Below are 72,089 nucleotides of genomic sequence, written 5' to 3'. Positions count from 1 at the left end.
ATGTACACACACATTCTTTTTTTTAACTTTTCCAGTGTCGGTAAAAGATTATTCCATCGTTATTTTAAATAAATGCCTTGGTTTAATCACCATCAAATTTCTTTATTCATTAAACGATTTTGCTAATGATTGTAAGGACGGAATTTTTAATACACGCCCTTCTAGAAAATTCTGGTACCTACGATTATTTTAACAAACAAATCTAGAAAAAGTTCCAATGTTTAAAGTAGTTTTACCAAGAGGTAGGAAATTTTTATAATACAAAAAATAATTTCATAACTGAATCACGCGTGCAAACAAACATTTTTGGACAACGGAAATAGTAAACAAGTTTATTCCATTATTTACCAACTCCATAAAATTTTTAATAACTTGTTTAGATCTAATATTAGAAATTATATTTTTACCGATTATAAATAGTCATAATAACATAATAATTAATTAATGCCTAATAGAAAACATTAGAAATTGTGTTCTTTGAGTACATCTTCTTCTTTCTTGGCAGGCCCGGCCCTAGGGATTTTGCCGCCCTGGGCAAGATGGGCCACTGCCTTCCCCTTTGTAGATCCATGACTCACCACCTTCCTTCAGCCATCACCAAGATTGGATTTTTTTGTTGTGTGCATTGTGCTAAAATATTTAATACGCCATTTTCCACTTTATTTGAACGATACACGCTTAAAACACATATGTTTACAATATTTTCATGAAATTTCACTACATTACTATATTAACATGCTTTAATATCCAAAAACTCACTATCCATATCCATAATTACACACTTACTTTTTTAAGCAACACCCTTCTTGCCTTGGTACGGGAAAAGTCTTAATAATTCTCCAAGATCCAGGGACTCAGGACTCAGCTATTTCGTGTTCAATAGAGATTGTCGTTAGAGCACTCAAACGTTGACATAGTTGATCTTTTATTAGTTTCAGCTTTGAAAAGCTTCTCTCTCCAGAGCCCACTCTCACTGACAGAGTTAATAAAATCCTCAAAGAAACACTAACGTTGGGTGCGAAATCAAAATCATACTCTCTAATCAATTTCAGGGTCTTTAGAGGTGTACTCTTGGGCTTCACAATCGTATTTGGATTTTTTGACTCATCAAAGTTAAAGCATCACATAGCTTAAAATTTTTATCTGATAAATCACTAGCAGTTATATCCTTAATTTGTTTTATGTCGTACAAAAACTCAAAAATTTCACCATGGCTCTTAATTTGCTGAAATATATCACTTAATACATTAACGGTTGTGTCTATAATTTTTAAATAGTAAGTAATTTTAGATATAATAAGTCAACCTTATATCGTGTCTCTGGATCCTAGGTCTACTAGGGGAGTGCATTTAGATTTTCACTTCGGAAAAAATCAAACAAGATAAAACTTTTTGTAATTTCATTAAAAAATGTTTAATAAACAACATATCAAAAAGTTCTGAGAAGTGGGTGCTTCATTTTTTATTAAACAAATGAACAGCGAAGTTAGATGTTTTTTTAAATAACTCCGAAAATATAATTTTTAGAAAAAAACTGACTCGCCCATTGAAAAATTCAGAAAATTTTACAAAAAAAAACCTTACATAAAGATTTTTCTAAAATTAAATCTCTAGCTTCTGTAATTTTTTATTTATAACGCTAAAGTCACCCTTCTCACACACATTGGCGCACTGTAAACTAGCGTTGGAAGAAGTGCACGGTTGAGTTTTTTTAATGTAATTCTTTAACTAATGGATCAAAAGAAATTTTACAAATTGGACATGAAAGAAGATGAAATAAGCTATCTTATGGTTGCAATAAAAAGAAATAAAATGTATGGACATAAGTACCGTGTGGGCGGAAAATGAGCCTTACATGAATTTTGTTTAAAAATGATTTAAAAATGTGTAACTAATACAATTTTACTTATAAAACTCTCAAATTTGCACAACTTACCTCTCAAAAATCTTACTAAACGATATTTTATTCAAAAAAAATCTCAAAAATTTAATTCAAATAATACGATGTCTCAAAAAATGTAATTTTTGAAAACTTCGTAGTTTTACAGAATTTCCACCATTTTAAGACGGTATTACTCAAGTTTGAATAAATCTAATACAATTTTTTTGCTATTTTTTTATAGCTTGGGATGTAATCTTTAAAAAACACTGAATTATTTTAGTTCAAACATGAAATAAACAATTTCTTTTTGAGAAAAGTAAGAAAGATAACAAAAATGTAATACAAAAACCGAAAATGACCAGCTGAAAAAATGTATATACAGAGTGATCAAAACTTTTTTCTGTAAAACTTACCTAAAATACATTTAATAATAAGCTTCAAGAATAATAAATGTTCAACAAAACAATTTTTTTTAGCTCTTATACAGTATGTCTGCGTAACTTGGAACCTATTGATAACTTTTTTAATATCAGTTTTACGAAAAAAAGTTATTCTTTGTAAAATACTCTACATCATATATAACATAAGACGCAACCGTCAAATATCAAATTTCGTTACTTTTGTACGAGGTATGTCAAAAAATATGAATTTCACTCAAGAGTAAAGTACCTTTATTTTTCACAATATCGAAAATTTTTATAAAGAAAAGTTGTCTGGAATTAAAAACTATGTTCCAGTATGTAATTATATCCTTCTAATCAAAAATTTGTTTTTTTTTAATATTATTTCTAATGCATTTTAAATTTAAATATTATTGTGAAAATTATTTGTTTATCTTTTTTTTTAAGAATGAAATTCCATATTTGTTTGATTGGATTCTACTTGTTTTTCATTTAAATATCCGCCATTTTGGATCCGCCATTTTGAAATTTAAATTTTTAATCTTTAATTCAGATTCAACAACCTCTTAAAAATAAAGACAAGAAATGTTTTAGAAAAATGTTCTTTTTTATGTTCTTTTTAGAAAATCCGCATTGTGGATCCGCCATTTTACAGTTTATAATGTTAACATTTAAGTTAGGTTTATCAAAGCTCTCAAAAATAAATATATGTAGAAATAAATACATTTTGTAAAGAAATTATGATTTTACAACTATGTTTTAAGTTATTCGCCATTTTGAATCGGCCATTTTATAATTTAAATTATCAAAATTTGATTCAGGTTCAGCAACCTCTCAAAAATATCCACATATATGTAAACAAACACGTTTTATAAAAAAAATCGGATTTTGCAACTACTTTTTAAGGATTTTTAGGAAAAATCCGCCATTTTGAATCCGCCATTCTGAGTTTGCAAATTGTAATGTCAGATTCGGGTTCAGCATAATCAAAACTAAAGTAAAAACATTTTTTATCAAAATAAAATTTGAATTCACCCATATTCTTAACATTATTTATACAAAACAATTGTTATTGTTTAAACAATTAATAAACAAAGCGGCGAAATTTGTGAGTAAAACTTTTTACTTTAACATATTTATAAACTGACAAAAAAAGTTTTAGAAAAATATAACCTTGTTTGATTTTTTCCGAAACATTGTATCTTTTCGTTCTAATTGCACTCCCCTATACACTTTCATCTTCAGCTTCATAGCCAAATTGTCTTTTCACTTTCCTCTTTCTTGCTATTACTGTGCGTCCGATTTTCGGGTCTCAATTTCTAACTTTGATGCTAGTGCGTCTGTCAAATAGTCCTGGAATTTTAAATCACTTCTGAGAGACTTAAAATAGATTTTCGTTTTTTCTGACGGCTTGATACATTCCCATATTAAATACTCTGCAGTGATTTGCTGACTACGTTGATGTAAAGGCGGAAATACATATCCGCGCCGCGAACTCCGCGCCGTGTGTGCGCCGCGCGTTCGTGGCGCGGTTATTGTTCGTTAAAATTTTTCATTTTGACGATCCAGAGGAAACTTACGAACGTTTAGTAATTATTGTAGATAATCATGTTTCTGTCCTGTACTTCTACTACATCTTATTTTGGTATTGTTTTGAAACTATTTTCTTGTGTCATCTTATGCAATTTACTATTTTATGTGGAATAAGCCACAGTTTGGGAACATTTCGGGAAGTACTTTTTTCGCTTCCTGGCAACACAAATATAATGGTAGGGGAGCCCAAGCGGGGATTTTTGCAGTTACTCGAGCGCGTCAGATTATCATATGGGGAGAAACGTGGTACCCTGCAGATGTACCTCCACCATATATTGGCTCTTAACACAGGGGAGTTCGTTCAGGGGGGCCCGAAAAAAAATCTATCCTTAAAATATTCGAAATTGTCAGATTAAGATAAGGTAAGTTAAGTACATGCAAAAGAGTCTATATTTCAAAAATATGACGATTTGAGCGGGGCGTACGGAAATGGGTGAGTCAAAAAGTTTCACAAAAAAAGCGAATATTTCGCGAAATGAACGTCAGATTGAAAAAATAAAAACTACGTGTTCAATATTTTTCAAAAACCTATCGAAAAATACCAAACTTGACCCCCCACGGAGAGGGGTGGGGGGTAAATTTAAAATTTTTAATACAAATCCCGCGATCTTTTGCAAAATAAAAATCATATCGAAAAACTGGAAAATACACTTTATCAATGTTTTTGAAAAATCTATCGAATGGTTCCAAACACAACCCCCCACGGAGGTGAGGTGGGGGGTTACTTTAAAATCTTAAATGGTAGACCCCGTTTCTTATTGCAGATTTGGATTGTTTGTATAAAAATAAACAACTTTTATTCGAAACATTTTTTTGAATTATGGATAGATGGCGTTATAATTGGAAAAAAGATTGTTGGAAATGGAAAATTAAATTAAAAAATGGGAAGTCCCCACTAAAATGGAAAATTTTACTTAACTTTTTTGGTTTTAGGACCTAATAATCACAACCCAATAGGTCCCCAAAGCGCTCGAGTGACTGCACATTTAGCATACTTTGCTCCCCTCCCATAATATATCTGCTTGTTCCTACAACCAGAAACAAAATTAGAGAACTATAGGTACTTCCAAGTCATGCGATACCTTTTTCGTTTTCCGGTGACACAATTGTAATGTATCTGCTTGTTTCAACTGCGTAGCTTCACTGGAAACGAAATTAGAGAACTGTAGGTTCTTCCAAGCCCTGTGTTAACTTTTTCGCTTTCCGGTGACCCAATTATAATATATCTGCTTGTTCCAACTCAGTTGCTTCACCAGAAGCGAAGTTAGGAAACTATAGGCTCTTCCAAGATGTGCGTTACCTTTTTCGCTTTCCGACGACACAATTATAACATATCTACTTGTTCCAACTCCGTTGCTTCACCAGAAGCGAAGTTAGGAAACTATAGGCTCTTCCAAGTTGTGCGTTACCTTTTTCGTTTTCCGGTGACCCAATTATAATATATCTGCTTGTTCCAACTCAGTTGCTTCACCAGAAGCGAAGTTAGGAAACTATAGGCTCTTCCAAGATGTGCGTTACCTTTTTCGCTTTCCGACGACACAATTATAACATATCTACTTGTTCCAACTCCGTTGCTTCACCAGAAGCGAAGTTAGGAAACTATAGGCTCTTCCAAGTTGTGCGTTACCTTTTTCGTTTTCCGGTGACCCAATTATAATATATCTGCTTGTTCCAACTCAGTTGCTTCACCAGAAGCGAAGTTAGGAAACTATAGGCTCTTCCAAGATGTGCGTTACCTTTTTCGCTTTCCGACGACACAATTATAACATATCTACTTGTTCCAACTCCGTTGCTTCACCAGAAGCGAAGTTAGGAAACTATAGGCTCTTCCAAGTTGAGCGTTACCTTTTTCGTTTTCCGGTGACATAATTATAATATATCTGCTTGTTCCAACTCAGTTGCTTCACCAGAAGCGAAGTTAGAAAACTATTGGGTCTTCCAAGTTGTGCGTTACCTTTTTGGCTTTTCGGTGACCCAATTATAATATATCTGCTTGTTACAACTCCGTTGCTTCACCAGAAGCGAAGTTAGAAAACTACTGGGTCTTCCAAGTTGTGCGTTACCTTTTTGGCTTTCCGGTGACCCAATTATAATATATCTGCTTGTTCCAACTCCGTTGCTTCACCAGAAGCGAAGTTAGAAAACTATTGGGTCTTCCAAGTTGTGCGTTACCTCTTTCGTTTTCCGGTGACCCAATTATAATATATCTGCTTGTTCCAACTCCGTTGCTTCACCAGAAGCGAAGTAAGAAAACTATTGGGTCTTCCAAGTTGTGCGTTACCTTTTTGGCTTTCCGGTGACCCAATTATAATATATCTGCTTGTTCCAACTCTGTTGCTTCACCCGAAGCGAAGTTAGAAAACTATTGGGTCTTCCAAGTTGTGCCTTACCTTTTTCGCTTGCCGGTGACATAATTATAATATATCCGCTTGTTTCAACTGCGTTGCTTCACCAGACACGAAGTTAGAAAACTATAGGTTCTCCAAGTCGTGACACATAATGTGTCGGTGACACATAATATATATCTGCTTATGAATGTTTTTTTGATATTGATAACTATTTCCGAAGTGAAAGTCGAAAGGTCAAGTAAACTTGATTTCAAACTCGAATTGTGGCTTATGCCCAAATAAAATAGAAAATCTTATTTTTAATACATGTTATTTTTAGTACAACAATGAACTAACATTTTTTAAAAAGGTCCGCATGTACATTTTTTTATTTCAGCTTCTATTTCCGTTCAGATCGGATTTAAGTTGTTTCTTTAAATTAAATGGTTCTTTATTGAGGATCCCACAATAATGATTTTCCACGGTAAACATCAATTTCCTTCCGACAATTCCGACCATTCCATTACTAACAAATATTCAACTCATGCGCGCCAAAACCAACAAACCACTCGCAAACCCGTCCAAATACGTATTGCGAACCATCAAAGCGTTTGTTGAAAAACCGACAGAATTTAGATCGTGGTGCGCCGTGTGCGTGCCGTTTGTGCGTCACTTGAAAACACGTACTAATCTGACGAATACGCTGCGCGCGAGCGGCTCGCACACCGAGCAGAGCGCATATGTATCTCCGCCTTTAAGTAAAATGCCGTGCCATGTTACTACAGAGCAAAGAAAACTAAAATCACTGATTTGATTTGCCAAAGAGCTTCTTCATGAGCAACCATTTTATCGTTGTTTTTATTGACAGTGATTTCTACAAGAGCATCGTAGATTTCTTCAATTTGGTATCTGATCGGAGTAATTGCATCAATTCTATATCCCCATCTAGTTTCGGACATAGACTTCAATGTTATGCTAGAAATATGATTTTTCAGTATAGCCCAACGATGAATAGATGCTGAGAAAAAGTTTTTTAAGTTTTTGACACCAAGGTAAAGAAAGAAACTGCAAACTGTGAGGCTTTAGCAGCATCGTTCACGACTGAGTTGGGTGAATGGCTAGAACATGGGACAAAAAGTTCTTCCCTTTCATGTTTGCCCCATTATCATACCCTTGTCCTCTCATATCTTTTAAAGGTATTCCCAGTTCATTCGGTTTTTGCAAAATAACTTCTGTAAGTCCCAAGCCAGTGGTTTCCAGTACAGGCACAAATACAAGTAAATATTCTGCAATTTTTACACTTTGTAAATAGGAACCTAAGTCAACAAAACGTACAAAAATAGTCATCTGTTCCACCCCAGAAATATCAGGTCTACAATCTAAATTTATGCTCTAATACTTTGCTGATTTCAAAAAGTTTAAAATTTTATTTTTGGTTTGGTCATGGATGAGTTGAATAATTTCGTTTTGAATACGTTTTTCCAAGTAGTGATGGTGCTTGTTACTATCATTCGTTGTTCTCCTAATTTGCTCTTGTAAAACATAATCAAATTTTCCAAAGAGCTCAACATGCTTCAAAAAATTAACATTGTTGTGATGAAAAAGTTTATCAGAATCGCATCTCAATGGAAGACAATGTTGTGCTAAGAACTGTCCTCTAAAATTTGCCGCACCTAAATTTACCGCCGTGGGCGGCCGCCTAGTTCGCCCACCCCTGGGGCCGGGCCTGTTCCTTGGTGTCTTGATAGTTTAGCCTTTTGACAATATAATAGGTGGACAGTACACCACTGTCTCACATTTTTTATAATGTCTTTACATTACCTATTTGGGAATTGGATATTGGGAATGACTGTGAGTGAGGGGACTGAGCTACACAATATCAAGCAACTTAACTTCTAACATAATGCCAGAATTTCACTCCTTCAGTAGAAAACCTACCACTGTATGAAAAATCTGGAGAAGGGCAGTAGCCATCACCAGTATTGATCACTAAGGAAATGATCCTGAACTGCCTTTAAATTACCGTAGGCGAGACTGAAACAGTTATATGGCTACAGCTCTGTGATGCGAAATACAAGTCGCATTATATGTACCGCATCATATTCCACTGGACATAGGTCCGTAGATCTTTCTAGATATTTTCGAAGAACCAAAACAAATAGCCCCTTGTACCAGTCGGTATTCAATGACCAAAGGATCTCCCGGTTTCAATTATACGAGAAATTGCTACATGGGATATCAGAAGCTTCTTTGCAGAAAGAAGCTACAAAATCTAGTCTAATAGAGAACACTTTAGTCTTCTTCTTCTTCTTTTTGTTTAGACATGACTGTCTGTTTTTTCAATGTGCCACCAGTAAGTTGTCGTTCCATCGCTTTCGAGGTCTTCCCACTGATCGTCTTCCTATTGGGGAATCTTCTCTCGCTGTACTTACTATTCTATTTGTTGTCATTCGGCATATGTGGTCATTCCATTCTACTCTTCTCTTTCTTACCCAGTTATTAATGTTCTCCACCTTGCATCTCCATCGTATATCTGTACTTCTAGCTCTGTCCCATAGAGTCTTACCATCAATTTTTCGAAGGGTTTTCATTTCCGTTGTTTCGAGCAATCTTTTGGTCCTCGCTGTGCCAGATCGTGTTTCTGCCGCGTATGTCATTATTGGTCTAATGACTGTTTTGTAAATTCTGCCTTTCATTTCTTTTCCGATATTTTTATTTCTCCATACTGTGTCATTCAGGCAACCTGCGGCTCTGTTTGCTCTATTCACTTGATCTTCCACTTCTGTGTCAAGCTTTCCGTAGCTGGATAGTGTGATTCCTAGATATTTAAACTCCATCACTTTTTAAAACCTTTTTATATACTTGGCTTGGTTGGTGTCACGGACTCCGCAAATTTTATAATCCATTTTAAAAATAGTTCTAGGCTACCTAGACACCTGAAATTTTCAGGATAGCTTAGAACTAGCTAACAATACAATAGTTTACTGCTATTATACAGGGTGATTAATAATTAGTGGGGTGAAGCTCCGTAGATCCGTTATAGTAATGTATAGCGATAAAACTTAAAAACAAAAATTGTAGAGAACTTTGAGCTTCACATTACAAAATTGGTTAGAATGTTACTAGGTGTTCGATAACATAGTGGCAGACCAAACTTATGTTTTTTTTAAGTAGAACATCCTGTATTTTATTTTATATTCGAAATCTTCGTAACTTTTCGATTACAAAAATATAAAGGTTTGGTATGTTGTACGGGGTATTTACAAAGTCATAACCAATTTTATATGAAAATCGTAACAAGTTTAACTGCCTGTATAAATAAAAGCAAGCACAAGGTCAATGGTTTATTGACGTCATATTTTTTATTTATTGTCAAAATTTTCGAAAATGCTTGTTTTGCTAATTTTCTTTATATTGAATACAGGGTGAGTCAAAACGCAAGTACATTATTTTCTCAGTAATTTTAAATAGAACACCCTGTATTTTATATCATTATCGAAAAGTACCATTACCATACTATAATTTTTGTATAACATTCCCTATGCGTAAATTTATTAGTTTTCGAGATAATATCATTTTTCAAAACAAAATTATTAATAATTAGGGGTCTAAATCTTTCCAAATTTTAAGTAAGCCATGACTGAATAATTACAATTACTTAACTTAAAACTTAAAACTTACAATTTACGATTGCTGATTATCATTCTGTAATCAAATTTGGCTACAATTTTTGTTATTAACTTTTATTACTATCATTACTTATAACGGATTTACAAAGCTTTACCCCACTGACCAATCACACTGTATGGATAAATCGATTTTTTTTAATTTCAAACTATTTTAAAAATGTGACTAATGCAATGATATTTTAAAGTACGTTAATAAATCGATATCTACAAATTGATATTGCCTCAGTGGCATTAGACTGCAGATCGAGAGGTCCCCAGTTGGAACCCGGCCGTTGCGTATCTTTTTTAAATTTTTTTAATAAATAATTTAAAGTTTATATATTTAAAATTATATAATATACCATTTTAAACAACCGTGGTATTATAAAAAATACTATTTTATACTAGTGTAATTTTTGGAATCATAATTATATTATAACAGTTAATACACCTACTAAAAAATCATATTTTATAAGTTAATTATTCTTTCCAAACATGTTGTGTCCTATATGTACAATAACAAAACCGTGATATTATAAAAAGTACTTTTTTATTAGAGTGTAATTTTTGGAATTTTAAGCATGTTATCGTTAAATCATTTATCGTTAAATTATTTTATATTCTTGCCTATAAATAATAAAAAGGTTTTAAGTATTATAAAAAAGTTCTTTTTTATAAAAGTGTAATTATTATATTATCTGACCATCCAGCTCCAATTTACATCTTATTGGATTTGCTGTTATAACCCTGCATTTGGTCTTTTTTGGGAAAATTAACAAAGTTAAATTTTCTGGCGGTTATATTAAATTGGTGCAGCATACTTCTTCTTCTTCTACGGCACTACAGCCCAAATTGAGCCTTGGCCTCCTTTATTTTTTGCCTCCACCTTTGCTTGTCTATGGCTGCTCGCTGCTCTTCTCCATACACGGACTCCTAAAAGGGCTTGTGCATCGCTGTTTACTGGTCTTCCCAGCGCTTTCTTGGCTTTCCAACCGGTCTCTTTCCCTGCATTCTAGCATTCAGTGCTTTTTTTGGTAGCCTATCCTCTCCCATTCTTATCACATGTCCGGCCCATTGCAATCTTTGTAATCTAATGAAGTCTGACAGGGGTGTTTCCTTATTACTCCAGGCTGTGGGTGAAAAATAGGTCGATTTCAGGATATAATTCAGGAATTTTTGAAACCTATTAGGTGTTGTAAAGGACGATACCAGGAATAACTTCTACTAAAATGTAACCAAAAATATTGTGAACTTTTTTTTTATTGCGATTTTCATTTGTTAAATTTGCAATTTTTAAAGATTTTTAATTTTGCAGCTTAGGATATTGATTCTAGAGAAAAACTTTTTGATAGAAAGTTGTAGTAAATTAAAAAATCTACAATTTGAGCTATCGTAAGTTTAATTTCGTTTATTGGTTATTGCAAAACAGCCTGCGAAAGGTCCAAAATGGCCGTTTTTTACAATTGCGTTATTTATTGTACAAATAATTTTTTTTTATTTTTTAAAGCTTTAAAATGAATATCTTTCAATTCCAAACATAAAAAAATTGTAAGGCCGGATTAACGAATTTGTTGCTTAGATATTATAAATTGTTTATCCCAAGAGGTCAAATGTCGAAGGCTATAACTTTTTGAAAAAAAATCGTAGAGAGTTGGTGAAACATCCAGTCTCCTTCTAAAGAGTTATATTTTCATATGCTGATGTAAATAAATGCGTAAAACATTTTTAAACCTCTAATTTTTGGGTTTGGAAATAAGGGGGCACATTTCGTTATAAAGATTTAGAGCTGAAGAATATCCTAAGTTGCAAAATTAAAAATCTTTGAAAATTGCAAATTTAACAAATGAAAATCGCAATAAAAAAAAAGTCACAATATTTTTGGTCACATTTTAGTAGAAGTTATTCCTGGCATCGTCCTTTACAACCCCTGATAGGTTTCAAAAATTCCTGAATTATATCACGTTTTTTCACCCACAGCCTGGGGTATATAGAGTTGCTAAACCTCGTTGTTGTATCGACTTCTGAAGATTCCGTTTTCTCTCACAGGTCCTAGTATTCTCCTCAGTACTTTCCTTTCGAATGTGTCGAGTTTGTTTTTGGATGTTTCTTTCAGGACCCAGGCTTCACTGCCATAGCATGTTATTGGTCGAATTAAGGTTTTATAGATTCTCATCTTTGTATTTCTGTGGACGCTTTTACACCGAAATCTATGGGAGAGGGCAAAATAAGCTCTGTTTGACTGCGTTATTCTCTTCCGTATTTCCCCATCTTCTGATCCGTCGGCATATATTTCTACTCCCAGGTATGTAAACTTTCCAACCGTTTCAATGTCATCTTCATGTATAATGTTTTGTGGGACTATATTTCTTCTCATCTGAGTCGTTATTTTTGCTTTTTCTGTGTTAATTTCCAGACCTAGCATTTTTGTTTTTATTTTTAACTCTGCGTATGTTTCATGTGCTCCTGTTGATGTTCTCTCATAATATTAATATCATCGGCATAAGCGGCCAATTGAACCGTTCGGTTGGTCAGTAGGTTTCCTCGTCCAGTTTGCATTTGCCTAACCGCATACTTTAGTGCCAGGTTAAACAATGTTCGGGCCAGCCCATCTCCCTGCTTTAGCCCCTGCGAAATTTTGAAAAAGTCTGACCGGTGGCTTTGTATTCGTACACATATCTGAATTTCATCCATTGTGGCTTTAATGAGTCTTATTAGCTTGTGTGGTATTGCCAATTTAGCCCATACATAGTATAGTTTGTTCCTTTTGACTGAGTCGTATGCCTGTTTAAAGTCTACAAACACGTTGTGAACATCAATATCGTATTCCCATGATTTGCTCAAGATCTGTTTGACTGTAAATATTTGATCCAGTGTCGATCTTCCCCGTCGGAAGCCCGTCTGATAATCTCCAATAATATTTTCTGCTAGTGGTTGGAGCCGATGGTTTATAATATACGTGAGGACTTTATATGCTGTACATAGTAGAGAGATTCCACGGTAGTTTTTGCACTGGAGTTTGTCTCCTTTTTTATAGATCGGGCATACTATACTTTTCTTCCTTGTAGCATACGTTGTAAGTAAATCATCTTCACTTTGAGAGATTAGTATTGCATCGTCTGTATAGCAGATTATTTTAAGTTGTTTTCTTCCATTTGGCATCCTTTTTTATTTCTTACTTTTTTAATTATTTCGTCCATGATCAGGTTGAACAATAAAGGACTCAAGGAATCCCCCTGTCTTATCCCATTGCAAGCTTCAATTGGGTCAGTTAGTTCATCTTCTACTTTTACTTATATTGTGTTGTTCTGGTAGATGTTTTCGATCATTTTAATTATAGAACTATAGTGAATATCGATATTCCAGGTTTAACAAAATTGCGATGAGAAGGCACAAGAACTAGAGCGATTTTATCAAAAACTGAATGAAACTTTAAAGGTGACTACAAATCACGAAATTAAGATCGTATTAGAAGATTTTAACGATAAAAGGAGCTGTAGATCACGTAGTCGAAAAACTGGACAGATGGGAGGGAATGATGCAGTATCAAGATCTTTTAAAGAATCAAATAAACTACATGACAATAAATAGGAGAAAAAGAAATGCTACTACTAAAATAATTGGACATCACCTGTAATGCCTAAGCTGTTAGTATTTAATTGAGCCACGATGAAGCTAAAAAGATCCCAAGTCAGAAATAAATATCGCCAAATAAAGAAGGGATACCCAATAGGTTTTCTGATAGGGTAACTACAATAATTAAAATTGAAAAGTCATGCACACCATAAAAGAGTCAGTTAAGGATATCAAAAACATTATCAACTTCTTCAAAATAAAACATATATTAAAAATGAGTTATATATAGGTGTGTTGTGTGACAGAAAAATTCCAATGAAGCTGAAGGGAAAATTCTATAAAACAGCCATAAGACCGGCTATGATGTACGGAACTGAATGTTGGGCAGTGAAAAAGAAAGAGGAACAACGAATGCATGTGGCGGAAATGAGAATGCTTAGATGGATGAGTGGAGTGACAAAGAAGGATAAAATTAGAAATGAGTATATTAGGGGAAGTCTAGGTGTGGCACCAATTGATGCCAAAATGAGAGAGCATAGGTTAAGATGGTTCGGTCATGTTCAACGTCGAGACGTTAATCACCCAATACGAAGAATAGCTGAAGTGCAGATTCCTGGAAGGAGTAGGAGAGGAAGACCAAAGAAGACCTGGGGGGAGGCGATAAGGCAGGACATGTTGGTAAAGGGGATTAACATTGATATGACCCAAGACAGAATTGTATGGAGAAATGCAATTAGGGAAGCCGACCCCGCATAGGGATAAGGCAAAGAGAATGATGATGATTAAAAATGAGTGGATGACAGGGCCGGATTTAAGGGGTGGCAGGCTGGGCAGCTGCCCGGGGCCCCCACAAAGCCCGAAACTTAAAAAAAGCTGCACATTATTCACATAAAATAATTTTTGGCAATCAATTAACTCTGATATTTCGTTACATGGAAGGTTTTTCTCCTGTTGAAAATGTATTTTTGCGAAATCACGATCAGATCATAAAGCAGAAGATATATTTAATTCTCTAATTCTTCTCTTTCAAGAAGATGATATCGATTTGAAAAACTGCATGGGACAGTCCTACGACAACGCATCAGTTATGAGTGGAAAATATTATGGTGTTCAGGCTGAAATTAGATAATTATAATATCTTGGCGTTGTGAATTCCGTGTGCCTCCCACTCTCTAAATTTAGTTGCAAAAGCTGCAACAGTGTTGTCCTGCTGCCATAGCATTCTTTGATTTCTTAGAAGCACTATATGAACTATATGTATTGTTCATTTCCTCTACATATAGATACAACTTTTTAGTCTGTGGTAGAATTGCAGATCTACAGCACCTCATATTGGGGTGCGAACAGTACAGACAAAATATTAAAGTAATGTATGAAAAATTAATTGATCTAAATTATCCTTTACCTATCAATTTAAACGAAATTATTTTTCCAAAAATATGCAGACGTTATGTCTTTACGAATATGTAACGTCCTGTAAATTTAAATTTTAAATAGGCAACTTTTTAATCGAATATTTAAAAGCTGTGTCTTTAAGCAAGAGCAACACCGACTGTGGCAGAAATATTATTGTTCCTAAAGGAGTAAATACTACTAGATGGTCATCTAGAAGCGATGCCGCAGAAGCACGAGTTATACGTTATAATCAGATTAAAGGAGCATAATCCAAAATTTCAGAAGACGATGAGGAACAATTTAAAACTCGCAACAATGCGAATGGTTTGTATAATCGAATGTGTTTACATCAAACAGGAATATTTGCAATATTTTGGAATGAAATCTTAGAGAGGACAAGCAGCACAATACGTACTCTCCAATATCCAAATATTGACCTTAATTCAGGAGTAGGCACTTCGGCACTTAGATCACTTAACGAATTTATGTTCTTTTAAGGAATATTCGACTGACTCCACTGGATTATGGAACATCTCTAGAGACTGAAATGACAAAATCAGAGAAATTTAGGACTCAAAATTGTATCGCTATTATAGATCACTTCATTTCGTCTTTAAGTCAGAGACTTTCTGCATATGAATCCATTCATTCCAATTTTGGATTTTTACATCATTTGGAAAATTTAACTCCCAATGAAATTGAAGCTCACTCACTGAAGCTTACCGACTCGGACAACAATGATTTAGTTGAACACCTAGGTGTCGAACTGGTATAATTTGTAGAATTTTTCAATTCATTTAAAGAGGAGGTTGTCTCATCAATAATAGGTAAGTAAAGAGCTTAAAATGTACCGACTGATAAAAGAAAAGAATGTGAATGATGCGTTTCCAAACGTTGAGGTGACACTTCGTTTATATTTAGTTCTGATGCTAACTAACTGCATTGGAGAGAGATCATTCTCAAAACTTAAGTTAATAAAAAATCGACTTCGGTCTATGATGAGCCAATAGCGTTTGAATCATCTCTCTATAATAACGAGCATTGAACACGATGTTTTAAGATATCTAAACATGTCCGATATAATCAAGAAATTTTCAATTAAAAAATCTCGAAAAGTACCGTGACTTTAACCATGCATCTTAACTATGTTTTAATATTTTACTGTAACAGGATAAAGCCCTTGTATTTTTTATTACATATTTAAAAATATATTGATAAAAGTAGATCAACATTTTTTTAATATTGTTCTGAAGCTATTTCTTTGTGGTATTTATGTAATTTACTATTCTAACTGGGAAATAAGCCACAATTTAACTTGAAAAATGAATTTACTAACGTTTCGGCTTCCACTTCGGACGTCATTATCAAGATACAAAATATTAATTTTATATAAATAAGTACATTAATATTTTGTATTTTGATAACGACGTCCGAAGTGGAAGTCGAAATATCAATAAAATCATTTTATCGTGGCTGAATGGATCAAGCAATCCAAAGCCAATAAAAAAAGAAAAAAAAATTTTTCAAGTTAAATTGTGGCTTATTTCCCAGTTAGAATAGTATTTTTTTAATTTCAAAAAGGGAAAACCCTGTAGTTGACTATGTAGGTACCATAGATATAACAACAATTTTTTAATGGCAGGATGTAGGGCCCCACACCAATTCTGCCCAGGGGCCCCCACTGCCTTAAATCCGGCTCTGGTGGATGACAGAAGAAATATTAAAGGTTATGGAACGACGCAAGCAAACAAGACCAGTCAATCCAATTGGAGTACCGAAATATACACAGCAAATTTCGTGAAGAAATTATAGCAACCAATGAGACCTTAATAAAGTAACTAGTAACTAGACTCAATATTCGCCCGCAGTAAACTTTTCTTGTACGTTTGTTTGCCTCTTTGTCCAATTTGTGGTATGGATAACCACCAAGAGATTAAAAGTCGACGTGTAAATGTTTCACTGACATTCACTTTATACGCTATAGTTTAGTCATCAACTCAAGTCATGGATGTACGAATGTTAATTACAGCCATGCATCATCATATAGCCTTCAAAGTCCACAGCTGAACATAAACATCTCGCATGCTAGTCCGATTTTGCGCTATCTGAATCCAATTTGTAATCACTTTTGGCCATCGTTTCATACCATTCCAAAATCCGCCCATTTTCGTCCACCAATCATCAGCTGATTTTGCTACATGACCCGCCCAGTTCCATTTTAGTCATCATCATCATCATATTTGGCTTTTACAATTCTTCATGAGCCTTTGCTGCGTTTACAATTTCCTTCCATTGGTTCCTATCCTGTGCTACTCCATGGTCTCACCTCCATCTTCTCCAGATCTTCTTTGACTGGTCATCATTATAATCTTTGGCTTTTACAACTCTTTGTAAGTCTTTGCCGCGTTTGCTATTGTCTTCCATTGGTTCCGATCCTGTGCTACTATTTCTCATGGTCTCACTTCTATCTTCTTCAGGTCTTCTCTGACTGCATCTTTCCACCTTTTTCTAGGACATTCTGCCGGTCTTCTACCGTCTGGTCTTTCCCAAAACACATTGCTAATCAGTCTGTCGTCATCATCCATACCACGTGTCCTGCCCATCTTAGTCTATTGGCTTTTATGTATCTCACGATATTTCCCTGACCGAAGGGAGTCTCTAATTCATTGCTTCTCCATTCATTTGTCACACTGTCCTGCAAGGATCATATATCTCACAGGATTTTGCATTTTACAATTCCATTTTAGTGTTGTTATTAAATGTCATAACTTTTTTTTTGAAAAATTCATTTGAAGGCTCATTCTTTTGGGCAGTATGTAGCTTTTGAAGTATTATCTGCGCATGTTCAAAGTTGTCTGTAATCAGAACGGTGTTATTTGCAGTTAAGATTATTTAAAAAGAATATTCTTTTTAAATAATAAAGAAAGGAAAATAAATTCTTTTCAAAAAATAAAGAAAGGAAAAGCAGTCGGACCAGATGATATTCCTGGGGAAGTATGGAGAGCATTTAGAGAGACAGGAATAAGTTGGCTAGCAGGTCTATTTAATAGAATTATGGAAGTTGGACAAATGCCAGACAAATGGAGAAGCAGTATATTAGTACCTGTCTACAAAAACAAGGGAGACATACGACAATGTACAAACTTACTTACTTTACTTTACTCCTCTTGATTCCATTTGGAACATAGGGACTCTACAGTCCCCCTCCATTCATCTCTGTTTCTGGCCAGGGCTTTCACTTCTTTCCATGTTAACCCATTGTCTTCTAGCTCTCTGGTAATATTTCTTTTCCAGAATGTCATTGGTCTGCCTTGTTTTCTTTTTCCAGTTGGTTGGTAATCCAGGGCTTGTTTGGTTATATCATCTTCATTTTTCCTTAATGTGTGTCCAATAAACTTCCATTTGAGTCTATTTATCGTTTTGGCTATCGGCTCTTGATTAGTTTTTCTCCAAAGTTCCTTGTTACTTACCAATATATTTGCAATATTCGTCTAAGGCGTCTATTTACAAATGTTTGAACCTTTTGTATAATCTTTTTCTCTATTTTCCAAGTTTCTGCTGCATATAGCAAAATGCTCTTTACATTTGTATTAAATATCCTGATTTTGGTTTTGGTTGTTAATTTATTGGACTCCCATGTTTTCTTCAGCATATAGAACGCATTTTGGGCTTTATTTATCCTTCCATTGATTTCCTCTTCTATTCCACCGCTAGCGTCAATTATGCTTCCCAGATAGCAAAACTTCTGTACATTTTCTACTTCTTCTCCTTCAATGAATATACCCATTTCTCTTTCCGTATTTATCTTCATAAGTTTGGTTTTTCTTGTGTTAATCTCTAGTCCTATTTTTCTTCCTTCTTTTGTCACATTTTCTGTTTTTTTCTGCATATGTTGTCTTTTTTCGGACACCAGACATATATCATCTGCAAAGTCTAGATCTTCAAGCTGACCGAAAGCATTCCATCTAATTCCTGTTTTATTTTTCGTTGCCTTCTTCATGACCCAGTCGATTAAGATCAAGTCAAAATTTACATAGTGGCTCGAGCAATCATATGGAATCTTTCTCCCTTTACCGAACGTTTCAAGCGGTGAAATGAGAAAGATTCCATATGATTGCTCGAGTCACTATGTAGATTTTAAATATCGCACAGTCAAAATTCTTATAATGTGAAACAAGCGATAAATCCGCTTACTGACAAAACGTACGTTTTATCGTACGTCTTATATGACCCACAAAACGTACAAGGAAACGTAGCGTGAAAACGGGCCTTCAGTATCCTCACGTCTTATACAATACGAGTACATGCATGCTTCCCCCAAAGCCGGTAAAAAATCACAGATCTTTTTAGGAATTTTCTACGTATTTTCTTTACAACTGTCAAATATGCAAATATTTCAATTTAAACTAGCAATATTTTCTAATTTCTTGGAGATAAAAATATCCTTTTCCATGTCAATAGCAAAGTCAATAGTCATTGAAACAATGGCAACAAATATATAAATATGAAAACCTTTAATGGATGTTCCAAAAATCAAACAAAGCCATTTAAATGAAAAAGGCCCTCACATTCCTCATTTTATATCTGCCAACATTTGAAACCGATGACTGGACACTTTTTTCATCGAAAACAAGAAAACAGCAAAGGGTAGCAGCGTCGAAGGGTAGCTCTAATGTCCGGCAGGGGTGGCCAATAAGACTCGCATGAGGGTCAGACTTGCAAGGGGTTGAAAGAGGAAGGACTGAAACTAAAATAACTCCGAAGCGAGATGAAAAACCGGCAAAATATGGGTTCGCGAAAATATCGAAATAAACAACATATTGGATAGGGGTGAGGGATGCGTCATGGATTTTTAGGATTGTTAGACTAGATATTAGAAAAATGGCAAGGGAAATATAAAATAATAAGTTATGTGATGCTCGCATATTCTTTTTATTATAATAGTACATCAAATTTGTATGCCTATGTATTTCTACATTTACAAATAAACTATAATGTACTATATAAAATCCATTCCAAAAAATCGTAATTGGAGATCGCCTTCGAATAAGCTTTTCTTCAGTTAAAAGATTAGTCATTCCTACATCATCATCATCAATGGCGTTATAACTCTTCGTGAGTCTTTGCTGCGTTTACTATTGTCTTCCATGTTTGTCGGTCGTATGCCACTATTTCCCATTGTCTCACTCCCATTTTATCCAGATCTTCTCTGACTGCATCTTTCCACCTTTTTATGGGCCGTACTACAGACCTTCTCCCATCTGGTCATTGTTTCGTCAAAACACATTGTTTATAAGGCGATTGTCGTTACTACGTATCACATGCTCTGTCCATCTGAGTCTATTGACCTTTATTATATCTGACTCGATTTTCCTTTTCCTCGATTTTCCTAACTCGTTATTGTATCTGCGCCTCCATTCGTTTATAACGCCATTTCTGCAACGGCCATATATCATTCGAAGGATTTTACTTTCCCACACCAGCAATTTATTTATTTCTCTTTTTGTTAGCGTCCGTGTTTCGCTTCCATACGCGCCTGATGGTCGTATTATGGTCTTATATATCTGGATTTTTGCACCTCGTAAGAGAAGTTTTGACTTATTAGATGTTGCATTGCAAAGAAAGATCTGTTCCTGCCATTATTCACTGCATCTACATCATCGCCAAAGGCGAGTACGAATTTTGCTCCCCGACCTGGCATGAAATATTCAATATAATAAAGGCCAGGTTAAACAACAATGGGGACAAGGGACAACGGATCTCCCTGTCTCAATCAAGAATTTACGCATAAAGCATTTGATATTTTCCCCCCTATTCTAACTTGTGCAAAGGAGTTACTGACACATTTGCGTTACCGCAGTTAGTTTCTTGGGTACGCCCAGCTCGACATTGCCTTACCATATCGGATGAGACTCGCACAAAAACTAATATGATATTTTGGAAGATTCTAAATTGTTTTCCTTCGAAACAAATCTAATTCCAAGTAAGCTGAGGCTTATTTCTTACTTAACAAATCGCTATGAAGGGACTATTTAAGATTGCTGTCTAAAAAAATACCAAGAAATTTTACAGAATCAACGGCACTGATCTAGTTGTTATTAAGAAGCAAGGGTTGAAGACCTCCTTTATAGGATAGTTATCTACTTTAAAAGGGGGTATATTAGAGTAGGACCAGGTTATTGATGTAAGTAGATCAGCAGTTATAGTTGAATAAAGAGTATCATTTATCATTTGCTCTAACCAGTTATTTCTTATTAACCAAGTAGGATTGGAACCAATTCAAGGCAATACCTCGAACTCCGTAGAAATTTAGTATTTTATCAAAATATCGTGATTTATACAATCAAAAGCTTTGGCATAGTCACAAAAAACAGTGGCAGTGTGAAGAGTATTGTTCAGTGCTTGGTTAACCTCATGTAGTATAGAAAACATGGCACCAGTGGTACATTTATTATTTAAAAAGCCGAACTGATTTTGTGATAAAATGTTGTTTTCAACGAGAAAGGACATAAGGCCGATGCCACATTATGCGTTTTGACCGGATGCGGTGAAAACGCATCCGTTTCCAACGCAACCGGACCGACCTGTCACACTATGCGTTTACTCTGGTGCAGTTTGTAAGCGCGTACCGATGACTCAAAACGCATCCGTTTCCAACGCAACCCGAGCGATCTGTCACACTATGCGTTTTCACCGGATGCGTCAAAAACGCATCCGGTCAAAACGCATAATGTGGCATCGGCCTAAGTCGTGCTTTTATGAGTCTCTCAATAATTTTGGAGAGTACCGATAGTGATGCAATAGGTCTATAATCGCAGGCATTAGATTTTTTACCATCCTTATGAAAAGGAATAATGACGGCTGTTTTTAGGCACTCTGAAAATTTACCTTTCCCAAAAGAATCATTAATTTAGTGAGATGAGGACTTCCATCACTTTCTAAGAGATTTGAGAAATTTTTTATGGATAGTCCATCAGTACTACAGAAAGATTTGCTTTTGATACAACTGATTGCTGGATCAGTTCAGATTTATCAACTGATCTTATAAAGAATGAATTCGAGACTTTTCTTGAATTAGGAAGATATGAAATGGGATCTTGTTATCAATGGCGGATCCAGAATTTTGGGGGGGGGTCACGAATCTTGAGGGTGATTTAATTACTTTTCTTTGATGCAAGGTCACTTAGTCTTACCACTCTTAGGATAAGTGGGTTTTCAATTATTTTTTGGATGGGCCTAAATTTTATTTTGTTTGACGGCTTTCGGTTTTTCTTTTTTAGTATTATTGAATTGATATTTTTAGTCTGGGGGGGGGGGGGTTCATGATCTCCGTGACACCCCCTTTGGATCCGCCACGGCTTGTTGTGGCAAAATAGTTGATGTTATATTTTTGCTAACATTAACGAGGTAATTATTTAGATTTTAGGGTTAATGACACCGCACAACTGCATCCGAGGGTACGACTTTCAAGAGGGAAAATTCGCTCGAGTGTATTCTTTTTAGGGGTCACCAACTTCTTGAAAATTTCAAGATCTTGTCTTGATCTTGTCTTGATTTCAAGACAAGATCAAGACAAGAAGTAATTTTAGATTTCAAGACAAGACAAGAACTTTTATATCAATACCAAGATTTCTTGTCAAGAAAACAAGAAATCTTGAAATATCTTGACTAATAATGAAAACTCTAAAACGTATTCATTTGTGAAAAAGGTAACATTATTTTAAAATAACATATTTTAATTTATTGAACAATTTTTTTGCTAAAACGATTTACAAAAATGTAAATTAAAAATAATAAATAATGATACCTAATTCTGTTGAAAATAAAATTGCAAACTAGATTTTATTTTAAATAACAAATTAAGCACATTTTTAAATCGGAATTGATAAGCCATGAATTAAGGCAAATAACACTTCTCATTGAGTCAACCCCTATTAGTAGATTTCTTGGCTTTATTATTGTTAAAGCTGCTCTTGAAAATAGCATTTCCGCAGGTACAGATGTTGCTGGCGTTCGGAGAAAATCCCTGGCCATTTTCGATAATAACGGGTAGATATTTTCGTGTCTTCTCCACCAATCAAGTATATTCTCAGACCAGTATTTTCTGACCTAGGCTCATTTATGTATTTTTAAATTTCATACTTCCAAGATTGTAAGTTATCATTGTCAGCGTTCTTAAATAGGTAAGTAATATCTAAATCAAATTCGTTATCTTCTTTTTTCAGACTAAGTGATGGCTCTGGTATTGGATTCTGCAGATCATTCTGGGATTTATTGAAATAGTAAGCTTTAAATATTTGTTCAAATTTTTGTACTGCCTCTGATTGTAGAAGCTTTCTTGTAGAAAATTGTAGAAAATTTCTTGATTTATTCTCAAGACAAGACAAGAAGTTATTGTCATGACAAGAATAGGGAACTTGCACATAAAAATATTTTTGCATAAAATTGTTAATTTATGTTTAAAAATGATAAATTCAAAATATTACGTCTTAACAATTAATAGTGTACGTACAACAACTGATTATAATTCCGCGCCCGAAAGTACCATTTCAAACAACTTTAAAAGCGCGCGTTTGGGTCTGACGTCACCAACCATGATTTTTACCAATGTTCTCGTTTGGCTACTGCCTAGTGCCAGACGTGCACTCTGCAGATAATATCTTGTAAAGATTTTCATGCATTCATAATATTATTTTTAGTTTAGGGAAATACATTTTTATTTTACAACATAGGTATCTCAAATGCCAAATTATATTATAAAGTTTGAACAAAATTAAATATCTACATTAATATCATATTTCTTAAAAAATGTAAGTACATAGATACTACTAAAAAATTACTTATAAAAAGATAAAGAAAGAATGTTTTATTATAATATACAGCGTGTCTACTTGAGTTGGAAACATATGGGAAACTTTTTTATTATTAATTTTACGAAAAAAAGTTATTCTTTATAAAAAGTTCTGCATGCCCCAAAACCTAAGATTCAATCATCAGATATCAAATTTTCTGAATATTATACGAGGTATGTCAAAAAATATGAATTTCGGTCAAGGGTAAAGTACCTTTATTTCTCTCAATATCGAAAATTCTTATGATAAAAAGTTGTTTGGAATTAAAAACTAAGATCAAATATGCAATTACATGCTTCTTATTGAAAAAAAATTTTTTTCTCAAATTTAAGGATATTCAACATTGTTTTTAATTATTACAAATATGATAACTCGTTTATTATTCATTTTACGAAAAAAAGTTATTCTTCGTAAAAAGCTTTGCATGGTCTAAAATCTAAGACACAACCATGATATATAAACTTTTATTAATTTTATACGAGGTGTGTCAAAAAATATGAAATTCGCTCAATATTATAGCACCTTTATATTTCACAGTATTTCAATTACAAGGATGTAATTGCATATTGACACATAGTTTTTAGTTCTAAACAACTTTTTTAATAACTGTTTTCAATATTGTGAAAAATAAAGGTACTTTACTCTTGAGTGAAATTCATATTATTTGACATAACTCGTATAAAATTAATAAAATGTGATATCTGTTGGTTGCATCTTCGGCCTTATGACCTACAGAGCTTTTTATAAAGAATACCTTTTTTTCGTAAAAGTAATAATAAAAGCGTTATCGTATGTGTAATGAATCAAAACGAAGTTAGTATCAATAAATTTGAGAAAAATTTGGAAAATATTTTTTTCCAATTAGAAGCATGTAATTGCATATTTGAGCTTAGTTTTTATTTCCAAACAACTTTTCAGAATAAGCATTTTCGATATTGAGAGAAATAAAGGTACTTTACTCTTGAACGAAGTTCATATTTTTTGACATACCTCGTATAATATTCAGAAAATTTTATATCTGATGATTGAATCTTAGGTTTTGGGGCATGCAGAACTTTTTATAAAGAATAACTTTTTTTCGTAAAATTAATAATAAAAAAGTTTCCCATATGTTTCCAACTCAAGTAGACACGCTGTATAAATATATATTTAGTTTAAAATATGAATTTCATTCTCACATAAAGAAATAAAAAATATTTTATGGATGAAACTTTATTTTATCAAATTTTTATTCCATTTATTTTTAATAATTATTATCAGATCCAAATAGATGCGGGAAAATATTTATACTCCAAAAGTCTTGTGCTATACTAATCAAACTGTCGATAAGATCTGCGTCCTATTCTATCCAAATATAAGTAAATTTTGAATTATTTTTAAAGTGTGTATCTGGTACGCAAAATCAACACTTTTTTTTCAAATAGAAACATTATTTGCAACTGTACTTTTGCATTGTACATTGTAACATTGGTTATTTGGTTGTCTATTGGTTATTAAATGTTCCAAATATATGTACTTCTGGTCGTAATATTTTGTAATAAACAAAACTAAAACCTATAATTTATAAATATTTTAAATTCATAACAAAGAAGAAAGAAAATAAAAATAACTTAAAAATAAACAAAACTTTTAGTAATAAAAGTCAGAGTAACTAAAAACTATTGTTATAAACAATTTAAACGTGTTTATTAATAATACTTATAATAGGTACCTACTTATTTGCCTCCTCACATTTCTCCAACAACTTTCACTGCTTTTTATCAAATTTGCCACCATGAAGACATCAACTACTGTAGATTGTCAAATTAACTTTTTGAAAAACCCTAGTCAGTCATATTATACATTTAAAAACACTACTTTATAAAGTAGCACTCAAAATGATCAATTCCAGTTTGAAACTAAATATACTCATTATAGAACTATACAAGAACACAAATACCTTGGAATTTCCAATTAAATAATATGATTAAAATGGAATTAATACAATCCCCAAAACAACCTTTTTTTGGACTTTTATTTACAATCAACTTCTACATGAGAGTTTTAAGTAAATGTGAATGAATTTGTAAATAATTTCGAAATATCCTAGCGGCTTTGTTGTCGACTCATAGAAATCTAGCAGGTATGGGCCATTCCACGAATATACGTCTGTTCCAGACCATCGCAAGAAGTCCGAAACTAAATTGCAAATTACATTCTTGTTTATTGGAATAATTTTTAGAGCCATTTACTTTCGTACTTCTTATGTTGCACACTAAAATATTCGTTGTCGCGATGGTCTGGAACAGACGTATATTCGTTGAATGGCCCATAGACGTGGGTCGTGACGTCAGACCCGTTTACGCGCCTCTGAAGAAATTTGAATTTTATAGCTTTTTCAATGTCTCGTAATAAGCCTATGGGTTAACAATATTTGTTTTTTTTGCATGCATGCGTTTTATGATCACGTTACCTTATATTTTTTATTATTATTTTAATATTTAAAAATATATGCAAGTTCCCTATTCTTGTCTTGTCGACCCCTAATTCTTTTATTCTGAATCCAGCACACGCCAGCTATTCCTTTCGGGAGACTTTTGGTACTATTTTTAGGAGATTTTACACAATTATATAACAAAGTATCTTTTTTGATATAGTCCTTTTCTATTGATTTTCGCTTCTCGCATTATTTTTTCTGAGCATAACTTGAAGAGTAATGATGAAAAAGGATCGCCCTGTTTTATTTCTTCATTTACTATAAATTTGTCCAATGATTGACAGCTTATTTTGACTCTGTTTTCAGAATTCTCTAACGCAAGATGTATCATGTTTCGTAACTTTTTGCTAACTGCCAATTCCCCAAGGGTCTCTTTTTTAATTTGTTTCTCTTTCTCTATCCTTTTAATCCTGAATCCAGCACACACCAGCTATTGCTTTCGGAAGACTTTTGGTACTATTTTTAGGAGATTTTACACCCGTATAAAAAAAGGTTAAATCAGCATTGAAGCGCGTCCACTATCTGTGGTTTCCGTGTACCTTCCAGTATATCAAAACCGTATTTTTTGTTACCTGTAAAAATATTTTTGTAACCGCAATGATTACTTATCTATGGTTTACTTTATCTTGGATAGGCAACAAGCTGTTGTTTTAGAACTATTTTTCTAATGTCTATTAATAAAACATGTTCATAAAATCTTTGAAATAATTCGATATATATTTAAAGACGATACAATTTCTAAAATAAATTGTTTGATTTGTTTTCATTAATTTAACTTAATGATCAATAGGCTGTTACTTCAAATATCATACTTAAGTGCAAACTGTGCTTGCTGTATACATACTGGCGAGCTATATCCCACCTATCAAGCTCTGGCTCATATTGAGTCCAATAATATATTCAATGCTCTTATAATTACCTATTCCTTCAGTTCCATCAGTACAATTAACCAACTTTGCACAACACATCCAATTGCTCTCCTACTTAAAAAAGAACTAGCTGCCACACAAAATATAAGAAACCAAACTTACATGGAATCACCATGTATATCAAAGCATTATTTATTTCAAAAGTGAATAACCACTTTCAATTTCGTTGCAACAAGAAACTACAGCCCCATCATATAATCCGGTCAACTTAGACATCAAAATGCTTGGCAAATAACAAAAATTGCCGGAGAGCCAAATTTTGGTGGAGAGCTAGGGTATACCATAAAAAATAAAGTTTAAAAAGTCCCCGTCGATCCCATGTGTGCGTCAAAAGTTATTCGGGGTCAAAGGTCAAAATTTGAGATTTTTTGGATTTTTTTCGAAAACGGTAAGTTTTATCAAAAAAAACCTCAAACCAAAGTTGTAGATCTTAACATTTCCTACAAAATTTATCCTTACAATTTTTTTCCTAAGAGTTACCATTCCTGAGATATCGCGATTTTAAAAGTTACTTTATACATTATATGCACATATACGCCACGTATATACATATGTGGCCCTTAAGACAAGTATAAATGCCTATTTGTGTCTCTTTTATATAGTATACTATACTATTCTGAAAATATTTCTTCAAATGGTAATCAGTCCCAAACTGAATTTCCTCTATCCACGTGGCCTTGAAAAACATTTGGCTATACCATTGTTTAAAAAAGAACAGATTGTCTATTATAGGCAATGGCTACAGTATTGTCCATAGGTCTGGTTCATAATATTATCTGTTTCTTTTAGTGCTAAGGGTTCAGTTCAAGTGAATATAAGTATTATTACAAGCGTCTACCATTTAGTACCGTTACCGTTATTTGTACAATTTTATAGTTTTAAAAATGTCTCAGTTTTGCTTTATTTGCAATAAACTTTTAAGTGAAACTAAAACAGTTGTGGTTGATCGTGGAATGCCAAATTTAATCGAGGCTAGTGTCGAGAGAGGTGGTGAGTTTATTGAGTATTTAAGAACTCAAAAATCCGTTACAGTACACGTGAATTGCAGAAAATCATACATTCGGAAAACTTCAATCGCTGCAGTGAAAAGACAACGTGAGGAGGAACAGGCTAGTACTTCAAAAGTAAGTCCACCTCATACTAGAACGCGAGTAAGTAAATCACATTTTTGTTTTAAAAAATACTGTTTATTTTGTGGCAATGAAGCCAATAAAGAATCTTAGATAAAGAAAGCACAGCATCTTCGAAAAATAATTCGTAACGTGACTACACTAAAATTCAAAGAATCCCTGTTGAAATTAGCTAAACATCGTTCTGATGATGTCTCGAAGGCTGTATTAATTTTGAGTATGATTTAGTCGCTGCTGATGCAAAATACCATGACAGTTGTTACAAATCTTTCTTAAAACCTAATACTGGTCGTAAAATTGGCCGTCCACAAGATGAAACTGTAAACTCTGCGATGGAGAAAATGTTTCAACATAGAAACGAGTGATGATTGCCAGTTTTCGTTGGATGAATTAAGGAATGTTTGTCAAGATGTAGTTTTAGATGACAGAACTATAAAAATACGATTGAAATTGAAGTATGGTAGCAGAATTATTATTACAGAAAAGCCTGGAAAATTAACTCCGTCACATTTGAACAATTTTTGAACATCCAGCAAGAGGAAGAGGAAGAAGATCAAATCGAAGAAGACTTAACTGTTGAAGTAGACTTTCAAGAATATGAATCTGATTAAGATATCTAAAGAAATCAAAACAATAGTTAACCTAATAATCAATAGCAATATCAATAATCAATATCAATAATAAGGTAATATCTAGAACTTGACCGGTATTGTTTCCTTAAATTATCCTAAAATTGTCAAAACAGTTAGTGGAGTAGGCCTACAGGGGAAACCACGGTAAAAAAACGCGCCGAGTACACTACAGGTGGTGTGGAAACGTGTGCATATCATGTATAATGTGACTCTTTGAATCGCGATATCTCAGGAATGGCAACTCTTAGGAAAAAAATAGTAAGGACTATTTTTGTAGAGAATTTTAAGATCTACAACTTTGGTTTAAGGTTTTTTTTTTGATAAAACTTACCGTTTTCGAAAAAAATCCAAAAAATCTTAAATTTTGACCTTTGACCCCGAATAACTTTTGACGCACACATGGGATCGATGGGGACTTTTTAAACTTTATTTGTTATGGTATACCCTAGCTCTCCACCAAAATTTGGATCTCCGGCAATTTTTGTTATTTGAAATGTCTATATAGACCGGGTTAATATTCTAGTTCAATTAGAGAGTGCAGCAAGCACATCTAACGGTTTCGAAACTTATTAGTCTCTCATCAGGAAGCAGATATATACTGCTCTCTCTGACCCAACCAGGACAAACCCCGGCTGCAGTTACGGATTGCACCGAACGAAATGGCAGGGATGCCCTAGCGGCAACTGCTAGTAAATCAATATTTATTTCTTTTGAAAAAACTTGTTATTGTTGCGAAGAATAAAGGTTTTTATTGAAAATAAACAAATCGATAAAACAATCAGAAAGTACAGCTCGGTACGGTAGAGATTATTTGCTTGAGCTGCAAATTGAACGAAAATAAATAAACTAACTTTTGCGTCCAAAAATGAAAATATACCATATGTGGGATTATAGGACATACAACGTGGAAAGATTATTGGTCTTGTAGAGCAAGTAATGTTATTAGAGGGACATAGCTGCAGAGCTAGGCGTAACACAGGGCGTTCTCAAATAACTCAGATAAAATGAAGTGGTGATATTCAGAACCATATTAAAATAAAATAAATAAAATAAATTTCGACCAAGAGTCAGGATTCTGTTAACCGAGATACCATAGTATCAAGCGGCGCCGCTAGGAGGAGCTTCTCCAACAATGCGTCTCAGAATACCTTAAGAACACTTGGTCATTTTGTACTCTAAACCGAGTAAAGCATGAAAAAGAAAAAGAAAATAATCGTTTTCGTTTTGATTCAATTCGAGTCTCTTGCCATCCTCTGACACAGTGTTTCTGGGTCTCTACCCTTTGTCGAAGAGGCTATTGCAAGTAGACTCTTGCAGTCATGGCAAGAGACTCGAATTGAATCAAAACGAAAACGATTATTTTATTTTTCATATTAAAATAGATGGATCACATTATTGAAAAAAGACAAAGAAATGCACGAAAGGGAACAGAATAAGGTCTGACCTAAGGATAAATATTAAGATACAATTGTATGGACATATTGTTTTGATGAATCAGATTAAACTGTTATGCAGCAAGAATAAATTAATCGTTTGTTTCAGAAAAGGGTCAAGTGACAAATCTTGACAAAATGAGTGCAAAACATTAATTTTTTTTCTTAAACAAATTAACAAGATACATTTTTAAAAAATACAACACTTTTTGACAAATACTCCAGGTTGTTAGGTAGAATTTTTATTTTTTATAAAGTGATTATTTGTTGAATGTAAACAGTGTGTAAACTTGATTTTCTCAAAAGTAGATACTTGTGACTTGACCCCTTTCTGAAGTAAACGATTCAAATATAGATAGGTGTAGCTATTAGAGCTGTCATTTAACATACACAATTACAACATATTTTTCCTGTGGTGTAATGATAATTTGCAGACTAGAAGTATTGTCTCAAATGAAGTATTTTACAAAAAATCAGTTCAATGTCAAAAATATTCTGTTTTGGAGTTTTTCACTTCATTAGAGAATGGTTTTTTACTAGCAATCAGCAATATTCTAATAATTTTAAAGATAAAGTAATTACTTTATTTGTTTGTGAATAAAGGAATAATTTTAAAATAATTAGAAAGCTAGATCAACCGAACTGATTTGCTTTTTAACGGAGCATTTTTCAAACCGATTTTTGACGTTAACTGTTATAAACTGCTTGTCAAAAGTTGGGAATATAGAAAATTATGCTCATTTTCATAGTTGATTTTTTCGTGAACAGATTAACGGATTCAGCTAATTTTTTTATTATATTAGATTTTTCTTTAAAATTTACACAGTTGTGCAATACAAAGGTTGACTCAAACTTCTTTTTTGTACTTATACCGGGAGGTAAAAAAGAAATTGTTTTTCTCATGTTAAGTTTGTGACACCCTGTAGGGAGGACGAGGTACAAATGTTAGTATACATCGGAATCGTATTGTATTTGTGAACATTTGGTTTTTTGAATGTCCCTGATATCTTTAGAAACAAAGAAGGTAGGTGGTTTTACTCTTTAACATTTCTTTTTACTGAAACAAAACTAAATTAACAATAAAAAAAGACAGTTAAGAAAACTTGAAAAACAGAAACGCACATAAGACATTAAGTAAACAGTTCTTATCGACACCTATGAGTTATTTGTCGACCAGGTAAGCGTTATGCACAGCGCAACATAAGAGAGAAGAGGCTCTGTTTAATGGAGGCTCTGTGATGTTTGGGCATGGAATTTACTTGAGAATAAGTACGGATTTGGTGTCTACGTGGAGGCTCTGAACAGCGAGAGGTATTGTACCCTCGGAGATCCGTGGAAAAAATTTACACCCAAAATAACAAAATTCAGTTTGGCAACACTGTGTGAATGTTGATAGTAACATATCCCTTTAAGATAAACAGAACTGTAATTTAGTCCAGACAAATTAATATATTTTTGTGCCAACAAAAATGAGATTTTTCAACCAAATAATGTTTCATATATGATGTGCAAAATAATTTTGAATTGGTTTCTGTTAATGAGCTTGCTTTTTTTAAAGTAGAAGAAACTTTAAAATTTATGCTTTATAATCATTATCGTCCAGTTTTCGTCTTATTATTTTCACTGTACTAATATCCGTCGACTAATTTACAATGATTAATGCGATGTTAACACATTTTATCGTTGGCAGCTTCTGGAGTGTCTGAGACATACCTAATTTCATTGATAAAATGCACAGTCCCACCGATTTCCACTTGAACCATACATTACACAGATATTTTTCTTTAAACACTCTGTTCCTTTCGCACTATATGTAGGAAATAATTTCATCTTATTGGTATGATAAGACATGGCCTTCTCACTTATCGCATGTCGTCAGTTAAAACATATACTAAAGAGTAAAACCGTCTAGTTTCTTTGTCATTAAAGATATCAGAGAAATTAAAAAAATAAAATATTCGAAAAATATGAGACTACAACATAATATCGATGTATACCCCACCTTTGTGCCTTTTCCTCCCTACAACTTGTCTCAAACTTTTGTTTCGGTTAAAACACATGTTAAACTACAAAACAGTCTATTTTCTTTGTTTCTGAAGATACTATGGACATGCAAAAACAAAATGTTCACAAAACATAAGACTACAATACAATTCTGATGCATACTCACATTTGTATAACCTCGTCCTCCCTACATCAGAGTGTCTTAACTTAACATAAGAAAAACATTTCTTTTCTTCCACCCGGTATAAGTACAAAAAAGAAGTTTGAGTAAATAAACCATTGCATAACTGTGTAGATACTAAAGAAAAATCAATAATAAAAAAAATGATTAGCGGAATCCGTTAATCTGTCACGAAAAAATCAACTATGAAGATGAGCCTAATTTTCCATATCCCTAACTTTTGACGAGCAGTTTAAATATCGATATTTTAGAACGTAATTATTGAGGAAAAGTTTTATTGTTTGATATTGACAATAACAAAAGGTTATTTATTTAATTGCAATTCCGTTCTTTTAACTAACGATAGAATAATTGACTCTTATTTAATAATGGCAGATAATTATTTATATATAGAGTGTCCTAAAAGTAGTGGAACGGTCGAATATTTCGCGAACTAAACATCGGATCGAAAAACTGAAAATTACGTGTTCAATCATTTTCAAAAATCTATCCAATGACACCAAACACCAATCCACACTACACCCCCTGGAGGTGGGGTGGGGGATAACTTTAAAATCTTAAATGAAAATCCCCAGTTTTTATTGCAAATTTGGATTCGTTACGTAAAAGTAGGCAACTTTTATTCAAGACGTTTTTTCGAACTGTGGATAGATGGCGCTGTAATTGGGAAAAACGATTTATCCTGATACCATAGGTAAATTATAGAAACGGTCTAATATCTCACGAAATGCATTCCAAATAAGAAACCAAAAAACAGATTTTTAATCTTTTTTGAAAACCTATCGAATAACACCAAACATGACCCTCCAACCCACCCTCTGGATGTGGGGTGGGGGTAACTTTAAAATCTTAAATAGCAACCCCCACTTTTTATTGCAGATTCGGATTCGTTATAAAAAATTAAGCAACATTTATTCGAAACATTTTTTAAAATTTCTAATAGATGGCGCTAATAAATCGAATTTTTCCAATTAAGGCGCCATCTATTAACAATTCTACAATACACTCCGTAATGTTGCTTAATTTTTCATGACGGATCCGAATCTGTAATAAAAAGTGGAGGTTGCTATTTAAGATTTTAAAGTTACTCCCCACCCCACATTCAGGGGATGGATTGGAGGGTCATGTTTGGTGTTATTCGATAGGTTTTCGAAAAAGATTAAAAATCTTTTTTTTAGTTTCTCATGTGGAAGTGTATTTCGTGAGATATTAGACCGTTTCTATAATTTACCTATGGTATCAGGATAAATCGTTTTTCCCAATTATAGCGCCATCTATCCACAGTTCGAAAAAACGTCTTGAATAAAAGTTGCCTACTTTTACGTAACGAATCCAAATTTGCAATAAAAACTGGGGATTTTCATTTAAGATTTTAAAGTTATCCCCCACCCCACCTCCAGGGGGTGTAGTGTGGATTGGTGTTTGGTGTCATTGGATAGATTTTTGAAAATGATTGAACACGTAATTTTCAGTTTTTCGATCCGATGTTTAGTTCGCGAAATATTCAACCGTTCCACTACTTTTGGGACACCCTGTATATAAAAAAGCAATAAAATAGAAAATACAAGTCCAAATATCTTCTTATTCTTCTTCTTATCCTTCGATTGCCAATTTTTGGACATATGTCTCCCCCAATTCTTTCCATCTATCTCTATCCTGAGTAACATAATTCTAATTTTTCCGGCTATTTTTCTGATGCTATCTACTCATCTTATCTCTGGTCTTCCTCTTGGTCGTCTACCTTTGTAAGATCTCCAATGTTGTATTGTAGTCCAGGGCGCATCTGTTTTGAGATGGACGTTGAGAGGTGACTCATATTTTTTTGCAGAAATTGCTTGGAATTACCTCATATAATAATAATTGAGTTATCCTCCCACTCGAAAATGTCCGGAACATTGTTTAAATAATCAAAATGTCAAAAAATGAAGGAAATATTCGATTTTTTTCTTGGTTTTTGGATTATAACTTTCAAAGTATTAACTTTCGAGAAAAATTGCACTAATATAAAAGTTGCATGATTAAATTTATTACAATATACGATTGGTTAAAAATTTTAAAAATTGTCTCCCTTGTTGCAAAATAGCAATAATTGCGAAGAAAACCATAAGAAAACAAGTATTTGCAATTTAAGGTTTTAAACCATTTATGCTACACTTAGGACCTTCATATTTTACCCAAAAAAACTTTATGATACAGTAAAATAATACTGTAAATTCTATTAAGATCGGTTGAACAGATTTTGCAAAAAATTTTGCAATCCAGCTTTCGCAAAAAAATTTCATTTTTTCAAAATGTTTCAGGATTGAAAATAAAGCAGACAGCAAGTTGAATTTTTTTACCTAAGCTGTACCTTTCATTTGCAATTTGCAAAATTAAAATCGGTTAACTACCACGGCGTCAAGATTTTTTTAATAAACATTAATTTTTGGTGCTACGCGCAGGACAGCGGAGTTCGATTCACAGAAGTTGATTTCCACCAAAATTTCTTCCAATCTTTATCTAATATATTATTTTCTTACTCTAAATTTTGTTGTATTTTAATATTTTAATTCCACAAAAATCAAACTAATTTGATTATTGTTTGTGAAATATTGTTTAAACAATTGCATATGTTTAAAAATAATAAACTTTTATTTTCTGAGTTAAAATATATGAGCAAAGAAAGTTTTTGCTAAAAAATTGTTATTTCAATGGACAGAGTACCTATGTGTTTTTATTTTGCAATAAACAAATTTATTTATTTATATCGAAATGTACTACAAACTAAAATTTATCAATCATTATCAAAGGTCATTGGAATGCCCAATCAGAGCAAACGTATCCGCTGTCCTGCGCTTAGCACCAAAAATTAATATTTATTTAAAAAATTCCTGACGCCGTGGTAGTTAACCGATTTTAATTTTGCAAATTGCAAATGAAAGGTACAGTATTCTTCTATACGTAAAAAAATTCAACTTGCTGTCTGCTTTATTTTCAATCCTGAAACATTTTGAAAAAATGAATTTTTTTGCGAAAGCTGGATTGCCAAATTAATTTTGCAAAATCTGTTAAGCCGATCTTAATGAAATTCACAGTATTATTTTATTATATCATAAAGGTTGTCTGAGTGAAATATGAAGATCCCAGGTGTAGCATAAATGGTTGAAAAACGTATAATGCCAATACTTGCTTTTATGTTTTTTTCGCAATTATTACTATTTTGCAACAAGGGTGACAATTTTTCAAAAATTTAACTAATTCTATACTTATTGTAGGAAATTTAATTACGCAACTTTTATGTTAGTGCAACTTTTCTCGGAAATGAATACTTTTAAAGTTATAACCAAAAAAACGAAGAAAAAATCGAATTTTTCCTCTAATCCATTGAAATGTTACATTTAGTGTGCATTTCTTAGAGGAGTCAATTTTATTTTTTTAATGTGTAGGGGGGGTTCACTAGAAGCTTAAGTTCAAGGGCTTTCACGCTGTATCTCCTAAACTAGGAACCCTACAGAAAATTTAGTTACACATAAAATGTAGCAAATTAAATTTTCTACAATTTTACATCTATTACTTTTTATCGTTAAGTGACCAACAAAAAAGTTATAAACAAAAATAAGAGAAAATTTTGTAAGAAGTTTCCTTTTGGAGGTTATATCTTTTTTCCGTTCATTTCACAGTAAAATAACATAATAGCTATTTTGTAGAGGATTTTTCGATGAACATTTTTCACTATAAAGTTGTTTAATTTTATTTATTATCTAGGTTTTACAGCGCTCCAAACTTGACCAGATTCTCTAATTCTCATAGGAATACAATAAAAACAATACTTTAATTAAAATTACGTTATGCCGACCACGAAAATCAAATTTAAGGTGAATGACGAATGTTGGTCATTTTTATGTTTTCGAGGTCGCTGAATGCGAATATGAAGTTTATTTTTATCTAGAGTTGGTGGAACATGTTCAAAAGTCAAATTTTATACAAAAATGCCAATAATTAATTTTTATGATTTTTCAAATTTACCTCGCTGTATCATTCGTCGCTGTAAATATTTCCTTTTGAAACTTTTACTGTGTCATCTTTGAGGTATTTAGATAACAATGAAATTTGTACAAAATGTTTAAACACATTATAAAAGGAGTTGTTAATTTTTAAACATTTTGTCACCATATTTCGTTAGTTTCATGGTTAGTTAAAAAAGTTGAGTGACGACAAACTTTTTAGTTTATAATTTTACTAACACAGCAATAAAATTTGATTAATGAAGAAGTTTTTTGGAAAATTTTAAGTCAAAATATACAATAGGAAAAAAAGTTATGTTACTTCATAGACAAGCGGCACACCCCAAAAACGCTTATATCTCGAGATCCAAGTCACGGTGTGGTGGATGGCTAATTTTGATCATACTTTATAATTTTGATATCAAAAATCGTTTTTTTGTTCTTCTTAAGAATTTTGTATTTTGCAGTTGCGTCATTCTTCTTCTGGACCGGCGAATTTGTCTTCAAACAACTTCTTGGGCCTTTTCTATATATGCTTACGGTTATAAGTTTTATAGCGGGGAGAAAGGTCAAAAATACATTAATAATAGCATAAGAATGTTAAAATCATAATCAATTGTATGAATAAGAAATTTATATAGATAGAAAAGTAAGCCTAACCTTTTTTTTTAATGTATCATTGTGAGCATTCGAGCATTTGGTCAAGTTTGGAGCGCTGTAAAATCTATATACATAAATAGAATTAAATAACCTTATAGTGGAAATTGTTCGCTGAAAAACCCTCTACAAAATTGATATACTGCTATTTTATTTTAAAATGAACTGAAAAAAGTTATAACCTCCAAAAATAAACTTGTTAAAAAATTTTTACTTATTTTTGTTTATATCTTTTTTGTTGGTCACTTGACGATAAAAAGTAATAGAAACAAAATTGTAGAAAATTTAATTTACTACATTTTGTGTTAAATTAGATTTTCCGTAGGGTTGGTAGTTTACGAGATATAGCGCGAAACCCCTTTGCACTCCATTTCCAATATGGTGGCCGGGGGACAAGGGTCCCGACCCCAAAATCTTAAACTTAAGCTTCTACTGATACCACCTATACATTAAAGAAATAAAATTGACTCCTCTAACAAATGCAAGGTATGGCCTAAAAAATGTAACATTTTAATGGCCTACTCCATTTTTTGACATTTTGATTATTTAAACAATGTTCCGGACCTTTTTGAGTGGGAGGATAACTCAAATATTATTATATAAGTTATTTTCAAGCAATTTCTGCAAAAAAATATGAGTCACCTCTCAAAATCTAAATGTACTAATATTTTTACAGATGCGCCCTGGTCTATTGTGACGTTACAACGTTGGTCTTTTTATCTAGCAGTATGGCCAGCGAAGCTCCACTTGAGTTTGGGATTTATGTCGTGATATCCTCTACTTTTTGTTTTTGATCTTACCCAGTCGTCCCTCTTTCTATCTAACATTGCCCTTTCTATTACTCTTTCTGACACTTTCTGTTATGGCTAGTTTATTCACAATTGATTTGTTTAGAGTCCAGGTTTGACATCTATATGCCATGATGGGCAGGATGCACTGGTTGGACCCTTTGGTCCTTAAGTATTGAAGTATTTTACGGTTTTTAAGTATCCAACTGAGTTTTCCAAATCCTGGCAATGCCAGTCTTGCTCTCTTATTAGGCGAGCGGCAGGCAACCCTAAAATGACCAGGTACTGACTACGGTCAGGTGAATGGCTAATTTTAGTCATACTTTATGTTCTTAATGGTGCTGAAAACGATAATGAGGTTTATTTTAAAGTTTATGTGGGAAAACATTGTCAAAATCGCAATTTTATCCTAAAAATAAAAAAAAATAGTTTTTTGCCTTTACCTCGCTACAACTGTGTTCCATTTTAATATATTTTTCTGAAATTTAATTTACAGTATAGAGCTTTAGCCTTTCTGAAGACAATGCTATCTGTTTCAAGCTTTCCGTCTTATTCTAATAAAGGTTATGAATTTTTTAAAGTAAAAGGTGCATATTTGTAAATTGCAAAGTTTAATCGCAAAAGTTTAGTAACGTAATTAAAAATTTAGCTTTTTAATGACGTTTATGTTAAAAGAGTACAAAAGAGTTTTTTGGAAAGTTTTAGATCAAAATGTTGTATAGAAAAAAAATGGTGCAATTTTTAATATCGACATTATAAGTCCCCAAAACAACGCTTATTTTTTTAGATACTGACCATGGGTGGTAAATGGCTAATTTTAGTCTTATTTTATGTTTTTGATGGTGCTGAAAACGAAAATTAAATTTATTTTAAATATTAAGTGGAGGAATATTGTCAAAATCTCTATTTTGACCTAAAAAATAATAAAAAAAAGAAAATGAAATCATCTTTTTTGCGTTTAACTCGCTACAACTCTGTTCCATTTTAATACTTTTTTCTAAAATTTTTATAGATATATTTCTCGCCTTTGTAAAGACTATGAGACCTGTTGTAGGTTTTCAGTCTTATTCTCATAAACATAAAAGTTATGAATGTTTTAAAATAAAAGGTGCAGATTCGTGAATTGCAAAGTTAAATCGCAAAAGTTAAGTGACAAAATTTAAAATTTATCTTTTCGATCACGTTTATGTTAAAATATAGAGTCCAAGAAAGTTTTGTCAGGAGTTTTAGATCTAAATGTGTTTTTTATATTTAGGGCAAAATTCCGATTTTGGCAATGTTCCTCCACCTAAAATTCAAAATAAATTTTATTTTCGTTTTCAGCACCACCAAAAACATAAAGTAAGACCAAAATTACCATTCACCACCTATGGTCAGTATCTCGAAAAATAAGTGTTATTTTGGGGATCTATCTTCTTCTTAAAGTGCCTATCAGTTCAGTGGTCGTGTTATACCACTTTCGTAAATTTTGAAGCCAGGAAATGCGTCTTCTTCCCGGTCATCTTTTACCATTACCTTCCCTTAGAGCAGAGGTCAACAACGCGGTGCCCGCGGGTGCCACTGCGCCCTTCAATAAATTTTAGTGCGCCCTTAAACTATTGTTAATTTAGACAAGAAATTGAAAACGTAAATTTTTTATAAGTTTAAGTTTATACAGGGTGTTTGGTAAAGAATGGGCCATAGCTTAACCTCAGTTTCCTGACATTAAAATAGGCCGATTTAAGCTAACTTACCTTGGTACAAAGTTTATAATAACCGAGATACAAGGTGTCAAAGGTAAACTTTTTATTTATTTATTGAATATTTGCTGACAGGTATGAGATAACAACATGAAATTTGGTATGTGGGGGTTTTTGGGTCGAGATAACTAAATTCCCTACCAGAAATTATGTATTGACCAGAGGGCGCCACATACGCCTTTCAGCACTCATTTATTACGTTCAATTTTTTTTATCCCTCACTCTGTATAATTTTGACATTAAAATTTTTATTCTCCTATTAGTTTTACTTAAAAAAGGTATACTTCTTTCATCTCCCTAAACTCAACCGTTTTCGAGATAAACGCATTTTAAATCTGCGATACACCATCATTTTTAGCATAATGTCATTGTAGTTATACCCGAAAAATAACTTAAAACCAAAAAATTATCCAAAAATGTATCGCAAATTTCTTCAAATGGAATTTGCGATGCAATGACATAAATTTGAGAACTGGCACAATTATTATGGGTTTAAGTTATTTTTCGGGTGTAACTACAATGATATTATGCTAAAAATGATGGTGTATCGCAGAATTAAAATGCGTTTATCTCGAAAACGGTTGAGTTTAGGGAGATGAAAGAAGTATACCTTTTTTAAGTAAAACTAATAGGGGAATTAAAAATTTTAATGTCAAAATTAGAGTGAGGGATAAAAAAATTGAACGTAATAAATGAGTGCTGAAAGGCGTATGTGGCGCCCTCTGGTCAATACATAATTTTTGGTAGGGAATTTAGTTTTCTCGACCCAAAAAACCCCCACATACCAAATTTCATGTTGTTATCTCATACCTGTCAGGAAATATTCAATAATAAATAAAAAAAAAGTTTAACTTTGACACCCTGTATCTCGGTTATTATAAACTTTGTACTAAGGTAGGTTAGCTTAAATCGGCCTATTTTAACCTCAGGAACCTGAGGTTAAGCCACTCTTTACCAAACACCCTGTATATTTGTTAGGTCAAAAAATAGTTGGCGCCCTGCATGAATTTTTAATTTAGTATTTCCCTCTTTACATTAAAAACGTTGCCGACCTCTGCCTTAGAGAATCAGTTGAGAAGGCCGTAACCTTCTTGATTTCTCATTACATGTCCTAGATATTCTAATTTTTTTTGTTTTGATGGTTATGTGAATTTCACACTCTTTCCCTATTCTACGTAGGACTTCCACATTAGTAATTCGGTCAACCCAAGATATACTTAAGATGCGTGGGGATCTATAACGTCGATATTAAAAAATGCACCATTTTTTTTTTCTATAAAACATTTTAAACTAAAACTTTCATAAAACTTCTATGTACTCTATATTTTAACAGGAACGTGATTAAAAAGCTAAATTTCAAATTGTGTCGCTCAACGTTTGCGATTAAACTTTACAATTCACGAATCTGCATCTTTTACTTTAAAAAATTCATAACTTTTGTTATAATAGAATTAAAATATTGAAACAGGTACCATTGTCTTTAGAAAGGTGGGCAATATATCTATACTATACAAACTTTCAATTCAGAGTAAAGATAGTGATGATAATATTCAGGCCCGCCGGCAAGGGGGGTCAGGGAGGCTCCCCCGACCCCTCTGGATTATATAATTTAATAAATTTGGTCAAGATCAAAGGGGATTACAGTTTTTATTTACCGATTAATCTTTTTTTGTATTATATATGATTATTAAAATATAAATTTTGCTGGTTCTTTAATTCATTTCTAGAATAGAAAAGCGACTTAAAGATTTTGACCCTCCCTAATTTTTTTTCTGGCGGCGGCCCTGATAATATCCAATCTCCGAGTGGGAGACGGCAATTAAAAAGAAAAATCCGAGATTCAAAGAAAGTTAAATATCAAATCAAATACTTAATACGCCGGGATGATATTCTGTTTTTTTTTCATGATTTACAATAAAATTACAATCTACTACATTTCAAAATTTTCTACGTTAACCCCCATAACGTGTTTAATTTGTCATTTTAGGCATTGCAGATCAAATTCGTAAATTCGTAGTATCCAACGAAAGACTCCACAATGAAGAAAGCACAAAAATGATAAAAAATTTTCACGTGATGATTTCTATTTTATCAAAAATAGGAAGCATTGTTTCCAATATTTTATCTTTTGTACAAAGGGTCGTCATCATAAGCAGCTCGACAATCCGTTGTGGATCTTGGCCTGCTCACAAAGAAGTCGCCACTCCTGTCGATTTCTGGCAACTTCTCTCCATCTTCTGACCCCTAGAATTTTTAGGTCTTCTTCCACATCATCAATTCATCTTCTTTGTGGTCGTCCTCTACCTCTTGTGCCCTCTGGTTTTGAAAATGTTAATCTCTTAGTGTATTCGTAGTCCGACATCCTAGCAATGTGTCCAGCCCATCTAAGTCTATGCACTTTAACGAATTTCACAATATCTGGATCGGTGTATAACTGATACAGTTCAAAGTTGTATCTTCGACGCCATAGCCCATTTTCATTTACTGCCCCAAAAATCTTTCCCCCAAGAATTTTTCTCTCAAAAATACCAAGAAGTCTTTCATCACTTTGAGATAGGGTCCCGTTTCAGCTCCATATATCAAAACCGGTCTTATTAAGGTCTTGTATATATTGAGCTTTACTGCACGTTTTATATTTTTATTTTTTAAATGTTTATGGAGACCGTGAAAGTGAACAGTTCTGTTTGCTATTGCGATGCGCCTTTTTATTTCATCGCTTGTCGTGTTTATTGAGTTTATTAGCGATCCAAGATATGTGAATTCCTTGACTTGCTCAAAGGTGTGGTTGTTAATTTGAATTATCTGTTGGATATTTCGGGAGTTTTTAGAAACCAACATATATTTGGTTTTTTCTACGTTCACCACAAGTCCTAATTCACTTGTCGCGTCCGCAAGCCTTGTAAAACACTGGACCATGTCTCTCAAACTTCTGCCCACTATAACTATATCGTCAGCGAATGCGAGAATTTGCGTCGATCTATTAAAAATAGTTCCATTCATTCTAATATTTAATTTTCTGACTTTCTTTTCCAAGGCAATATTAAAGAGAAGACACGCCAGCGCGTCCCCCTGTCTTAGACCATTATTAACGTCAAAAGGACGTAGAGTTTTCTCCTTGAATTCGAACGCACGAGCTTACGTTTTGCATTGTTAGTTGGGTCAACTTAACTAACTTAGGTGGGATCCCAAAGTCTATCATTGCATTATATAATGCGCTTCTTTTAACACTGTCATAGGCTGCTTTGAAGTCGACGAAGAGATGGTGGGTGTCTATGTTATATTTTAGTGACTTTTCAGAATCTGCCTATGTGCTTGAATTTGCTGTATAGTAGACTTTCCAGCAGTAAATCCGCATAAGTCTTTCAAACGATACATTTGTTGAAAATTTTATATGCAGATGCTAACAAAGTAATGCCTCTATAGTTCTTACAATCCAGTTGATCACCTTTTTTATGCACCGGACATATTACTCCCTTTAGCCACTCTTCTGGTACCAATTCATTCTGCCATATAAGAACTATCAGTTTATGGATTGCTGCAAAAAATTGATCACCACCTTTTTTAAACATTTCCGAAGAGATTCCGTCGATTCCTGGGGCTTTATTGTCTCTGAGGTTTAGGATGGCATTTGACACTTCTTCTCTTGTTGGGTCTTTACTGTGTAGTTGATGATGTAGATTTTGTTGATTTCCTATGTTGTAACCTCCTTCAATATCGTTTATATTTAGATGTTCGCTGAAATGTTGTGCCCATCTGTTAAGAACTAAGTTTTTGTCATGTAGAATTTCACCGTTAGTGTCTCTACAAATTTTTAATCATGGTTTAAATTCTCGACGGCTATTATTTAAGGATTTGTAGTATTTTCTTGTTTCATTTTTATCAAATAAACTTTGTATCTCATTGAGAGTATTCTGTTCATATTCCCTCTTCTTACGTCGATGGATACGTTTTCCCTCTCTTCTAAGACGTCTATATTCTTCTTTTTTTCTCCGTGTACAACCTGCGTCGATGGTTTTTTGATATGCTGCATTTTTGTAACACAATATCTCGTATATTTGCCCATAGTTGGTTAATGTCTTCTTCTAAGTTTTCTGTCCTTATCTGATCTTCTATTTGCTGTCTGTATACATTGGCTATGTCGGGATCTTTTAGTTTATTATGTCGATTTTTTCTTTCCTTTTCCCGATCTCCTTTTTTAAATTGGATTCCTCTTCTTAAATTGGATTGTACAAAGGGTATTCCTCTATACTATAATAATACGTAAATAACACATACAAACGTAGTACATAACATCAAAGCAAAATTCATAAAACTCAACATGGTGTAGTGCTACACTCAAACTATGTAGTGTAAAAAGGCGACAAAAAGGCAAAATCTGGTCAATTTTAAAACTGTGGTAACTGAGAACAAAATTTAGAACCAGACAGAGAGGTACTTGAATTTTTTTGATTTTAATTAAAAAATATTTTATCTATTATTTATGTAACTGTTATTGTATTTTTTATCTATATATTATTATTTAAGTAGTTGTTTAAAACCTATTCTATGATTATCTTTAAAAAATTTATGAAATATAGAGATACTAATTTGCACTTGATTTTTGGTACTACGTAGTACTAAAGTAACTATAAATATATGTACTTACTTATCTCTGTAAGAATAAAATAAAAATAAGATTAAGGACTAGGATACTATGAAAAAAGTTAAGGAGGGTTTCGTAAGAGGCACCGCACCGTCAGCAAAAACTGAACACAGCCGATTTCTATTCAGTTTCAGTGTGAATAATTATATGATGCTGGATTATTAAGTACCTGCCACTGCAATCGATGACGAAAAATTCAGCTGATTTTTTGAACTCATAAGGAACATTTTGAACTTAGGAAAATTTGTGTAGGTTTATTTTTGGCCAAGATATCGATATTTAAATAGCGCGCCTGAGGCGCAAGATCGACTCAAAGTGAAAAGGTTCGCGATACACCTATGGCTAACCTCTAGATACAAATTATAATTTATATAAATTTGTATACGTTAACTTCATTTTTAATGTTCATTTTTCCTTTTTGAAGATATTAATAGATACAATTTTATCATATAATTCTTATCATTAAATCACCATAAAGTGTCTTGTATCACCTTATATTCTATTTACTTTTTCTTCGATTTTTTGACCTAAATGAGAAAAAAAAAACATGAACACCTAAGATTTCATAAATATAACTTAAACGGAAGTTATTCGTTAATACTGTTATTACAAACATTTCCTTTCATACATCTGCATCGAGATATACAGGAAATCTCAGCTTTTTTACATCTACATAAGTTTTTAGAGCAATTTTTAGAGTGACTTAGTGGTACTAAACCTGTTCTTGGAGGCATTAAAATTAAAATTTTTTGGGGCTTCAAAGTCTCATTATATCTATATGATATCCATATAAAAGTGGATCTACTTCTTTTGCAGCATCATCAAGACACGTCAATAGGGAATTTGCATAAAATTTTAAATTCGAAAAAAATGTTATAAATCACAACAGAACATAATTTAAAACATGTATCAAAGATAAAAAAGTTGTTTTTGTGTTCCGTTTGGCCCCTAAAGACAATTCTAAATTCAAATTAAAGCAGCTAGTCCAAAACGCATCGTGACGACATATCATATGTTTACATTCTGCATCAACAAAGTAAACAAAATTGTTATGTGACGTCACAAGTGTTTTTGATCGTTCGAACTATTCATAGAAAACTTGTACTTTTACAAAATGGTTTTATTTTCCATAGTAAACCTTCTTTCCTTTCCTTCAAAAACTGTATCAAACTCCAATCTCAACAAAATGGTAGTAATATATTATTACAATGACATACGATAAATGTCATTAGAATATATGTAAATATTTTTGTCTTATTCCGCGACGATGAGCTGGCTAAATACCCAAGTAGGCGGAGGCCAATAAACTAAAGAAGGAGAAGAAAAATATACCTAAATAACCATAAATATAACAATCTAGTAAAACTATGTGACGTCGCGGTTCGTTTGAACTATTTCAATATCGCAGAAGAATTTAAATTTATATTTCTAAGTTATGATGAGTTTTTGAAGCGTGAAATTTTGGAAATCTCATTTTTAAACAAAACTTAACATTATTATGTAATAAAAAAATTGTACAAGTTACCTATTGTGTGTACGCCACCACATAAAATGCTCTTTTTATATGCAATGATGATGCTGCTAAAGAACGCGATCACTTTTATATGGATATCATATAAATAATGAGACTCTGAAGCTCCAAAAAGATTTCAATTTGAATGTTTCTAAGAACAGACTTAGTACCACCATGTAATTGTAAAAATTGCTTTAAAAACTTATGTAGATGTAAAAAAGCTGAGATTTCCTCTACACATAGTTTCAAAAGTTATGCATCACCCCTCGCATTCACGATGTATACGCTTTTATAAATCCGTATCTTTATCACATCTTTAATGGACCTTTTTTTATAAAAAAATAGACCATTTTTGGTTTTTTATTATATTTGATTACTTATTTAATTGAGCAAGGTGTTTTGCCAAGGTGTAAACATTTGAAAAATTTATTCTGGTGAAATTTTCGAAAACGTGATTAAAAATGAATCTTACTTTAATTTCTGAGTTGGACCGTATAAGAATTATCGATTTAGTTGAAGAAGGTCATTCACAGCGGTTCGTGGAGGAAAGAGTGGGTGTTTCTCAGAGTGATGTCTCACGGATATGGAATAGGTTCCTGGAGACAAACTCGATACGGAATAGAGCTCGGTCTGGTAGACCCCGAGTTACCAATGATCGACAGAATAGATATATCAGAATTTCCATTTGTAGAAATTCTTCTGTGTCTGTACCAGCCCTCCAAAGAGAATTCAGGCATGCTACAGGAGTCAGAGTATCGTTGGCTACAATAAGAAGAAGAATTTTAGACTCAGGTTTAAGGAGTCGTCGACCAATAAGAGTTCCTCAGCTACAACCTAGACATGTTTTGGACCGCCTCCAATGGGCTCAAGAATACATACAGCTCCCCCAATAATTTTGGAATTTTGCGCTTTTTTAGACCAGACCAGAATCTGTTTAAATAGTGATAACCGGCAAATTCGTGTGTGGCTAGTTCTGCAGCTCTTGTTGGCTCTCGCCACACACAAATTCGCCGGTTATCACTATTTAAACAGATTCTGGTCTCGTCTGAAAAAAGGACAAAATTCCAAAAGAGTTGGGGAGCTCTTTGTGTTCTTGAGCCTACTGGAGGCGGTCGAAAACATGTCTAGGTTGTTGCCGAAGAACCCTTATTGGTCGACGACTCCTCAAACCTGAGTCTAAAATTCTTCTTCTTATTGTATACAACGATACTCTGACACCCGTAGCATGCCTGAATTCTCTTTGGAGGGCTGGTACAGACATCGAAGAATTTCTACGGATTGAAATTCTAATATATCTATTCTGTCAATCATTGGTAACTCGGGGTCTACCAGACCGAGCTCTATTCCATATCGAGTTTGTCTCCAGGAACCTATTTCATATCCGTGAGACATCACTCTGAGAAACACCCACTCTTTCCTCCACGAACCGCTGTGAATGGCCTTCTTCAACTAAATGGATAATTCTTATACGGTCCAACTTAGAAATTAAAGTACGATTCATTTTTAATCACGTTTTCAAAAATTTCACCAAAAAAATTTTTTCAAATGTTTACACCTTGGCAAAACCAGGTCAATTAAATGGGTAATCCAATAAAATAAAAAACAAAAATGGTAAAAAGGTCCATTAAATATGTAATAAAGATACGGCTTTATAAAAGCGTAAACATCGTGAATACGAGGGGTGATGCATAACTTTTGTTATATCTAAATATAGATACACGAAGGAAAATTTTTGTAAAAATAGTATTAGATAATAAATAAGAATAACTTCCTTTTAGATTATGTTTCTGAAATCTTAGTTTTTCATGTTTTTTTTCTCATTTAATACAAAAAATCGAAGAAAAAGTAAACAGAACAAAACGTGATACAAGTTCTTGTGTGATGATTTAATTATATATAAGAATTATTATGCATATAAAATTGTATTAATTAATATCAAAAATGAAAAATGAAGATAAAGTATACACATATAAATTATAATTTGTATGGAGAGGTTAACGCGAGAACATTTACGCTGTGAGCCGATCTTGCGCCTCAGAGCGCTCTATTAAAATAACGCTATCTTGACCAAAAATAAACCAACGAACATTTTTTTAAGCTCAAAATGTTCCTTTTGAATTCTTCTATCATTAATGCCAATTAAAGTATAAATGTTTATTGCCCAAATTTGCTTAAAACCCTAATAAACAAATTAATGTACAATTTTTTTAAGAAAATCATAACTTCAAACAAGTATTACTTTAATACAAATAAAGATAAAGAAATTTAATAAACTTTGTTTGGTCTATGAATTCTGCTTTAAAATAAGACTTTCCAAAGCTCAATTTGAACGAGCAGCAGCCGAGTTACGATCGAAAAAGCTTCGAAAATTATTTATTTTAGCAATTTATATTATGCACTAATCTTACAATATCTTTACTTCCAATTGTTGGATTCAAGTTTAGTAAACGCCATTTTCTTTGTTTTTTATAAAGAAACAAAATTTATTTGAAAACATTTTTTATCTCTTTTTGTTTATGAGCTAGAGCCTTATAAAGCCTTATAATATTTATAAACAATTAAATTGTTTATAACAATTTTTTGACCACTCGGATCGAAATCCACTCTTGAAATTCGTAATCAGCAGCCAAAAATCCATAAAAAATCCGTTGAGTTTGCTCATCAGATTTGAAAAGGCCACGCTGACTATTTGGCGCCTGTACTAAATATTTTGATTTCAATGAAACAAAAAAAAATAGAAGGGCCATTAAAATTACTATGGCCGTATCGTAACTCTTACATGACTTTTTTATTATGATATTCAAACAGAATTATTGTACTATGTTTACATTATACTTAGGAATATGTGTATGATTATGTCATAGATTAAAATATTTTTTAACTTTTTGAATAATTCTTTGTAAACTAAATCGGGCTAGTGCCATTCTGAATACCTCTTGGTGCTAGTCAAAATTTTGGAACAACAAAGCCACCCATAAATGCCATAATTGCAAAAAGGCAGACAGTAGCAGTTATAAATTACTTCGAAGAAGACAGCCAAACTTTTTTGGGGCCTTTTAAGTCCGTTTTCACTTTTTCAATAAAAAGAATTCTTTGTTGGGTGTAATGATCTGCAATGAAGGTCTTTTATTGCTCTAAATAACAGTTTGCGCAAAAATAGGTTAATAGATACTTTTCTAGGAATAAGCTTGCAGATTTTTGTGCAATTTAAGAAGAGAAAGTTTAGTGCCTCGTTTTTTATTGCTTTTTGGAATTCGAATAGTCGGTACCATAAAGTTATGTGAATGGCACTGTTACTTTTTTATTATGTTTTCATTTTTAGAGGTTAAATATCTCATTTTTGTAAGATACTGCAAATATTACGTCGTTTTAGATAATAAAAATAGTTTTTAGTGTAAAAAATAATTTTATCATCCAAAAAATGTCTTAATATTAACTTTGTTTGCTATTTGTAACATAGTATCTAAAATGGTTTCTAATTAGACTACAGATGTTTCTGTATTTGCATATTGACTTTTAAATACAGCTCTTTTTGGTATTTAATTAACAATAAATGCATATCTAACAATTTCCTAACTATTTTGTTTTAGTTATAAGTTGGTCATTTTTTTACACCTTCTTCTTTCAATCTTCTTCTTCAAGTGCCATCTCTGCGTCGCGGCTCGGCAATCATCATAGCTATTCGGACTTTAGAGACGGCTGTTTTGTAATGGTCATTTGATGTACATCCATGCCATTCTCTCAGGTTGCGCAGCCACGATATTCTACGCCTTCCTATTCTTCTTTTTCCTTGAATCTTTCGCTGCATAATGAGTTGGAGCAACGGCGTAACCAGGATGATCCTAAAGAGGGGGGGGGTGGTTACAACTTCAAAATGGCTTGATTTGTGAACAACACATATTGGTGTTAAGCGTATAGAGCTCAAAGTAGATCCCAATGGGGGGGGTATAACCCCCAAAACCACCCCCTGGTTACGCCTATGAGTTGGAGCAAGTTGTATCTCTCTCCACGTGCAATATGTCCGACAAGTTCACAAGAATTTTTTTATTATCTTGTGATGAAAAAATAGGGTCTAAAAATTCAAATCATTCAATATATAGTTTACTGCAAGATCGCTTATTTTTTTTTTCTCAAACAATATCGTCAGTTTGCATTTAGTTGACTAAAAACAAAAACATAAATATTGGACTTATTAATTAAGTGCTTTTAATAATTTATGCTTATAGTACTTTTTCTTCATATATAAACAGAAAAGACGACGAGCCTCCTGTAAATATTTGGGGCTTCTTCTTTCTATCACAGTACCTAATATCTTGATATTTTTAAGATTCCAAAAATTTGAATCATTCTACTAAAACGTTAAAGATAATATTGGAAAGGAGATTTTACAAAAAATTAAAGTACCTAACCATGGAAAAACATTGGCTAACAGGTTCCTTCTGAAGTAGTTCAAGTAGTACATTTTCTGAACCATTTAATTTAGAACCAAATATTGTAAATTTGAAAAACGCCTCAGTTATATCAATTATTGATGAAGAAAGAAATATGTACCTACTCAGACAGAAGCTATAGTAAGTTTTTGTTATAAAATTGAACTGAAAGTTGAACATCATTTAATAATTTATTGTTACCACAATAATTCGAAGTAATAGCATTTACATTTATTTGTTCAAATACTTAAATATTTAATTACATAAACTTAGTTTGTAAAATAAGTAAATGTTAGTTACCTACTACAAAATATGAAGACACTGTAAATAAAACGGATACTATTTTCTGAGTTGTTTGTAATCTTTTATTCTTACATGCATATTTTCTAGACAAACTTGCATATTTTTGCGTAAAATAATGCATATTTATGCGCATGTTTCATACGTTTTATTTTCATATTTGCCTAAGTCTACTCAGAAGCTAATAAAATCTTTTTGAATTTTTTGTTTGACGTGATTCAATAACGAGTTCTGATTCCACAAAATTTCACAAATTTTGATCAGCAAAATCTGCCAAAAATTTGCCACCGTTGGCTTACTTTTTAATATTTTGCCTTGCAATTTGTTTTTAATATTCTTTGAATTGTACTAAATAGTGCGGCCGATATGTGAAACAATTGCACATTTAATGATACAAGCATATAATTTGCACCACATATACTACACATATAAAGGTTCAAATTTAGATATGAGGCCATCTCAGATTTTGTCTTTTACAAAAATGGCGGGCGTTCAAAATGGCGGCTATACTTATGTGTTTAATAGTACCATAACTTTTGAACGAAAAGTCCGATTTCAACCAAATTTGTTATATAGATTCTAATTTTGATGTGTTAGACCAAGGTCTTGAACCGGAAGAATCGATTTACCAGAAGTTGTGTTTTTGCTGATTTTTATGTAAAAACATGTTGTTTTTTTACCAATTCTTTCACCCTGTATATATTAATTTTTCAAAAAGTTAATACCGACGTTGAAAAGAGCGTAAAAATATTTTCTAGGAAATATTTTGAACTCTTTAGTTATGTTAATTACCAATTAATAAATGCATAACGTATCTTAACATGTACCTATGAACCTATGTGCGGCGCATTCGTGCAAATAATATAAGAATTATTGTACATTTAATGGTAAAAGCATATAATTTGGACCACACACACTACACATACAAAGATTCAAATTTAGATATGAGGCCATCTCAGATTTCGTCTTTTACAAAAATGGCAGGCATTCAAAATGAATCTACCGCACATAGGTACATGTGAAGATACGTTATGCATTTATTAAATGGTAATTAACATAACTAAAAAGTTCAAAATCTTTCCTAAAAAATATTTTTACACTGTTTTGAATGGCGATATTACCTTTTTGAAAAATTAATATATACAGGGTGAAAGAATTGAAAAAAACAACAACATATTTTTACATAAAAAACAGTAAAAACACAACTTCTGGTAAACCGATTTTTCCGGTTCAAGACCTCGATCTTATTCATAAAAAAAAATTGGCTAAAATCGGACTTTTCGTTCAAAAGTTTTTTTTTATTAATGGCTTTGACATAGCCAATCAGCCAGACAATTTGTTTTTTTTTTTGTATGGTATTACAATAACAATTTTAAGTTATTTAATATCTAAGCCTACTTATCGTTCAAAAGTTATCGTGCTATTAGTCACATATGTATAGCCGCCATTTTGAATGCTCGCCATTTTTGTAAAAGGCAAAATCTGAGATGGCCTCTTATCTAAATTTGAACTTTTGTATGTGTAGTATATGTTGTCCAAATTTAATGACTCTACCATTAAATGTACAATAATTCTTATAATATTTGCACGAATCTGCCACATATAGGTACATGTGAAGATACTTTATGCATTTATTAAATGGTAATTATAATTAACATAACTACAAAGTTTAAAATATTTCCTAAAACATATTCTTACGCTCTTTTCAATAGTGGTATTACCATTTTGAAAAATTAATATATACAGGGTGAAAAAATTGAAAATAAATTATTTACATAATATAAAATAGTTTTACATAAAAAACCAGGAAAAACAAAACTTCTGGTAAAACGATTCTTCCAGTTTATGGCATCGATCTTGTAAATCACAAAACGAACCTACGTACCAAATTTGGTTGAAATCGTACTTTTCATTCAAAAGATATCGTGCTATTAGTGATATATGTATAGTCGCCCATTTTGAATGACCGCCATTTTTGTAAAAGGCAAAATCTGAGATGGCCTCATATCTAAATTTGAACCTTTATTTGTGCAGTATATGTGGACCAAATTATAAGCTTGTATCATTAAATGTGCAATTCTTATAATATATTGCACGAATCTGCCGCACTAAAATATGTTTATTTAATTTAAAAATAAAATAATGTGACCATAATTTCAAAAATATTCACAAAAGTATGCTTGAAATGTCGATGTCAGACATTCAAACCATACTCCCCCTTAAGGTGAGACAGTAGCGATCAACAGGTAGCGAAAACGCGTTCTAAGATTGCGGCTGTAATTTAGAATATTTTTTCGAGATATTTGGCACACGTATTCGTAATATAATAAAGAATGGTGGTACAGAGCCCAATTTGAAAAATATATTAATATGTGGAAATTACTCTGTAATTAAATACAATATTAAAAAAACGAGCCTGTACCGCCATTAAGAAGAACAAAAAAATATACTTTCTTTAAATAAACTTTTTTATCCGATGCCTAGATTTTGTGTCATTTTGGAACTACTAATGAAATAAAAAATTTTAGTAGTTAGAAAATGACACAAAATCTAGGCATCGGATAAAAAAGTTTATTTGAAGAAAGTGTATTTTTTCTTCTTCTTAATGGCGGTACAGGCTAGTTTTTTTAATATTGTATTTGATTACAGAGTAATTTCCACATATTAATATATTTTTCAAATTGGGCTCTGTACCGCCATTCTTTATTATATTACGAATACGTGTGCCAAATATCTCGAAAAAATATTCAAAATTACAGCCGCAATCTTGGAACGCGTTTTTGCTACCTGTTGATCGCTACTGTTTCCTCTTAAGTACATACAACTACATCAACTATAGACCAGGGCGGATCTGTGAAAAAACGCCTATTTTTGGATGTGCGAGGTGGCATTCGGATTTTTGCAGGTTAAGTTAGGTGACAACTTCAACAATAATAATTGACTTATGCTCCTTCTCAAATATGCCCGGAACAATAATAAAAAAAATAAAATATTTAAAAATTTCGAAAAACATCGATTGTTTTCTACTTTCTTTGCTTATAACTTTAAAACGATTCATTTTGGAACAAAGTAGTACAGAAATAAAATAAAGATAATTGAATGAAGACTGGTTAAAAATGTCTTAAATTATTACCCTTTCTGAAAAATAGCAATAAATACAAAATAAGGCGGCAAAATAGGCCTGTTTTTATTCAATGTTTTTCAACCACTTTGGTTGCACTTAGAACTTTCGTAATTCGCTTAGAAAATTCTTAAAACAACATACTTAAATCGTTCACCAAATTTCATTAAAATCGACTTGATAGATTTTGCAGAATAATTTTGCAATCTAAATTTTTTTAAAAAAGTTCAAATTTTTAAAAACTTTCTGAAGAAAAAGTAGACCATTTAGAAGTTTGCTAATTTTTTTACATTTAAAGAGGTTCTCTACCTATTTAATACACTTTACAGAATTAAAATCGGATAATTTAAGCGGCCTCAGCACTGTTTTAAAGTTATAAACAATTTTTTGGCTTATAAACAAGTACAGTGAGGACGTTTGAGTTGGCATAAATTCATTTTCTCGAGAATAGGCGTCTCTGGAGATAAATCCCGAAACAGGTCGATTTTTATTTTTAAATTCTAAAAATGAATAACCATTTTCAATTTCGTTGCAAAACGAAAATACACCCGCATCGTATTCTAGTCCAATCAGAGAGTGCAGCAAGCACCTCTAGCGGTTTCGAAACTTATTAGTCTCTCATCAGGAGGCACATATGCTGCTCTCTCCAATCCAACCAACCAAAACAAACCCCGGCATGCAGTCACGACTTACAACGAACGAAATGGCATAGATGCCCTAGCGGCAACTGCTAGCAAAAGACTAAGTTTTCAATCTAATGGCATCCAAAACAACATAATGTTACTCTACATCCCACCAGACTGAAAACAATGGGAACCTTCTCTGGTTACACCTCTGAGGCTTCTACAATTTGCAAGTCATAACGGATGCTGAGACTAAGGAAGATGAGGGAATTTTACAATTTATAATTCACGTCCCATCTGCTCAGCGCGGTAAAGTTCCAACGAGAATGGTTCCCTTCGTACTCCAATCACAGTAAACATGTAAATAAAAAATGAATAACCATTTTCAATTTCGTTGCAAAACGAAAATGCACCCGCATCGTATTCTAGTCTAATCAGAGAGTGCAGCAATTACCTCTACCGATTTCGAAACTTATTAGTCTCTCATCAGGAGGCACATATGCGGCTCTCTCCGATCCAACCAAAACCAACCCCGGCGTAAAGTCACGAATTGCAACGAACGAAATGGTATAGATGCCCTAGCGGCAACTGCTAGCAAAAGACTAAGTTTTCAATCTAATGGCATGCAAAACAACATAATGTTACTCTACATCCCACCAGACTGAAAACAATGTGAACCTTCTCTGGTTACACCTCGTTGGAACTTTACTGCACTGAGCAGATGGGACGTGAGTTATAAATTGTAAAATTCCCTCATCTTCCTTATTCTTTTTTTTTAATTCTAATTTTTTTGGTATATATATCATACTAGTGACGTCATCCATCTGGGCATGATGACGTAACCGATTATTTTTTTTTAATGAGAATAGGTGCCGTGTGATAGCTCAATCGAAAGGCTATTCAATTTTGTATTTACTAATATAAACATAATTATTTATACAGGGTTTGAATTAAAGACATTTTTGTATTAAATTAATTCCAATATTTAGATTACGTCATCACACCCAGATGGATGACGTCACTAGTAAGATATTTATGTCAAAAAATTATAATTTAAAAATAAAAATCGATCTGTTTCGGGATTTATCTCCAAAGTTGCCCATTCTCAAGAAAATGAATTTATTCCAACTCAAACGTCCTCGCTGTATTTGTTTATAAGCCAAAATATTGATTATAATTTTAAAGCAGTGCTGAGGCCGCTTAAATAATCCGATTTTAATTCTGTAAAGTGTATTACATAGGTAGAGAACCTCTTTATATGTAAAAAAATTAGCAAACTTCTAAATTGTCTACTTTTTATTCAGAAAGTTTTTAAAAATTTGAACTTTTTTAAAAAAAATTTAGATTGCAAAATTATTATGCAAAATCTATTAAGTCGATTTTAATGAAATTTGGTGGACGGTTTAGGTATGTTGTAAAAATTTTCTAAGCAAATTATAAAGGTTCTAAGTGCAACTAAAGTGGCTGAAAACAATTGAATAAAAACAGTCATTTTTGCCCCCTTATTTTCTATTTATTGTTATTTTGCAGAAAGGGTAATAATTTAGGACATTTTAAACCAGTCGTATATTATACAAAATTCAATTATCTTTATTTTCTTTTCCTACGACTTTGTTCCAAAATTAATCGTTTTAAGGTTATAAGCAATGAAAGTAGAAAAAAATCGATATTTTTCGAAAATTTTAAATATTTAAATTTAGAAATAGGTGATGCTGAACATATGATTTTAAATTGCCCTCTAATACAAATAAATATAAATATGTTTATAAGTAAATTGTACAGTTGTAAACATATAATACACCCAATAAACTTAACATATATATTATCACAAATTAATAATACAGAATTAATGCAATTATTTATAGAACATATTAAAAATATAAAAATCAAATTATAAACTAACTAACGTAAAGATCGAAATTAAAAGCTATTATATAAGTAAACCTGTGTTTTTGCCTGATGTGGTATTTCCACTGACCAGTGGTCATTCCTTATAAAGTATGTAGAATAAGTAGAATAAAAAATGTTAAGTAGATAGGTATAGGAAAAGATATTGTAAAATAAATGAGCAAAATTGGTGAATCGGCGAATGAGCCTTGAAGGGCCCGTAGTCATACAACTCCAAAGAAAAAAAAATATTTAATTTTTTTTATTAATGTTCCGGGCATATTTGAGAAGGAGCATAAGTCAATTATAATTATTGAAGTTGTGACCTAACTTTATCTGCAAAAATCCGAATGCCACCTCTCACATCCACCTCAAAACAGATCAGTCCTGGTCTACATTATTTTAAAACGATTCGATCAATTACAAAAACACGTTTTTAACTATACCAAACTATTCACAATATTTTAACTTTAAACATTAAGCAATTTTTACAGCCTGTATACATTTAAAATTATGTTACAAAATATGTATATTACAAAATAGTGCCGATAATCCAAATTTTTCAAGGAAATCGCGGAATCTTTCCTAGCTAGTATTCCCCATTCTTTATGTCCAAAAAAGATCTATCGTTTTAAGATACGGTTTCTAATTTTCGGAATGCGATGCCGCAAAATTAAGTCGAAAAAGTCTAGAATATTTTGATGATTTATCACCAGGAAAAGATCGAATATCATTATTAGGGTATTGTTAAATTAACTTAATTGAAAATTAAGGCGTTAGAGCATACAGTTTTAGAATTTTTAGGGCACATGTGAGTTTTGGCCGATTTCAAATTTTAGTTTTGGAGGCCATACAATTATTTTCTGGAGGGATTTTTTTAATGCTTTTACTGCTTCATATTTTCGAGAATAAATTATAGAAAAAAACATAACGCTGGCAATAATATTTGCAGAAGATTGGTGTTTAACGATATCTTTACTAAAGTAACTTAAATACTTAAAATATTGCAAATTTATTCTTATTTTATTTAGGCATAGTGCTTGGTTTTCTTCAACTTTGCCTCTTATTCTGCTGGAATACTGCCATTCCATATCTTTATAGTTCTACATTAACATGCACTTCTTCTGACGCTTAAAAACTTGTCTCGGGCTATTCTAAATATTTTGCTTTCTGGCATTCTGTTATTGCATCTTTCCATCCTTTATTTTTATCTTACACCCATGTGTAAATTGTCTATTCGGTACGTGTTTCTAATTTCCTTACTACTCCTTGTTTGTCCATGTCTAGCTTTTCCTGTTATTCTTCTTAGCATTTCCATTTCATTTATTTCTTTTTGCATTGTACTAGTTTCAAGAACTGTTTCTGCAGTGGACGTCATGAGAGTGATATAAAAACTATATTAGGTTGTTATATTTGTTGTTAATAAGACACTGTACAAATAGTACAACAGTTGTCAATCTATCCACAAGACAGTTGAATGTAACAGAGAACCTGGTGCTTTCAAAAGGTTTGAATTATGCTATCACACGTCCATCAGTTCTAAAATCGAACATAATTAATCTTCTTCTTCTTCTTTTACTTCTTGGAGATCTTTCGATCTGTTTAATTCTGAAGTTGCCTCTAGTTAATTTCCTGGGACGTAGATTACCAACTATCCCTCCATCTTTTAGGTGGTCTTCCGGGGGGTCTTGAACCGGGCGGGTTGTTTTCAGTAGTAATAACCCAAGGACATTGATAATTGTTCGAAAAAATTTTATAACAGATTCCGAAAGCTTGATGCCTGTAAGCAACAAGCTTGAGAAAGTTGTTAAAAAATTTTTGAGCATTTATCAATGTTCGAGGGTTATTCGCATAGAAAATTTTTTACTGTAAACAGTATTCTTTGGTATATTTGATTCGATAATTTCATTAATATTCTCATCAGTATTACAACCAAATCGTGACATTTTGAAATAATGAATATTTGAAATGTCAAAATCGAAATTAAACGAAATGTAGGTATCCATAGCTACATGATTGAGTGAAAACAGCCCATGGGATCTGTTTTCAGTATAATGTTGGTTTTATTGGTTTTATTCAATCAGATGACCACAAATTAATTGATTTCATTAGATTTCTAATTGAGCAAAAAATTTTCTAGGGCAATTTTTGGGAGTCTATTCTCATCCAAGCGTCTTACATGGTTGTACCACATCCTCTTGCGCTGCCTTCCCCATCTTACAATAGCTTGAATTTTGCATTTCTCTCTAATGTCTGTATTTCTCGCTCTGTCTCTTCTTGTTTTCCCCACTTTTGTTCTTAGGGTTTTCATTTCGGCAACTCTAAGCATCTGTTTTGTTTTGTTGGTGTCTTCGCGCACTTCTATACCATATGTGATGATCGGTCGTATGCAAGTCTTGTAGATTCTAATTTTACTATCTGTGCGCATATACGGATTTGACGAGACTATCTCCCGCAGACATCCTGACAATGCAGATGCTTTGTTCATCTGACTCCTCAGGTCCTTTACTGGGCCGTGGGTGCTTAATATATCTATGCTCTGATATCTGAATTGCATCACCTGTTCTATTGGGTTGTTCTCAACCACTAACTTACATCTGAGCGGATCTTTTGCTATTGTCATACATTTAGTTTTGTTTGAGAAATGTTCAAAATTTTTAGTTGGCGGCTTATTTGAAAGAACTGAAAGAGCTGTCTCTGAAGATCATCTTCTGATTCGGCAATAATTGCTGCATTATCTGCGTAACACACCATACCAATTCTTTTGTTGCCCATTCTATATCCGAGATTAAGAGGAAACAGTAGCGATCAACAGGTAGCGAAAACGCGTTCCAAGATTGCGGCTGTAATTTTGAATATTTTTTCGAGATATGTGGCACACGTATTCGTAATATAATAAAGAATGGCGGTACAGAGCCCAATTTGAAAAATATATTAATATGTGGAAATTACTCTGTAATTAAATAAAATATTAAAAAAACGAGCGTGTACCGCCATTAAGAAGAACAAAAAAATACAGTTTCTTCAAATAAACTTTTTTATCCGATGCTTAGATTTTGTGTCATTTTGGAACTACTAATGAAATAAAAAAATTTAGTAGTTCCAAAATGACACAAAATCTAGGCATCGAATAAAAAAGTTTATTTGAAGAAAGTGTATTTTTTTGTTCTCCTTAATGGCGGTACAGACTCGTTTTTTAAATATTGTATTTAATTACAGAGTAATTTCCACATATTAATATATTTTTCAAATTGGGCTCTGTACCGTCATTCTTTATTATATTACGAATACGTGTGCCAAATATCTCGAAAAACTATTCAAAATTACAGCCGCAATCTTGGAACGCGTTTTTGCTACCTGTTGATCGCTACTGTATCACCTTAAGAGATGTTACTTTGTTTATAATTTTGCCCATGAGTAGGTTAGACAAGAAGAGGCTTAAACTGTCGCTTTGTCTAATTCCTCCCGGTGTTGGAAAACATAATTAGTACTGTTGAAAAAGTCTGTCAAGTACTACCAACACATGAAGAGGAAGAATATAGGATACTGTGCGAGAACGAACTGGAGAAAAGTACTAAGTCAAAAGCAAACGTTAGTAAAGAGGAACTCAAAGCTCTTAAGGCTCTAAGAGGTGAGACTATAATAATATTACCAGCTGACAAGGCAACACAACCGTAATTATGGACAAAAGCCAATATCACGAGAAAAAGCCAGTATCAAACGAGTTGGTTACAAATGGACATTACACTAACAAAAGATCCATAAAAATCACTGGAAAACAAAATGAACATGAACATAAGACAATGGAGAAGAAGGGCACAAGACAGATCCGAATGGAAGGACATAGCCAGACAGGCAAAGACCCATCCAGGGTTATGATGCCAAAAGAAGAAGATGTATTTGATACGGCGCTATAATATTAGGATCCATTATCCTTAAAAAAGATGAGAAAGAAGGCTATTCAGGAGAAGAATAGTAGAAAAAAATAGTTGGAACATGAAAGGAAGCCCTAATACAATGTGGAGAAAAATGGCCAGTAGTATTAGAGAGACTGCTATTGAAATACTTGGGAAAACGTCAGGAAAAAAGTTTGAGGATAAAGAGACTTGGTGATGGTCAAACGAAGTACAAGGAAAAATAAAAGATAAGAGAAAATTATATAAAAATTGGCAAGAAACCAGATCCGACACAAATCTTCAAAACTATATGGTGGCGAAAAAAGAAGCGAAAGTAGCAGTAGCAAAAGCCAAAGCAGAAACGTATTCAAACCTATACGATCAACTTGATACCAGGGAAGGCGAAACGAAGATATATAAAATAGCCAAACAGAGAGCAAAGAAAGCAAAAGATTTTAATCAGATTAGAAGTATCCGAGACGAAAATAATAAAATACTAGTTCACGAAAGGGATGTCAAAAAGAGATGGAGAAAGTACTTTGACAGCTTATTAAATGAAGAATTTGACAGACAGCCTGTAGAGTCAACGGAGACAGTAGCAGCAATGGTCACCAAAATAACAAACGAGGAAATGTCTCAAGCGCTTCAAAAAATAAAGAAAGGAAAAGCGGTAGGACCAGATGATATTCCTGGAGAAGTATGTAGAGCATTGGGAGAGGCAGGAACAAGGTGGCTAGCAGGTCTATTTAATAGAATTATTGAAGTTGGACAAATGCCAGACGAATGGAGAAGCAGTATACTGGTACCTGTTTACAAAAACAAGGGAGATATACAACAATGTACAAACTACAGGGCTATAAAACTGCTTAGCCACATCATGAAAATATGGGAAAGAGTAATTGATAGACGGATACGTGAAGAGACCGAAATATCCGAGAATCAATTTGGCTTTATACAGGGCAGATCAACAACAGATGCTATTTTCATTATAAGGCAGTTGATGGAAAAATACAGGAATAAAGAAGCAAACGCTCATATGGTATTCATTGATCTTGAGAAAGCATATGAGTTCCTCGAGAGATTCTGTGGTGGGCACTCAATAGTCCCTGGTGAATATGTAAAGATTGTGAGGGATATGTATGAGGGAGTAACGACTAGTGTTAGGACAGGTGTGGGCGAGATTGATAAACTTCATGTGAAAGTAGGATTGCACCAAGGCTCTGTGCTTAGTCCGTATTTATTCTCATTAGTTTTGGACCAGATAACAGCGAAACTACAGGGTAACATTCAATGGTGTTTAATGTATGCTGATGATGTCGTGTTAGTAGGAAATAGTGAAAGACTTAGAACAAAAACTAGAACAGTGGAGGCAAGCTCTGGAGGAAAAAGGTTTAAAACTTAGTTGGACAAAAACAGAGTGTTTGGAATGTTCATTTAAAGATGGAGTTACTACAAATAAAATGGTATCTTTGGATGGTGAACTGATTGTAAAAAGCAATAGTTTTAAGTACCTGGGATCGGTATTACAGAGTAATGGAGAAATAGATGGAGATGCATGCAGTATAATTAGGGCTGGATGGATGAAGTGGAAAGAAGTGAGTGGTGTGTTGTTTGACAGAAAAATTCCAATGAAGCTGAAGGGAAAATTCTATAAAACAGCCATAAGACCGGCTATGATGTACGGAACTGAATGTTGGGCAGTGAAGAAGAAAGAGGAACAACGAATGCATGTGGTGGAAATGAGAATGCTTAGGTGTGGCACCAATTGATGCCAAAATGAGAGAGCATAGGTTGAGATGGTTTGGTCATGTTCAACGTCGAGACGTTAATCATCCAATACGAAGAATAGCTGAAGTGCAGATTCCTGGAAGGAGTAGGAGAGGAAGACCAAAGAAGACCTGGGGGAGACGATAAGGCAGGACATGTTGGTAAAGAGGATTGACATTGATATGACCCAAGATAGAACTGTCTGGAGAAATACAATTAGGGAAGCCGACCCCGCATAGGGATAAGGCAAAGAGAATGATGATGATGTCCTTAAAAAAGACTAATATGTTTTCTACGCGAGTTGGAAGAAATATTTTTCCTTTTTTTAATTTTTCCTCTTAATTTTTTAAAAATATTTTCATATGCATTACTTCTACGGCCTCATACATGTATTTAGTAATTTGAAACATTGCAACAAATATTGTAAAACCTAATCAAGATAGTTGAAATAAAATCTATATCTCTACCGTAATCAATACGAAAAAAAAACAGAGTGACATCATTCCAAATTTACTCTACAGAGTACAATTAACCCAACTTCCTAGTAAAACATCCAAACATGTCTATTTGCTAGCAAGAAAGGATCAAGTTTCACTTTTGGTTCTTATATAAAAAGTGGTGTCCGCAAAGGCACACACATCCTCTTCCTTGAACATGTGCGGCCCAACCCCAAAAAGAGTCATTTAACGATAGTCGTCCGTTTTTATTTTTTGCTGGGCTGAAAATAGGTCATCTTGTGAAATATATCACAGTCAATAATGCAAACCTATATGGATTTGGAAGGCTCTATATGGATTTGGAAGATTTTTCTTTGTTTAGTGAGAGATAATGGATGTTAACAATATACGATTTAATTTCTAGTAACATGATATTGGAGATATTTCAGATCAGGTGAGTATTTCTCCAATTAAATAGTGGACGTACAGGGTGTAACAAAAATACAGGTCATAAATTTATTCACATATTCTGGGACCAAAAATAGTTTGATTGAACCTAACTTACCTTAGTACAAATGTGCACATAAAAAAAGTTACAGCCCTTTGAAGTTACAAAATGAAAATCGATTTTTCCAAATATATCGAAAACTGTTAGAGCTTTTTTATTTAAAATGGACATGTGGCATTATTATGACAGTAGTATCTTAAGAAAAAATTATAGTGGAATTTGGAAACCCCTCAAAAATTTTATGGGGGTTTTGTTCTTTTAAACCCCTCCAAACTTTTGTATACGTTCCAATTTAATTATTATTATAGTACCATCAGTTAAACACAATGTTTTAACAACTTTTTTGCCTCTTAGTACTTTTTCGAAAAATCAGTTTTTATCGAGATATTTTGAATATTTGTCAAATCCACCACATATTTGTATATGGTTAAGTACGATTATGGACACTTGGTAATAATAAGAAAATTTATTTATGATTTACATTTTTAGGTATATTTTGAACCATATTAAAAAAGAAGCCACATCTCGATAAAAGGTGCCTTATCGAAAAAATACAAAGAGGCAAAAAAGTTTTAAAAAGACTGTGTTTAACTAAGGGTACCGCAGTAATAGTTTAATTGGAACGTACACAAACATTTGGGGGGTTTAAAGACACAAAACCCCCATAAATTTTGTATGTAAACGTATTAAAAAGGAAGCCATACCCGATAAAAACTGCCTTATCGAAAAAATACTAAGAGGAAAAAAGTTTTGGAAATATTGAATTTAACTAATGGTACCACAATAATAAATTAATTGGCACGTACACAAAAGTTTAGGGGGGTTTAAGGGAACAAAACCCCATAAAATTTTTAGGGGGTGCACAAATTTCACTATAATTTTTCTTTAAGATGTTCCTGCCATAAGAATGCCACATGCGCCTATTTTCAATAAAAAATCTCTAATAGTTTTCGATATATTCGAGAAAATCGGTTTTCATTTTGTAACTTCAAAGGGCTGTAACTTTTTTTATGTGCATATTTGTACAAAGGTAAGTTAGGTTCATTCGAACTATTTTTGGTCCCAGAATATCTACTTTAATTTATGACCTGTATTTTTGTTACACCCTCTATACATTTACCATTATTATTTATAAATTTTTTAGAATAATTAATATAAATATCTTACAGACATATTTTTTATTAGCTCTTATGCACGTTTTTTTCTTATGCAGTTTTTTTTTCAAAACTATTATCATATTCTGTTGATGTTATTTAGGTACTACTTACTAGGTACTTTGACACTGCAACTCTGAATAGTTCCAAGGAAATGAATTTATACCACTTTATTAGATTATTCAATCACGAAATTCGTCTCCTTTCAATACTCCTCTTACCTTGTATATTTTGGAATATCTTCTCAACAGCTTAGCTTTTGTTATTCTGTCTACCCAACTGATTTTTAATATTTTTCTCTAGATCCGCATCTCATAATATATTACTGGTCGATGACTATACTACAATCACAATAAAGATGCACTAGAAATAAACAAACCAAGACACGTTTAATGTTACGAGGAGAGAACACTACGAATCATGATTTACAATGTATAAACTGTGTAAAGCATCATTTGAGATTTACAATGTATGTATATATGTATTGTTATGATCTGCTTTCTGTTCCTTTTATTTTAATTAGTATTTATTTAATTAATTATTGAATCGACGCAAATCATACAAAAAAAAATTAAGAAAAAATCTCAGGGTGCCTTTTGTCATAAAAAAATAACTAAATTATCTTAGGTTATACTTATCCTTTCTCGTGGCTTCAGTATCTCTTAACTGATCCTTATCGGGATAAAATAGGAAAAGGAAATAAATAGAAAAATCATAAATAAGCACATACAAATACCTTTATTATCAAAAGCAATGCTCTGAAAATCTATCAATTAAATCCTGTGGGCATAATTGTCCAAATGAAACTTTTACCATATAATTAATCTAATTCAAACAAATATTTATCGCTTTGTTCCTGATACCATTAATAAAATAAGCTAAACAAACAAATTTAGGTTTACTACTTACTCTTACTTTACAAAACTACTTATAATACTTCCTATTAAATTTTTGAAATGTTGGAATCTTAATTCATATGCTTTTACGCATTTTTAACTTCTGACTATTAAGAACATCTATCACATAAGTTATTGGCTGACCTTTTTGATTCATACACAATGATGTCTCCTCTTGACCCAAACAGCTCTTTCTTGTTGATTATGTTAGGCTACCAATCAAAGCCCTCTCCGCTCTCATCATCAATCCAGCAGCATACCAGCAACTATTTCTCCAAAACACAAGCCAGGCCTCTTTTGCCCAGTACTCTTTCAATAAACTCCAAAACTCTCTCCTCTCTTTCTCTCAACAGTAATCTCCTGAGACCCAAGTATCTTTTTACTTGGTGTCACAAATAATTTTAATAACTATAATTCTTGTAACTTACTCTCTTGGACTTTACAGAATCAAAGAGGTATTTCTTCTCGATTTGATTTGTCTCTCGTTCCACTTTTCAGCTACTCTCCACTAACAAACAACCACTAGTACTTGCTTCTGAACTATCCGCGAAAACTTTTCTGCCCTTCTCGGATGCCGGCCACACAATAATCTTTCTTTTCCAAACTGTCTCAACATTCAAACTTCTCTTTCCCCTTCCAAATTGCCAAGCCAATCAGAAACATTTCTCTTTCCACATTCCTCCTTTTCATTCGAAAAATCCAGGCATTCTTTCAAACAATACTTCTACTCATCCTAATCACTTTCCGGAAATTATACAAATATTCTTGTGCTTAAACCAACAGACTTAAAATTCCAAATCTCTCTACCTTTATTTTTCTAAAAACTAATAATTACCGCTACCTATGGATTTTACCTTTCACGTAACAAACAATCTTTTTAAATTATAATCCTAACTAAATTGTATTTTCACTTCACTTTATTTACAAATGTCTTTAAGTCTTCAGGGAAAAACTCATTAAGGATAAACCCATTGCGTAAAAGCTACCTTCTACTAAATAGTTACAAATCAATATACAGGGTGTATCAAATTCATGTGCCTGCGTTATAATAAAAAAATTAAAATTTTTACTCTATCTTTGATTGATAAAGTGATACATAATAGTATGTACATTGTAAATTATGATTTGGGAGTACTCCTCGTAACTTTCAACGTGTCTTGGTTTGTTTATTTCTGGTGCATCTTTATTGTGATTGTAGTATAATTTTCTTCTTTATAGTCCAGACCTCCATCCTATAGAATAAGCCTGAAAATACATACGACCGCCATTTTCTTTCCTTCAGTTGTAATTTAAGGTCACTACTGCATAGCGCTTTCCTAATTTTCTTAAATACTGCTCTAACCTATGCTATTATTGCCTTATTTCTTCTTATTTTTCTTTCTCAGCTTTTCTCTTTTCAGGGGTCGTGTTTCCTTACTCTTCTTTGGCTTTCATTTCTGGCCAACGTGTCTTCTTCACCTAAACTTTTCTTCCTTACATCCTGTGCCACACAATTCTTCCATCGTCTCATCGGCTTTCGTCTACCTCTCTTTCATCAACTTCTAACAGCTCTATCCTTCATCCCACATAGATTTCATTTCTACGTCTTACGTGACCAAATCTTCTTCTTCTTCTTCTTCTTCTTCTTCTTGTATAGACATGACTCTGTCTGTTTTTTCAATGTGCCTCTAGTAAGTTGTCGTTCCATAGTTTTCGTCGTCTTCCCACTGATCGTCTTCCTATTGGGGAACCGTCTCTCGCTGTCCTGACTATCCTATTTGTTGTCATTCGGCTTATGTGGTCATTCCATTCAATTTTTCTGTTTCTTACCCAGTTATTAATGCTATACATCTTACATCTCCGTTGTATATCTGTACTCCTAGCTCTGTCCCATAGTATCTTACCATCGATTTTTCGAAGGGTTTTCATCTTCGCTGTTTCGAGCAATCTTTTTGTCCTCTCTGTGTCGGGTCGTGTTTCTGCCGCGTATGTCATTATTGGTCTGATGACTGTTTTGTAAATTCTGTCTTTCATTTCTTTTCCGATATTTTTATTTCTCTATATTGTGTCATTCAGGCAACCTGCGGCTCTGTTTGCTCTATTCACTTGATCTTCCACTTCTGTTTCGAGCCTTCCGTAGCTAGATAGTGTGATGCCTAGGTATTTAAACTCCATCACTTGTTCTATTATCTGACCTTCCAACTCCAATTTACATCTTATTGGATCTGCTGTTATAACCATGCATTTTGTCTTTTGTGAGGAAATTAACATGTTAAATTTTCTGGCGATTATGTTGAATTGGTGCAGCATACGTTGTAAATCATCTTCACTTTGAGAGATTAGTATTGCATCGTCCGCATAGCAGATTATTTTAAGTTGTTTTTCTCCCATTTGGTACCCATTTTTTGGTTCTTACTTTTTTTTATTATGTCGTCCAAATTGTCACGTCTTACGTGACCAAATCATTGCAGTCTTTGTTCTTGAATATTTTTGTCTGATTCTTTAGGGCTTCTTCCACATCATCAATCCATCTTCTTCGTGATCTTCCTCTAGTTCTTGTGCTCTCTGGTTTTAAAAATGTTAATTTCTTAGTGTATTCGTAATATGGCATCCTAGCAATGTGTCCAGTCCATCTAAGTCTCTGCATTTTAACGAATTTCACAATATCTGGATCGGTGTATAACTGATAAAGTTCAAAGTTGTTCTGTTCGTATTCCCTCTTCTTACGTCGATGGATACGTTTTTCCTCTCTTCTAAGACGTCTACACTCTTCTTTTTTTCTTCGTGTACAACCTGCGTCGAAGGTTTTTTGATATGCTAATGCTATGTTCTTTCTATTTGTGGCCATTTCGCACTCATGATCAAACCAATGATTTCTTTTTTCTGGCCTGGTTTTGCCAAATATTTCAACCGATTTATGTAACACAATATCTCGTATATTTGCCGATAGTTGGTTAATGTCTTAAGTTCTTTGTCTTTATTTGATCTTCTATTTGCTGTCTGTATACATTTGCTATGTCACGATCTTTTAGTTTATTGTAATATCTCAAATTATATTGTAAGTAGTATTTACTCTAGAAAAAAGAGTTACAAAAAACCTGATGTATATTTGTAGATTTCCTTTCTAAATTCGTAATAATTCCTCCATTTAATGATCATTTTGACTACCTTAAAATCACCCGATTGTTACGACAATGAACGTTTATGAGGGGTGCCTTTTTTGTGAATGAAACCTCGGACACGTTGTATCCATCTCATCGAGTGTTTATCGTATTCACACTCTTGCGTTTCAGTTCTATTAAGATGTTTCAACAAACATACTATCAACACACGCCAAAGATCAACTAATGTTTCGAATTGAATGTTACCCGATGAGTGAAACGTCAATCCGTAGATACTCTAATAGGCCCTTCTAATGACAAGTTTAACTTGTTATTAGGTCTATCCTAAGCTACTGATTTCTTTTCTTAGCAACGTAGGTAAAAGGGGAACATATAATTTATCCTTTTTTTACATTACCTTAAAATTTATACTTACTTAGTCCTAAGCCTTTCTACCTTTAGGTGTAAGGCTGGTGTAGTTGAGTTTGGCATTGTAGTCTCCATGCTTTCCGATTAGTAGGTAAATTTGGCATACGCATAGCCAAAGAAAAAAAGTGATATGGTGCCGATGTGTGCTTTTGCCCTGGGGGTGAGTTTCACCCCATCTCGGGGGTGAAAAAATATATGTCCAAGATAAGTCCCGAAATGGATAAACTGACTAATTTTCAGCAACTTTTCTTCTATAGAGTTTTTTCACCAAATCAATACTTTTCAAGTTATTTGCAAGTGAATATGTTCATTTTTCAACAAAATAACCACGTTTTTAGACGGTTTTTCGCAAATAACTCAAAACGTAAGCATTTTGTCGAAAAAAAAAATTCTTAGCAAAACTATAGCCTATAAAAAAGTGAAAAAAACGGTGTACATATTAGGTCTCTATACCTAGCAAAAGCAGAGTTATAATGAAAAATAGGTTCATATTCGAAAAATTCCGAATAGAATAATTCAATGTGAAATATCCAAATAGTGAAGCATTTTTGGGGAAAACACATTACAACTTTTTTAAAGTGTTTAAAAAAAAGCTTTATTTTTGTCTTTATAAAAAAAATTTCTAGCATCAATGGGAGCGTTCAAGTATTACGTAACGCAGGTTGGGGGGGGGGAGAGGTCAAAACTCTTTAAAAATTCCGTTACGCAATAGTTAAACGCCCATTACAGTGCGTTACGTAGGGGGCAGGGGGGGTCAAAAATCTTCAAAAATCGCGTTACGTAATACTTGAACGCTCCCAAATGTAAACAAGTTACGGTCAAAATAAAGTTGGTCCCTTTTGTTTTTGCAAAAAAAAAATCAGGAAGATCACCCCCCAATTAGCAACTTAAATGAAATTAATCGTTACCGATTCACAAATTACTTTACTTATGTTGTGTTTATACGATCTGTAAGTTTCATCGATTGAAAGTGCTTATTTTTGAAAAAATTTAGTTTTAAAGTAAAATTTTTAAAAATTTTAATTTTGAAAAAAATGCTTTTTTTCAAAGTAACTTAAAAATTGTTAGAGATACCAAAAATCTTAAACAATAAAAAAGTCGACTTTACTTTTCTGAATATTTTGTATTTTTTTGTTTTTCTGTAAGACAAAAATTGGTTAAGATTTGGTGTTTCTAAATTTGCATACACTCGTGATAAGTGAATCCGTTCAAGCCCTTTTAACTACAGCTCTCTCAAAAATAAGGATTTTGAACCGATGAAACTTACAGATCATATGATCAATACATACGCGAGTAAAAAACTTGTGAAGTGGTAACAATTAAGTTCATTTCAAATGCTAATTAGGGGGTGATTTTTCCGATTTCTTACCAAAAAAAGGACCAACTTTATTTTGAGCGTAACTTGTTTACTTTTTATGCTACAAAATTTTATTAAAAAACAAAAATAAGCATCTTTTAAACACAAAAAAGTTAAAATGAGTTTTCCCCAAAAAAGTGCTCCGTTTTTTGGTTATGGCACGTTAAAATATTCGATTTGGAATTTGACGAATATGAACCTATTTTTCATTAGCTATAACTCTGCTTCTACTAGGTATAGTGACCTAATGTATACACCATGTTTTTCACTTCTGTACGGGCTGTATTTTTGATAAGAATTTTTTTTCGACCAAATACTTACTTTTTGATTTATTTACGAAAAACCGTCTGAAAACGTGGTTATTTTGTAGAAAAATTAACATATTCACTCGCAAATAACTCGAAAATTATTAACTTGGTGAAAAAACTTTATGGAACAAAAGTTGCTTAGAATTAGTCATTTTATCCATTTCCGAGCTTATTTTGAACATATATTTTTCACCCCCAAAAGGGGGGACTTACCCCTAGGGTAAAAACACACATCGGCACAATATCACTTTTTTTTCTTTGACTTATTAGCTATGTGTATGCCAAATTTCATGTCAATCCAAGCGGTTCTTTAAAATTTAGAGGTTTTGCAATATTTTACCTTCAAAGAACGTAATAGATCTTTTGTTAGGTTTCTTGCACTTTCCAATGTCAATCCTTTCTTCTCGACTTCTTTCCTAATTTCATCTACCCACATAACTCTTGGTTTTCCTCTTTTGTTTTTCTCCTGCACTCTCGTTTCGAACACTCGTTTTGTTAGTCTCTCGTTTGACATTCTACACACGTGCCCGAATAAGTTGTCTCTCTACTATTTTTTCATTGATTGGTTCTAGATTTAGGTTTGTCTGATAGTTTCGTTTCGTATTGTGTCTGTCCTTTTTCTGTTTGCTATTTTCCTCCAATTCCGTAGCATTGACTCTGGATTTTTGTCCCCCCGTCAATGTCCATGTCTCGCTGCTATACATGATTGTTGGTCTACCTACTGATCTAACGACTGTCTTTTTTACTTTCTCCGGTATCTCTTTTTTTCCCAAAAATGTTGTTTTCATAGTGCTAAATAAGCGTCATGTTCGTCCCATTCTCTCGTTTATTTCCATGTCTTGTTTACCATTTGATTCAATTATTACTCCTAGGTATTTAAAATATTCCACTTGCTCTAGTTGTGTCCCTTCTAATTCTATTGAGTGTGTCTTCCTCGTATTTGAAATTATTATTGTTTTTGTTTTTTCTGTATTAATTTTCATAATTATGTTTGATAGTTCTTCTAGGATTTCAAGATTGTTCTGTGTCTTCTCTGTTTTCTGCTATCAATACCATGTCGTCTGCAAATAAGCTCCAATAGTCTGTTTCATTTGCCAGTACCCTAATGTTAGTTTTCTCATTCTTCTCTTGGTTTTCTTTATTGCTTCATCCACGTGAACTCAACACGCATCCCTGTTTGACGCCTTGACTTGTAGTAAATTCTCTTGATTCCTCGTTATTGGAATAAAATAACGAGGATTAAAAATTATTTTTGTGACGAAAATGTTTGGTTTATTCAAATAAGTGTAGATAAATTAAGCGGGAAAAACATCATAAGTCATGAGAACAATATCTTGAACATTTTTCGGGATATAATATAATGACGAAAGCAAAGAATATACTGAGAGAAAATAGTATATTCCAATAAGGAGAAAAATACATGTCAGCCCCTCGGATATTATTATTACAGCTCAAACATTTGATATTTAAAAAAAATTATTATCTGAACCAGTTCATAACTCGGATTTTGCAATTAGTTCAGAGAAATAAGGAAAAAAATATCCTGTTGGTGACACAACCCCCTCCAGGCCGAAACCAAATTTTTTGGGTAGTATGGACATCTATATTAATAACCTATATGTTTCCTGCAGCCGATTTTGATGATATACATAGTTATAAACAAATGAAGATCAAAAAACGGTAAATTTTCTCTTTTTTTGTCTATAACCATAAAGTTAAGTATTTTAAACAAATTTGAGAGTGAGAAACTCATAAATCGTATAAAAAAACTTCAATATGGCGTTCGCTGAATATGTCTATCCTTATTGGTTGCTTGAAAAATTGCAAAATAAATCATTAATTTTGACTTTAAATATTCATAATTTATGTAAAAATTAACTTAGAACGTTCTTGTTACACGGAACACTGAGACTTCTGGTGCTTAAATCATACCCTAAATTTCAAAGCAATTGGTCAAATAGTTTAAAAGGTATTTAATTTGTTTATCCCAAATTAATTTTTTTTGCAACGGTATAAGTCAGAAAATGATAAAGTTCCACTAATACTTTGGATAGTTTATGAAAGAAGAAGATTTATACTATTAATTTAATTAAAAAAAA

This window comes from Diabrotica virgifera, chromosome 4 (genome assembly GCF_917563875.1).
Source record: "Diabrotica virgifera virgifera chromosome 4, PGI_DIABVI_V3a".
Lineage (NCBI taxonomy): Eukaryota > Metazoa > Arthropoda > Insecta > Coleoptera > Chrysomelidae > Diabrotica > Diabrotica virgifera.
This window is presented reverse-complemented; position numbering follows the sequence as displayed.